The 72089-nt window shown below is 42.8% G+C and overlaps 1 protein-coding gene across 1 annotated transcript; it reads right to left on the bottom strand.

Annotated features, from left to right (window-relative positions):
• Positions 1 to 15748: 15748 nt before the first annotated feature.
• On the bottom strand, positions 15749 to 55470 carry KATNAL1 (katanin catalytic subunit A1 like 1). The gene is made up of 11 exons (XM_083854313.1): positions 55401 to 55470; positions 46539 to 46714; positions 39052 to 39212; positions 36941 to 37109; positions 30209 to 30333; positions 29596 to 29701; positions 24881 to 25039; positions 23911 to 24037; positions 22817 to 22951; positions 20358 to 20484; positions 15749 to 18894 (listed from the first exon to the last, which is right to left on the bottom strand). Exons 2-11 carry the CDS (start codon positions 46698 to 46700, stop codon positions 18696 to 18698), a joined length of 1470 nt encoding a protein of 489 aa, XP_083710439.1. The 5' UTR covers positions 46701 to 46714; positions 55401 to 55470; the 3' UTR covers positions 15749 to 18695.
• Between the last annotated feature and the right edge of the window lie 16619 nt (positions 55471 to 72089).

The following is a 72089-nucleotide window of genomic DNA, read 5'->3' as shown; positions in this document are numbered from 1 at the left end:
CTACACTGGACAGAAATTTAGAATATTCCTTCACATATCCTGTCAGCTGGACACTCTCCAGCTACATCCCTGTTAGCATTGTGAGCATGGTAGGCAGCGTTCTGTGGAACTAGACCTCAGTGTCCCACTATGCCTCATCCATGCTGAGCATGATTAATCCAAATCCTTCCAGGAGATGCCTCAGCACTTCCCCTGGATGGGTTGATGCAAAATCCTTGCCCAGAGATGCAGAGATGTGTGTTTGGGTAGCATTTGCCCAGAGGTCACCACCCATTCCCTCTCGGGAAATTCCCCATTTGCCTTTGAGTCCCTGTAGAGTCTCTGCCCTAAGGCAGCAGAGCATCCACAGCCTTTCCCACATCATCATCCCAGTGCAGGAGTTTTGGGGAAAATGCCATGGCTGGGCCTTGGCAGGGACAACTTGGACTCATTCTGGTTCATTTGAGTGGCTGTTTGATATGCATCTCTCTCCGCAGTTGAGCACAGACAATAGAATACACCTTCTTCCTCCACTCCACTCCACGCCATGAGGGCCTGTCTAGTCTGAAACCTCATTAGCCTAATTTAAGAGGTTATTTTGTGAGAAAGACTGACCCTTGCCAAAACCAATACAGGAAAGGAACCATCATCTGTTTCCTCTTTAGGAAGTGCTGTTGCTATGCCAAAACCATGCCCCAAACCCCTAATGTTTGATCCAAGACACTCTCCAACAACAATAAAACCACTTACGGTTGCACTCCTAGCCCAGTCCAGCCAGGAGGTAGGGAGCACCTAGTGCTCTGGAGGCATTTGCTTGGGAGACACTACTTTGGGACGCCCCATTGTTGTGAATAATTTCTTGTGCAAAACCCAAATGTTCCAGAGGAGACCATTTTGTTGTGCCAGCATCATTGTCCAGTAAATTGCACATGGATCCAGTATCTTCATGGAAAACCAGGCTGAAATAACCACCTCTGAAGAAACTAGTACAGAGCAGTTGGCTGATTAAGTTAAAAAAAAATGGTTTTAGTACTAAACTTATTTATTCAGAATTAAATCCTTTTGTTTCAGAAAAGAGGTCATGTGGGAGTGGCTTGGGTATATGTATACCCAGCCCCCAGTGGGAGGGTGCCAACAATTTCAACATTTAATTAAAACACACACACACACACACACACACACACACACACACACACACACACACAACAAAAAGGCAAAAACAAAAACAAAACCAACCAAACAAAAAACCTAGCACAAAATTTTAAAAATTGAAAACCAAAAAGAGAAAACCAGTGGGAAAAAAATCCCAAACAACAAATCCTGGAGCAGGTTGAGGAGCTGTGATATTGAACCGGAGTATCACAGCAGAGTCCCCTGCAGCTAGTGCAGGATGCTGCCCAATTTGGTGTGAGAACCCAGGGAAGGGATGGGGCACAGATAATGGCTACAGGGCCTAGGTGCTCATGGGGTTTGCTGCTTCTGCCTATGCACTTACAAGCAGGCAGCATGGTACCTGCAAGGGAGAAAGATGACACCTACAATAAAATAAAAATTTTTAAGTATTTTTTTTAAATTTAAAAAAAAAAAATAAATTGTTACTCTGCCAAAGGCAGCCTGTGTCTGTGAATAATTCTGACCTGCCTGAGGTTTGTCACCCAAAACAGCCCCACTCTGGTTTGCAGTCTCTGGCAGAGAAGGGACTTGCACACAAGTGTTTCCACTGCATTGGCAGGAGGCACCCAGCTGAGCAGGTGGGGCAGCTTCTTCAGCCAAGCAAATGATATTGCTTCATCAGGGAACAGCCTGTCTGGCTGAGATCACTCAGGGCATGGCAGGGCAAACAGGAAAACTGCACAGGCCAAAGGAGGCTGCCCAGAGCCCTGCCCATGCCCAGCACAGCTGCACCTCTGTGCTGCCCTGCAGGCTGTATAAGTGCCCTGAGCTGCAGTGGTGCTCAGGGATGCTGCCAGACAGAGAGGTTATCCATCCCAGCCTCCAAAGGGCCACATCTGGCTGAGCCCTGAGTAGAGCCAAAGAGTCACAGTGGAATGGGAAGAGACAAAAGGGAAGTGGGCTCTGGTGTCAGCAGGGCATGGTGAGAAGGTTTGTTCCTGAAGGCTTTGCTGCAGGCACCAGAATATTCCCTGGTTACGAGGAAGATGTGCTGGGGGCAGAGAGATCAACTCTGAGCAGCCTGTGTCATGGGGATGCAAAAAATATAACTGGAAAGATGTCAAGGCTCATGGCTAATATCTGGATTTTTGAACTTTGCAAATAAATACAGAGTTCCTCCAATTTACTACCACATTAAACAAATAAACCAACAACTTATTGTTTCATAATCTCTCCTGGGAGAGGTTTGGCTGTTGCAGGGTCCGGCAGAAGATGCAGTGAATGTTGGAGGTTAGTCCAGAAATCTCATTGTGAGAGCTCTTTGTGAGATGGGACTCCAGCAACAATTGCCGCTCCCCAGGAAATGCAGCTTCACACTGCCATGGCTATGTGAAGAAGAAATGGGGTGCTGGATGGAAAATGCTCTTCAGGAGCAACATACCCATGAAGCCAGCAGCTCTGCTGGTCCTGCATTTTGCTGGGTCCCAACAAATCTTGAAACCATTCTTCTGGGTTTCTTCCATGTCCATAGTGAACTCTTCTTGGCCTCTCTGTTCCCTTGATTCTCATTCCAGAGAAATGTCTCAATTTCTCAAAAACTCCCCCTTTGCTCAGCAGCTTTCAAAGGACCTTTGGGACATTTTTCTTCTCTTTTGTTTTTCCATTCAATCCCATTTCTTCAGCAATTGTGATACTTAATGCAAATATCTTCATAGGTCAAGTCACTTCAGGTGTTGAGTTGTTGGAGATGAGAGCAGTAATAAGTTGTTCAGTCTGTTCAGTTTCTATGGCAGCAAGAAGAGAGATTTTTTATTAGGCTTTGCTTTCAAGACACTGCTTCCAGAGCAGTTCCCAGGCTCTGGCAATCAGCAGTTCCTGTGTGACCTGTGGCTTCAGGACCTGCCACACCCACGGACATGCTGCTGATGGAGCTGGCTGGCAGCTTTCATCTCAGGAGATCAGTATGGAGCAGAAGCTCCAGGGCTGAAGTGCAGCTGAGCAGCAATTCAGAGGGAGAATAAGAAAACTTGGTGAAGACAGTCTAGTGGCTGAACTAAATGAAATAACATCTGTCCTCCCTCAGTCTCATGGGCAGAGGACACTGCTCCATCCCTAGGATCTGAAGCTGAAAGACTGACTTTTTACACAGACCTGAGATACTGAACAAGAAGTGAAGCACTGTAATTCTTCGTGACATTACACAGGGCTGAAAGGCATAATCCTATGTTTAAAATCCAGGAGGAGCTTTGCAATGGTGGAACAATTTCTGTAAGTAACATTTCATTCAATGTACCTGTGAAACAAGCTCAAATCTGCTTTTCCATCAGTGCTGTTTACAATGAATGAAAGTGTGTTGGGTGTCAGGGTCATCAGCAATGCTGCTTTGCTAGGAGTCCTGAGGGACACAGAGCCTTCCCTGGGAACTGCCTGCTCCTGCATAGGGGTTTGTCTGGACACTTGCAGGTATCCTCCAAAAAGGTTTTGGGATTTTCACTGACTCAAAACATATATTTCACATTTCTGCTAACAGGAGACAACATTCTTAGATGTAATTCAGCATTCTTGGCTTTATTCTCTGTCTTACTGCACTCATAGGCCAGATTAGGTTCTCTCTTGACCAAAACACAGGCTGCTTTTAAGAATCAAATAGCCATGTGCTCTTCTCTCTTTGAATATCAGGGAAAGCTTTTCTGAAGTCTTGTGAGGCAGTCTCTGCAGTATGTAATGTGGTAGCTGGGCCCAGAGGGGGAGGAGGCACTGCTAGCACAGGAGGAAGAGTCAGCAAACAAAATGATGGATACAGTTTAGGAGAAATGTGAGGGGCTTCGGGGAGGTGTCTGGAATCAGAGAATGGAAGAAAGAATGGAGAGAGAATGACTCACATGGATGCCTCTGGTAGCCTGGCCAGGGCAAATCAAGCTGAGGTGTTGCTTTTCCACCAAAGGTGAACACTTTTTTTTTCTCCCACAGGAAGCATAACTCTTCAGCTCCCCAGTATGAAAAAATTACTCTTAAAGAGCAGAAGCTCAGGATAGTGGCACATGGTATCAGGAACTGGACTTCACTCTCTAGCTTCAGCCATATAAAACTCTGAATCCTGATCCCATGAAGGCAGTAAAATGCCTCATTGCTGAGCTTGGTGCTCACAGGGGCTTGGTCCCTTCCCAGTTTTGTTGAGCCTTGTGGAGTCTTAAGGTACACCTGTAATCAAACCCCAAAATGGACTGTTTCCACTGGCCAATTCTAAAATGGTTGTCCCTCTAATCTCCAGATTAGACTCCCACTCTGTAGCCAATAGAGAAGGACAGTAAACTCCAAATACCATCATCAACACTATCAACTCACCAGTCTTAGACACACATCTCAGGATGAGCTGAATCCTCCAAAGGGAGCACACCACCTTCCACAGATGAAGGGGAGAGCCCAGTGAGCCAACTGGGCTCCAGCCCTGCCTCCAAGACCTGAAGTGAGATGACGTGACTCCCACCTCACACAACCTCTCACATCACCCCCATCGGGCCAAATGATGCTCATTAGTCTTCTCTTTAGCACTGCCAACGACCTGAGCATTAATTAGGATCACAGGCCAGGAGGTCACAACGATGGAATTCCCAGGTCTGTCCAGGTCTGTCTCCAGGGCCTTGGTGCAGCTGCTGCCTCTATGAGAGATCCCAGCAGTGCTTGTAGGGCACCTGGAGCACCTCTGGTCAAAGAGCCATTACCAGCACAGCCCTCTTTCAGCCCCTTTGTGCACTGCCCCTGTCCACGGTGAAATTCTGCTCCATGGACTAGGATTGCACTGCTTTCTTTAACAAAAGTGGTGCTGCATTGAGATTAAATTTTATCCTATCCCCATGCCAATAGGCCATCTGCATAGCCCTCATTTCAAGGAGTTGTGACTGTTGTCTCCTTGCTATCGTTGCCCTGCAGGTTATTTCAAGTGTGTCAGAGAATGACAGAATAACTCAGGTCAGAAGGGACCTCTGGAATTCATCAGGTACCAGCACAGCTCTAAGCAGGACCAGTCACAGAAAGCTGATCAGGACCACGATGAATTCTAACACCTCCAAGGACAGAGACATGACCACCTCTCTGGGCAGCCTGTGCCAGTGTTTGACCACTCTCACAGTGCTATCCTGATGCCTTATATCTACACAGAATTTCCTGTGCTGTCTCTCGTCCTTTCACCATGTATGTCCTGTAAAGGATTCATATTTTGTATTACCTCCCACAGGGTAGATGCAGGCAAAAACTGGATCTTTCCTTTGCCTTCTCCTCATACAGCTAAATAAGCTCAGCTCTCTCACCATCTCCTGGTGCCTCAGTGTGCACCAGCCATCTTGGTGACCTCCACCAGGCTCTCCCCAGTTCATCAATCCCCCAACAACTGTCTCTATACACCAGTGCTCCTCTCCCTGGCTTTGCTTCATCCCCTGGGGAAAGGATACCCTCCCACATGCATCCAACAAGAAGCACATGCAGCAAGTACAGGACTGACAGTGCCCTCAATGTCCAGGTTCCTGGAGTACCCAAACACCAGGGGTCAAAACCCCAAACCAGCAGGTCAGCAAGGGAGGAGGATACACTTTGTCACTCTCATTCTGAGGACAGAAGCAATACAACAGGTTTTGCAGCAGCACAAACAAAAAAAAACTTAGGACAGGATCTGAGCATCTTATCAACCCCCAGGATTGTTAAATGTATCTTACAGATATAGAAATGAGGAAGAAGGAGACATGGGAACTATCTCACAGCAAGCCTTCAAAGACCAGGAGACCTGACCACTGGCACAGGGCATGTTACCCTTGACATGCTTCAGGGAATCCCTCAAAGATTTTAGAATTGGGGTCAAGTCACTCTGTCTTATACAGGAATATGAGGCTTATGCTGAGGATGTGTACTGAAAATGTATTTGCAAATGACACAGTGACTCTGCATTCAGCAAGTGTCACCAGGCATGGGAACTAAGGAAAAACCCTCCTGCCTGTGAAAGATTTTGAATCTTTCAGATTCAGAAGACAGAGAGTACAAAGAGTTGTGGGTGCCTTCCTGTGTGTGGAGCTGTGATGGTATCTCACAGTTTGCAGATCTACCCACAGCCAGCTGTGGGCTGAGCCTGGAAAAGATCAGAGCTTGCCTCTCATCTCAGAGAGCCTGGGGGCACAATTTAGCTACGGTATCCAGGCTCAGCCCTGCGATCCCGGAGTCAGTCCCCCTCCCCGGGGCTGCCCTGGCACTTTGTGGTGCCCTGAGCACAGCCCGCCCACCACACAGGAGCCTTCACAGCAGCACAGCCTTGCAACCGGCTCTGAAGTGGAAGAAACTGTTTTCTCAGCATTTTATTTCAACTAATGTGTCCAGGCTAGTATCACAGTGTGCTATTAATCCTGCCCTGGTTTGTAATTCTGCTTTCATGTCGGCTCCATTTATCTCTTTTTAATACTGCTATCTGGCCTTCTGGTTCTCAAATGTGGGGTCTATTTTTTTTTGTCTGCTGCAGCAGAATGAGCTAATTTGGTCCTTCAGTGCATAAGCAACAGGACTGTGAAGTGGATAGAAGGCGATTTTATCTCTGTGTATGTCCTTGGTCAGGTTGACACTGGAATGCTGCATCCTGCTGAGGTGCCATATTTAAAAGAGCACATCAAAAAACTGGAGCGGGTAAAGAAAAGAGACATAAAAAATGGTTTGAGAGCTGAAGAAAATCACTTCCAGGGAGAGACTTCTAGAGGTCAGCCTCTAACTTGTCAGAAAGAAAACTGAGAAGTGATCTGATGATGTGTATAAGTACATGTGTGGAGAGAAAATATGGGATGCTAAGAGGGTACTAAAAATTTAGTCTGAGAAAGGCCTACAGATAGACAGTGATGGACACTGGAGAACATGCTGAGCTGAATTAGAAATCAGGCACACTTTTTAACCATAAGGACATTAACCTTCTGGAGAAAATTGCACAGTGAGTGATAGATACTGCACTTCTTGAGGTGTTTGAGACAAGACTGGATGCTAATTCCACATGTCAGGATAGAGGCAGGGTTACCTAGTGGGTGGAAATTGAGGTGAGTTTGCCCAGATACAATCTGAGAGAGAACAGAATCTACCTTCACAAAACCTAGAATTTTGTTTTATATGCCTTTTCTTCCTGTTGCCCATCATATTCTTGGACAAAATCCCTGTGGTGGGGGGCAGCTCAGTCTCTAAAGCATTACTAAACTATAAACAGGCCAAATAGTCACTTTTAAGGCTGGGGGGGACATAGGGAGGGAGAGCTGGGGTGTGAGGATGTGCGCAGTGAGTGCTGCCATGTGAACACCTTTAGGACTGTGGAGCAGGGGGGTGAATGCCAGCAGCCCAGCTAGCCCCAGTATTTCCACACTGGCTAGTGTGGAAATGCCCATCCAGTTCAGTGTGAAAAAGTGTCATCAGATTCCTGAAACTGCACTTCTCCCTCTGCCTTTGCCGGTGGGTGCCAGCAGCAACTCCATGAACCAGAGTTTATTAACTCGTGTCTTTGATGTACAGGAGAAGGGGGAAAGGCTGTAAAGCCCAAATTTTGGCAGAACTCAAAACTAGGACCAGATGATTGCTTACTCCACTTCCCTGCTCACAGGCAGGATGGCTCCTCCAGTGCTGTTTGTGGGGAACAATTTTTAGTCCAGACATCTTGCTGGAATGGTGTCTCCACAACACCCCCAATTTTTGGCTGTAGAGATGTTTTCATTTTTTACCTTGATGTTTAACACAAATATCCCATATGTTAACTTGGGCCTGTTCCCCTCTGCCTTCCCCACAGTGGACACCAAGAATGGTATATCCCCTCCCTTTTCAAAAATTTTTAGATTTTTAAAGATTTTTTGAAACTAGATTTAAAAATACACCTTTTAGAAATATGTCAAGTAAACCTCCCTGAAAGTTTTCTTTTTAAAAATGTAGGGACCCTCATTCTGAGCACCTTCCTCCACAGACTGTTTCTTTTCACCTCCTCTATTCCTTACTGCCTTTCTGTGGATGCACTCAGGTCCCCCATGTTCTCATGACTGCAGTGCCAGCACTGGGAACAGATGCCCAGGGGATAAGACAGGAAACCCTTTCTTCCACCCAGAGAACAGGATGCTGGTCCCTCATACCCGGCTGGTGATGCCCTGAGACACCCAGACCCTTTCCTGCACTGCTGTGGCTGCTCAGGTCATTTCCCTATCCTGCACATACATAGTTCATAAATATATCTCCAATTATGCAACTTCTCTTTAGTAAACATGGACCTTTTAAAAGACTCCTACACGTCTGCATCAGAAAAACAACACGTCAGAAAGCCGCAAAGAGAAACTTCCAGTTAAGCACACTTTGTAAATCATCTGCGGTTTCTAAACAAGCCTGGTGCATCACATTCCTCTTGGTTTTCCTCGTGATGGATGTTTGCAGTCAGCACTCTGTACACAAACCTTTGCAGTGGCTTTAAAGCTGGAGCTGCTCTGAGCAAGAGGCGCGTGCCCAAGCCCAGCCCCAAGGCCAGGAGCTGCATCCAGCCCCCAGCTATGGCTGCTAGATGCACAAACAGAAAGCTGCTGGGCATGTAAAGCAACTGCTGAGCTGTTCCAGCTCTTAAAACTTCCTCAAGGGGCTTATGAATCTTGAAAGCAGTTTGAGCCCTTTCTTTCTCTGACAATTTCTTACTCTCTTAAAGGACACATTTCTGCAGATGGCTGCATTTGGGTGGTTTCTGTTGGATCAAGGAGTCAAGTGGTCTTCAAGGATTCAGAGTTCAGCAGGACTCTGAATCCCTTCCAGCTGAGTTCTTATGCTGTGCAGCCTCTGTGCTTCTTAAGAAATTTCAGTATTTATCAATCCAGTGTGGGTACCACATCCCAAGAACCCTAAATCAAAAGGGTTATAAATTCCATGTACATGGTGTATAAAACACTGTTTGAGGGATCTGTGCTGGCTGAGCAAGTGAGTTCTGCACACTCAACACCTGCACATTCCTCTCTGTACAGGAAAACTACATGGAAAACTCCAAGGATTTAAATAACAAACAAGGCTTAAGTGTAAATTTGTAATGAGTCCTGAGAGACTGGAGGAGACACTGGAACACTTGTTTCATGGCATGCTAAATCAATTCTTAAGGAAAAAAAATGAGTTTGTCTCAAGGTTAAAACTGAAGCTGAAGAGCAGAGCTTACTGGAGACACAAATTGTCCAGCTCTGCAGTGTAGCAACGGCAGCTGGAAAATCCTGGCGGGACCAGAAAACCTTCAGGAAGCTGATCCAGGAGATGTTGCACCATCTCTCTTTGTGAGCGGATGGAAATGCTCCCAACCCACAAAGAGCAGGCTGCCCATGCTCCCAGATGCCCATGCCCCACAGTGCCCCAGCTGAGTCTGGGAGCTGCCCAGCCAAACTGCAAACCATCCCATGTGGTCTGGACAGCTTCCTTCAGCAAAGGCTGTGTTTGACCTCAGCCCTTGGAAGACATCATCTCTAGGGCTGCTAACAAGAATCAGGGACAGCAACAAGTTCAGTACATCCTGCACCCATCATGGGATGGATCTCCTACACTACTCTTTCCTCTTCCTTTGCCCATCTTGGCTTGTCTCACTGGTGTCCCCAGTTTCTTGTTCAGGCTGGGGTTGTCATTCCTGCATGCCTGTCCAGCAACTTGCACAACACAGGGCTCTGAAGAGATGAAGAGATGCAGTGCCCACAGGAAGATCAATGGCCTTGGCAATACTCCTTTCATGGGACCCTCTGACCCCCGCCCTCGAGAAGAGTGTTAGCAAAACTCACAGCTATGAGAAATCACAATTTAACCACCAAAGCCATATAAACTATGAGTCTGTTCCAAACTCATGCCCCTAAAGCATCCATGGACCCTCACTTGGGCAGCTGCATCATTGTCCCAGGAGTAGCTTCAGCAGCAGGAATTCCTGCCACCTACCTCTTCCTCATCCTGTTCCATGGTCCTTCCCTGATTGTGTTCAACACCGTCTCAAGTAAGTGTGACTCTCATTTGGGGAGCTGTGTGGTGGGCTGTCAGGTGAGTTCAGATACAACCTTGTTCCTGTGCTCCTGTCCTTTACCAAACCTGGCCAGGCATGTTTTCTTAAGTGTGAGAGGTTTTTTGTCCTCTTAAAACTACCCTGCACCATCAGAGGAAAAGACTGGCTGGGCAGCCTGCAGATAACTTCTGTCAAAACAACTTAGAGTTGAAACAAGGCATAATATACCTCTGGTTGGAAGAAGTCTTTGAGAAGTAGACCTGCTGGATCTCTAATGGGAGACAAAGCCTTTGCATTCCCAGGGTCACCAAGGAGCAAAGCTGTGGTTGTCTACACACAGCCACTGTGGACTGCTGGCACACCCACAGAGTCCCAGCAGAGCAGCACAACATAAAAACCACAGAATAGCCCCGTCACTGAGGAGCAGAAGAGGAACAGTTTTATTCCCACCTTGGCTGCAAGAGCCACCATCAGATAAGAAGAGAATCTCTTGAACAGACTCAGTCTAAGTGGGTTTGCTTTTTGCATAACTGGGTTTCTGGTGCCAAATGCTTAACAGAATTTTGGGAGCCTCCTTTGGGAGGCTGCAGTTTGGTTTGGCATCTGGACAGCTCAAGAACAAGGAGCATGCACTGGAAAGTCCTGTACCAGCAGGGTCCTGCACAGAGTGACCAGGTACTCATGGCACTGGGGACATGAGTGTGAGTGCCTAGGCTCCAAGAGAAAGGCAGAGGCAGAGAGACTGGCAGGAGGCAGTTGCTATCCACCCTGTCCCTCCACATTCATATTCATCCCTGGTTACTGATGGCCATGGATCCCTGGAGTGTGCTAGCTGATCCCAGATATTTTCTTCTACTTTGTCTGGGCAGCATCCAAACATCCACAAAAATGCTGTGGTCTCCAACCATGTGGGTGCATGTAGCTGCATTCCCTGCAAACAGAATATCCTCATCTTTTCTATCACTGCTATCTGGAGAGCTCCTGCATCTTCCACCACTTCTCTGTGTGTCCCACTGCCTATGAATGCCTTAGTTATCTAATGAGGCTTGTCTGCATTGCAATAATAATATACCCAAATCTTCTGCCCTCCTGCAGGTCACAAAACCAAATACTTGGTTTATTTGTTTGATTACAGGAATGTACCATGACAGCAATTTCTTTTTTTCTTTGCTTTACTGGGCAACTTGCTGTATGTGCCTTACGGACCCACCATGTACACTCCTGATGATCTGTGTTAAATAAAGAACAGCCTCAGTCAGAAAGAAAGGGTGCTGAGGAGGATCCAGTTTATACAAGAGCCTGAAGGAGTTTATACAGTACAACAAAGCACAAGGTGCTGCTTTATATGGTGAGTCTATAAAAGCATTCAGGGGTCTACATAAATATCAGGGAGTGAGAAATATTTGTTAGACAGGGCTATCAGCACAAGATCAGATGGATACAAATCAAGTGAGAACTTAAATTGGAAACAAGTTCCAAATAATCTGTGAGAAAACAAAACATCTGGATATGCCAAAGAGACGCAAAAGGCCTCCTGGGTTACAGTCTCCACTCCATCTTAAAACTGATTAGTTTGTCATTTGTTCCTTTGTTCTAAAATAAGCTTCCTACTCTTCTCCCATCCACATCTATATTGCAAGCCTGAGGGAATATGCTGTTCCCTCTCCTCAGCACTGATTTCCCTTGCCCGGACTGGGGGTGCACACAGGGCTGCAGCCCAGCATCCCATCCTACCCCAACACTGCCTGAGCTCCTCCCCAGCCGTTTGTGCACAATTTGCTCCCACAGGCTTCAACCGGGGCTGTGTTTTGCAAAAGCACAGCTGCCTTGGCAGGTGAAGGATGGGGAGCCTGGACGGGGCACCAAGCATTTTCTTAAGCTGGACAGTTCCCAGTTTAAATAAATCTGAATTCCCAGGGTCTAGGGGCGGGGGGAGGCTGACCTGGCAGTGCCACCGGTGTGTGGCTGGCAGCCCCACAGGGAAGGAAGGGGCCGATTGCCTGCCTCATTCCCCTGAGCTGAGCACACGGACCCCTCAGGCAGGGGAGGAGTGGGCTCTTGGCTTCTTGTCAAGAGGGAAGGAGTCTGGTCCCCCAGCACCATGGTAGAAATGTCTCATTAGATACAACAGAGGGGCAGATCTGCATTCCCAGGGACCTTTCTACACAAGCATAATTTAAGGAAAGCCAAATATTTATTTTAAATGGCTGTGCCATATGCTGATGAAATGCTAATCTGCACAGAAGAAAATACACTGTAAATAAACTCCCCAGAAGCACCTCACATTCACTGAGCTTCATCTTTCTGAGCAAACTAACAAGTAGAAGATAAAATCAACACCATCCGTTCCAGACTCTCTTCCATAAGAAATTCAGGCAAGCTTAGGATGACATGAGCCAGCGCTTTTCAGACCATGATCTGTAGCCCCAGGAGCACCTCTTAAAGGTCTGCAAAAGGTTTTTAAGAAAAACAAACTTGCTCTATTAAAGAAAAACAAACTTGCTCTATTTAATTTACAATACAGAGATCTTCTGCCTCAGTACAAAATATGCTAAGGGGCTGCAAATCAAAAGCAACTGAAAAATATTACTATCTGTTTCAGGGTTCAGAACTGGGAGTAGGAGGGACAGTTTTGTCCCCTCCACTGATCCCAGGACCTTCCACCTCCCCCATCTTTCTACCATCTCAAATCCCCATAAGCATTTGAAGCATCTTTTCTTGCACAGCCAAACTGTACCCAGCACAACGAAGCCCCAGGACCCCACAGAAACACACCACTGTTAACATTGCCTTATTCTTCTGGCCCTCCAAACACAGCTCCAGTCCCACCACATGCCAAAGTTAGAAGACATTTCAAGACAGGCAGCAAGCTTTTAGAAAGTCCAATTTGATTATCTAAAAGGCAGCTTTTGTAGCAGCAGTAACAAATTGGCCCCTGGACATTGGCATGTTTTAAAGCAGCAAGGCTGGGTGATGAAATCTGTTGGCAGTGACTGCAGTCGATTTCCTTTGAGCCACTTCCACCCTCTTATGTAGGTTCTCCTCACTGGTGAAGACACAAAGACCCACACTTTTATCAATATGCATATTGTGGTGTTGTCAGCATCTCCTTGAGGGTATCCCCTTTTCTTCTTGGTTGTATTTATAAACCCTGTGCAGAGTTGCTATGGTTTCTGTTCCTGCCAGTCCAATTGCTATTCTGTGCACTTCTTCTCACCTTCACCATTTGGGTGACCTTTCCTTCCCAAGGAAGATCTCATGCCATCAGCCTGTTCAGTCAGATATCACACAACACGCTGTGCCAGAACACCAACCACCAAGCAAAAGAGGGAGGGTTCTGTGGAACCAAATCATCTGCAAAGGCTGTCTGAGAGACGGATAAACAATAGTAATTATTTCAAAACAAATTGGAAACAGAAAGCACAGCCCAGCAGTGTAACTGCTAGACAAAAAAGAAAGCCACAAAAAGAAGAAATTGCAGTTCTCTGTGTCTTGAGTACTCTTGTATCTTCCTCTCGGCAAATGTTTTTCTACCTTTCTTGCTCTCCAAAGTCAAGTTCAAAAAATTCTTAATTCCAAGACATTTTCTTTTACCTCAGTTAAACAACGTATGCAAGGGGCTGCTTACAAATGAGAGAAATACAGTTGCAAACTGGCAGTAAGAATTTATCTCTTTGTCAAGCAAATATTCTAAACATTATATTCAAGTGAGTTTGCACAAAGCTACACTGTTTACTGTATAGTCAGTCAGGCAGGATGCATGATGAGTTTCTCCAAAAGTAAGCATCCTGGGAATGGGTTCAGTTGCTTCATGTACCAACCAGATCATGGGGTCCCTAAAATCCTAACCCTCACACTGGACAAATACCCCATGGCTTTCCCCTAAATCTGAGAAAAATTTTCCTACTGCAACAAAGAAATCACAAATACACAAAAGCCAGGAAACAGAGCTTGGACATGATACAACCCTAACTCTGCCTGTGCAGTAGGAGTGGGAACATCTTCACATTTTGCCACTTCATAACAAAGCCAGAACTTTCCTTGTGGCACCTCCTTGGCTGCTGAGGTGAGTTTTCTTCCATTGGGCAACCAGGCTAGCCAAGACATTTCATCCCATCTGCTTTTAATGCCAGCTGGGGCCTTCTAAAGAAGAGGAAAATTGCCTGAATATTTCCAAGACACCTACATGCAGACGTGTAGAAACATGGAACTTTAGCTGATCAAAAGACAGCTCTGTACTGCAGAAAAGAAACTCCTCTATTAGAGGTACTGAACCACCATGTGTGCAGTAAGTGGGCCACAGCCAGCACACAAAACTAGGCAGGCTCAGAAGGTGGAGAGGGTCAAATGTTCCTGTGCTGTGGGATGCAGGAGCACCCCTTGCTGCTGCAGCTCTGTTAGCTGTGGTGTGTGTGGCAGCTGGGCTCTGAACACAGGTGACTGAGACATCCACAGCCACGGCCAAGCTTTCGCACAGTGCTCTGGTGAAACCCTTAACACATGCAGGGAAATGGCTGTGAGGCATTCACCCTGCCTTTGCTATCACCAGCAGTCTGCTTTATTCCATCAGAGCACTACTGAGCCTATTCTTGTCCATCCTGTCTCCACTCTGTACCACAGTGCTGCCTGGTGGACAGCTCACACAGAGGGTGCTCAGCTGCTGCCGTGGTGCTGACACCCACTTTGCAGCAGTGTGCAGCTCTAGACTGCCAGGCTCCCTGCCTGCCACCTGGCAGCACAGTGTCACCTGTGTGTTCATCATGTACTTACCTGTCACTACAGCTCTGAAAAAACATCTCAATTCACAATATGATTGAGGGTGGCTTATTCCAATAACAGGTTAAAAAAAAAATAAAAATCACTATTTCTTCATCTGCTTTCACCTCTTCATGCCTGGATTGTACCACGAAGTCTTTGCTCATTTGATGGAGGACTTCTTTACAGCACACAAGCTCTTTCATCTTTCCCATGATCAGAACAAGTCAGTGCACCTTTGCTATTTCAGTCTCTTTTAAACTGGGGTGAGCTGAACTTTCTATGCAAAGATTTGACCTCTCCTGAAATCCCCTGATCAGCATTTCCCTTGCTTGCTCTTTCATGTTTGAAGCATTATGAAACACTGGAAACTCCATTCTTTCATAAGGAAGTTAGCGAGAAAATTCAAATAATCAACTCAGTCCCAGGAGACATGGGGTCTCTTTCCAAGTTTGAAAGCTCCTTCCTAATAGAAGTTTTGCTCTTGAAAGTCTCCTGGTTAGCAGGCAGCTGATGATACAGCTTCTCTGGAGCCTGATTATACTTCCAGCCCAGGGGCAAGTAATAAAAAAGGCTGCCTAGCTCTGTGAGGTCTGAATCAGGTGCTAACACTGAACATCTGCTGGGGCCTCTGCTCTCCCCTACCCTCCCTTCCATGTGCTGGGTATTGGAATATTCTTCACTTTATAGCTTGTGGCAACAAAAGGCCAATTTAGAGAGAAAGCATTGCTGACAGCTTTATCCAAAAACCCCAGACTCTGCTTTAACTGCTCTCCATCCAGGACTTTGGTGAAAGAGCACCCTGACATACTGAAGAGATCCACATTGTAAGGGAGCCTTTGGAAGCAGTTAGCAGCAAAACACTCACAGTCTCACTCGAGCAAGATGGACAGACTCTAGCACACATTTATTACTTCATACAACCAGATCACGTATTGTACAAAAATTAACAGTGCCACCCAAGAGGGCCTTCACAGAGGTTTAGAAAACACAAAAACACAGCTCTAAAACATGTTTTTTATGTAATCCAGGTACAACTACTGAAGCACCACCTATTGTGTGTGCATACCCCCAGGTGTGTGTATGATCTCCATACACAAACAGAGGCAGATTGAACAGTGTCACAGCAGACTGTGGCATGCTTGTACATTGCTCTCCAAGGAATCCAGTATCCAGACACAAGGGTTTCCACCAGATGTGAACTGCTCTTACTTTGGGCTGTAAGCTCATCCTTTGGGCCTTGAGCTGCTGCCCTTCCTTACTGGGTTGCTCCTTGCTGCATCCAGTGCTGGCTCCCCTGGAGTTAATACCTCAGTCTCCAAGCCCACCTAGGTGGGTGTGCCAGCATGACCTGGTAATGATGAAAGGGTGAGCACACAAGGGCAGCTCTCTTTCCTGAAAGGCCACAGCAGGGAAGGGATGGATGGTCTTGGTCTTCTGGGGTGCCTGATCTAGCAGGGCCCAAGTCACAGCAGCAATGCTGGGCACAATATCACAAACACCTACTGCCTGAAAACTTTCACTTTTCTGTTCTGCAGCTGTAAAGGATGAATGGACCTGTACAGTAAAAACATTTCTGGGGTAGAAACCATGACCTTTAGAGAAAAAGACTGCAGCACCTGAATCATTCCTACTAAAGGGAATGCCCAGTACAGTGAATTTTGCTAAACAGCCAAGAGGGAAGTTTAATGCCTTAAGGTAGAAGGTTCATCAAAGAGCTAAGGACTGACATTTTCACCAGGTGCTGTGCTTTCATCAGTAGGAAGGTCATTGCTGCTTGCAATGTGAAACTGAGCAAACTGGTACTTAGAGCCTGCTAAGTAGCAAATGCTGAATGCCAGCACTGCTCTTGGGCAGCTGAGTAGGGTTGTTACTACCATTCATGTCAACTCCCTTCTACTCTTGGTTGTGTAGATTAAGCTCCTTGGGCAGCAATGGCCTCTTTAGTGAGAGACCCCGTAGTGCTAATCTGGCATTGGCCCCAAAAGATTTGTGTAGCTTTACTAATTTCTACTGCAGTCAAACAAACAAACAAAGAACAACTGTGGCAGCCTGCAACTTCATAAGGAAGAAATTACAGTCCATAGCAATATTTTCAGAGCTTTCTCCAGTGATTCCCCAGAAGGAATTATAGAATCATTAAGGTTGAAAAAGACCTCTCAGATCATCAAATCTTGCCATTAACCCAGCAGTGGCATGTTCAATACTAAACCATGTCCCCAAGTGCCACATCTACACATTTTTTAAACACTTCCAGGGATGGTGATTTTACCACTTCGCTGAGCAAACTAAGTATGTGATTTAAGGTTTTTGCCTTAGTGGTTAACATGCCATGGCCCAAGAGACCACTATGCTGAATTACTGACATTATTGGGAACTTCCAAGGACTAACAAAAAGGAGCAAACAAGGATATATTCCCATTCAATAAGAGGTGCTGTGTGTTTCTTACTCCAGTTCATCACATCTGTCTGTGCCACTAGGAGTCTCTGCAGAGAGCTGAAGGGTTGAATTCTACAGGGCAATTCACATCCACCAAGATACTTAAGGCCTAGCTCACAATATCACCAAAAACTTGAGAGCTTGCATATTTCTCTGTAAATCTGGTTGTTTGATCACTCCTTCACATTCTTACCACAGGAAACCTTCATGTGCCAGTCTCCCAGGCTGAGGCTGTGAAGAGCTCATATAGTCAGTGTGACAGGTATACTCTAGAGAGGATTTCTCATGTTAAATGTTAGAACCCTTCTCATCACTCCATTTGTATGAAGGAAGGGAAGAAACAGTTAAGAACATAAATGAGGTCATACAGATTATTTTTAAAATATTACTAAACCAGTAATATTTATACATTTTTAAGAAATCTTCACTAAAAAAAAAATTAAGCATGAACAGTTCTACAACATAAACAGGTACAAGTCCCATTGCCTAGTAATGCTAGGAAAAAGTTCATATCTAATCAGAAATGGAAGTTCACAGCTGTTTGTTTTAAGGACAGTCTTTTGTTTTAAATACAGCCTTGATATTAAGTGTTTTTACTGTATTAAACTCTTAGTACTAAAATAATAATAATAATAGTAATAATTACTACATTTAGATAGCACAGACAAAGCACAAGATGACATATAAGCATAAAAGTGCAAGTTATAACCTAAGTCAAAGTGCCTACTGGTCAAACAGGTTCAAACTATGTTCAATGAACAAGCATAAACCAGACTGAGAACAATCCATGCCTTTTTTCTTTCCCTCTCATTTCCATCAGAAGTAATTGCAGGTAACACTGATAACAGTCTGAAGTGACATCAATTCCAAATGGGGGTACATGAGAGGAGAGTCAGGCCCATGTCTCATTTCCTCTGTGTAATGCCAATTATTCCACAGGCTTTGCTCTGAATATCCGAGCACAAAGAGAAAGAATAATAACTTGGATGCCACATTCAAGGGAGACAGAAGCAGCACTTAAGAGCAGGGGCTACAGCAAGCCCTTGTCTGTTCCTCTGGAGTCACATCCCTCAGCTGATTTATTAACTCCAGCCATAAAAAATGACTAGGAGGAAGTCAAGTAACACTGCTCTTCATTTGAAAAATAGAAAGACTACCCTCAGAAGTATGATTTTTCCCTTCCTGTTTGTCTTATTTTTCTACTTCAGAGATAAAATATCTTTTACAATATCACTCATTATTGTGTTTATTCCCTTTAAAGGCAAATAGCTTAAAAGATCCTGTCACCAGAGAGGGGTGGGATGAGGGCAGAGACAGACCTTTTATTAAACCTTTAAAAAGATTTCTAATTCATTTTGAAAGTGAGAACAACAAAAACCATAAAACTCCAGCAAAGGAAAGCTGTCACTGAGATTAAGCAGATCCAAACTCCGCCATCCATTTTTCATATTTCTCCAGGTCTGCAGCAGAAACAGATTTGGAGATTTTCTTCAGAGCCAGCTCAAAGTCCCCCTTGGTAACCGGCATCTGAAGCTCTTCTTTAGAAAGTGCACGAATCTCTTCTGGAGTTAAGCCATTAATACGTCTTCTCATTGCCATTAAAGATGCATCCCTGGAAATACAGGACAATGCATGGGAGCTAATTGCTAGCAGAATGTGCTGAATTCTGATTGTGTACTCTTGCTAGAAACCACTGGCAGGAACACTTAAGAGAGCATTTATTTACCATAGAAGATGCAGTTCCCATCTTTCGTAGCTTCCATGTTCCCAGATCACTACATTAATTCAACATAAAGAATGCATTGGCACCAAAACCCATTTAAGCATATGGTAAATGTGCAGAGATAATTAAAACTATAAAACCGAAAACGTTTTACAATGATTCATGGAGATGAAATTTTACAACTTTAGAGCAGAAAAGGGCAGGGTGGGAGACAAACTCAAAGACTTTTTTTTTCTTTATTTTTTTTTTTAAGTAGTTTGGATTTTTACACTGCATTGCTTTTAGACTTCAACTTTCTCCCTGCAGCGTAGCCCCAAAGGACAGACAGCAAGGGTTAAGAGTGCAGCCCAGCTTGGCTGCCTGCTTGTCCACAGCACCTGGATGTGTGAAGGGCAGAGCAGGAGGCATCAGACACAGCATCATGTGGCCCTGCAGTGCTGAGGCCATCGGTGCCTGTGACTCCTCCCCAGCTCAGATCCTGCCAGCCAGGCCCATCGGCTTGAAGAACACTGCTCATTTTCTCACACTGTGGCCCACAGGCAGTCTGAAATTACATTTTCTCTTTCCCCAGGTTTTTCCCAGCAAGGGATAACACAAGCCTTAGGGAGAACAGGTAATTTCACTACTACGTGACACACAGTGAGTTGTCAAATCCATGGAGTGATTTCACATTTTCAGAAAGGCAGCAGGGGGAGAAGAAAAAAGATTCTCAAGCCATGCTCTTACAGGATCAGTTTCTCTTTACAGGATTCTTAAGAGACATAGACTTCCTTCAGATAAGTTTCTTCAAATACCTATCCTTCACCAAAAAAGACTGATTTGTCAAAAGTGAAATAAATGTGGGAACAGGATAGAAATAAATTAAATACTAATATTATAATCTATATCCCCCTTGCACCTCAAAGACTCAGGTAGACACCAAGACTCTGCTGTGCTTGGGGCTGTCCAAATATGCAGCATATAGAAGTCCCAAAGAAAGGAATTTTCTGTGAAAGGAATTTTTTTGATTATGGAATTCTAGCTCTTAAACTAATGGGATTTTAAAAAAATCTACTTTGCAGTACATTTAACAAATGCAGACAACTACAGTAAATGCAGCCAATTGTAACATGAGATTTGCTCAGATAACTTTTTTCACTTCAGATCCAAGAAAACCACATCTCACAGAAATACTCCATGGTCTTTGGACCACTCCACATGACAGTAATACACGAATACAGTAAATAGATCTGGGCCTCAAACACAGACACTATGAGCATGGCTTCAGCTGTAGTGGGTATTGCCTTTTATCACATAATGCAAATTATGACTTTCCATGCAGTTCTATTTGCAAATTAAGGGCAATGAAATACCTGCAAACATTAGTGATGTCAGCACCAGAATAGCCTTCAATCTTCTCAGCAATTTCTTCAAGGCTGATATCAGGATCTAGTTCTACTTCCCGAAGATTAATCTTAAGTAGTTCTGCTCTGCCTTTTGCTAGAATGTAAAAATATTTGCTTGAAGATTGGCAAGAGTTACATTAAAAAAAGATACAAACACAACCTAGATTTTTCAGTGAAAAGTACGAACAAAAGAGTTCAATATAAGAAAAGAGAGAGAACAAGTCATATGGAAGTGTGCAATCAAATATAGTAACGCACTTGGTTAAATGAAGTATATTAAAACAGCATGGTTGAGAGATATTTGTCAAAATGATCTGTCATTAACAATGTCTGTTGTATCTCAGGTGATAAAACATTTAGTTACATATTACCCAAGGGCACAAAAGCACAATCCTACAAATTTCTGTTTCTTCTCACATCCCTTTGGATCCTCTCCCTACTCAAGGGTTTGATGGCATATTATTCATAGAGTTTCATTAGAACTACAATAAGGATTCTATTAAAAGAGCTTCAGACAGCACAAACCTCTTAACAACAGGCTGAACTTTAAGCATATGTTTAAGCAGTTTATTCAGTTGGGACACAAGAAATCAGCTGAAGCCTGATAGAAAACAGACACATTAATACAATAAACATATATTAATACATTTTCAATACAAATGTCCTGGTATCCCACTTTCCTATCCAGATGCAATGAGCACACAGTGATAACCAGCTGTGTAAATGAGCACTTACACAGTCAATTAACCATTTCTCTTGCAGAGGGCATGTGCATATGTGCACTTGGGTACACATGTTAAGCAGCCTAAGCTTGTAAGAGGGAATTCACATTTGACAGCTTAGGCCTCCGTGTTAACTCTGCACAAGGGTGGGAAAGAAGAGGATGACTGGTTTCCCGGCTTTCACTGCACAGGAAAAATACGCCAGCTCAGCACCTTTATTCCCCAAGTGATCAATTTTTATGACTTATAAAAAAGGACAACCACAACACAAGAAGCAGCAGTAGGAAAGGCTAAAAGTCTTAAAGAAATGTCCAATAAAACACATAATGTTTTATTCACTGATGTCCCTAATTGTTTGGGGGTTTTAAGTTTTGGGGAAGGAGAAATACAAAAGAAAATAGAAAGTTTGTCTAGAGCTGCTGGTTTTGTGTGGTTTGCAGAACTGTCAAGAGCACAGAGTTATCCATCACACACAGCTGGCACTAGCTATAGAATGGGGATTTATTATTTAGAGAGCACAATGTACACACAGTGTACCTGCAGAGAGTATCTTGCATCAGAGAACATTCTTCTAATTGTTGCTGTGGAGCTAAGCAAGTCTGTGCAGCATTTTGAAAATTAAACACTACAGAATATATGCTTGCATCAAATTCCACAATATACAGGTGTACATATGCTACCATACCACTTTTTCAGTTAAAATGCCTATGTCAAATCACACAGCACAGTTATAAATGCACCACTCAGACTTGCCCAGAGTAGCACAATATTCTTACTTGCAGAATAGATACAATAGAAACTAAGACTGGAAATAAAACCAGATCACATCTCCTAAGTTGTCCAGGGTGTAATATACTGTGTTAAAAAACAATCTGGTTTAATTAGAAACAAGAGGAAGAGCTGATAGGATTTTAAACTAATTGGTCATAAAGACAGACATCCTATTAGGAGCTGTTACTGCCTGTAAGCTGCAAAGATAAGCTGTAGAACTACTAAGTGTCCTTAGACCTGCTAAATTCAATCACAACTACTGTCACCATGGACATGCATCTTGTTAGTGTGAGTGCTCATGCAGGGAGATGAGGCATGCACTGTACCAAGAAGAAACGGAGCTATGCAAACTTCAAGTGATAGGAATCTCAAAATTAATAGGACAGGTGAATGACAGCTAGGAAAGACAATACAAGCTGAGATGTCTTAGGGCAGGAAAGCAATCAGCCTGCTGCATTCTGAGTGACTGGAAGCACAGTAATAAAGGCAAGCAAGCAGTGATTTGCAATGAACTAAGCCTGTAAGTGAAAATTCATGGATTCACTTCTTTCCATTTGTCTGCAAGGGCATGGAGTGCATTTGCAATATTTGTGAACATGTCCAAAGGCTGCCTTTGATGATCACTCAAGGACTGACTGTTAAACATTTAAAATAATTCCAGGCTCATTAAAACTAACTCTCTTTCAAAATATAAGAACCCATCAATGGCTTGCAATGAAATGCCACAGCTCTTTGTTTTTCAGCCCCCAAGCAAGCAGTATTTCTCTTTTTCTCACTCTCTTTAAAAAAGAAGCAATCCAGACAAATGATTAACCCCTGAATTACACTGCTCATCACAAAATCATCAGGATTCCACATAAACGCAACGGTCCTGCAGTAATCTTAAACTCATCTTGTAAAGAGAGGAAAGGAAAATGGTCTTTTCAAACATACCTGTGGGCAAAGGTATATAAATCCTCTTCTCCAGTCTCCGCCGGAGAGCTTCGTCAATATCCCAGGGAAAATTTGTAGCAGATAATACCATAACCATCTTGGAAGGGTCATCGTTTTCCAGAGCACCACCTACCCCTGCAAGCACAACAGTTCAGAGCAATTTTACTCCAGAGCTCTTATTGATTGACATGCTTGCTGAGGAACACTGCACAGACAAACATAGCCTGGACAAAGCTAAGCAACAGCTCTCTATAGTCCTGTGTCCCTTCACAAACTTCCCATAGCTAAGTGTCACAAGACCATCATTATCACAGAAAGAGGGACAGTTCATTATTTTGATGAGTCGGGGGAGGGCTTTCTTTGACAGTGCTAATAACAGAACCATATGTGACTGTAGCCCTACTAGTCCCACTGGCAGGGCTACCTCTGTCCAGTCTGGTCATAGAAGAAATAGGAGTCACTCAGCTTACCAAGTGAGGACTGCAAAGAGATCAAAAGCTTTCCTATCCTGAGCTTACCACAATGAACCTGCAAATTTGAGAACATTTTAAATAGTAGTTTATATACAGTAGTTTATACAGCAGTTTATGATAGCTGCAATATAAAGGTGGCTATCAAACCTCTACACCATACACATTCTCAGATGGTCATGTTTGTTGTGTGCACCTGCACAAAACACGTACATTACCTTAAAAGGGTAATACTAACTGCCATCATAGAATACAGCAGAAAGCAGATCTCACAATGGGGCTCCACGATTGGAGACTCCAGTAAAGGGCAGAATTTTGTTTAAACTGAATACAAATTAAATGCCTACATTAAACTGCACAAATCTCCATTATCTGCTTCTCTCTGGAGTCTGCATCTCTTTAATATGAGCTTTCAAGTCACCATAAAAATATCCATTTTAGAAAAAATACAGCAGAACACCCTTTTCAGTTATCTGTTGTTGAACACTCAAAAAATACACTCAAGTTATGCCTCATTTTTCTCTTATCCCTAAAGCCAGGTTTTCCAGATGGCTCAAGTTCTTATGTTCCCACCTGTAAAGAAACAACATCCCAGCCCCAAAGCCAGACCTAAGCCCTGGTTACCATCCATTTGCACAAGCAGCTCTGACTTGACTCTGCGACTGGCCTCGTGTTCGTCAGACGTGCCCCTGCGGCTGCAGATGGAATCGATCTCGTCAATGAAGATTGTTGTTGGTGCATAAAACCGGGCCTTTATTCAAATGAAAACATCATTACTAAGGCTGCTCAGCAAGCACAGGCCCTCATCAGACCACAACCCTGCCCTGCTAGACGTACCGCATGTTCCCTGACTGTCACAAGGAAGGAATTCAAGACCTTGATTTACAAACTCTCATATGCTGAGGTTTATATAGTTTAAATTGTACTCCTTGGGTCAGTGTTGGTTGGCTTTACCCAGCAAATGACACTGAAAATGGGAAAAGAAACACTACCACAATAGAACAGTCTTCTTGACACAGTACAGGCAGTTTTCATATCCAGATTTTGGGCTGGTGAGGGGTAAGCATAAGGGACAGAAGGGAGCACAGCAATCTCAAGAGACTGTTTTAGCTGCGAATATTACAGGAATGCAGTGAGGGTCTCAGAGGTATAGTCCACATGAACATGTCCTTCACACACCCTGAATGATGGACTGCACCCACAGCTTCACTGAGAGGCTTGTGACCATGATTCAGAACAAAAACAGAACTAAAACATGCATTGCTTCTAGAATAACTGTTCTAAACCCCTTCCAATTTCAAATGTACTTATATGGGATTGTTACCCCATAACCAAAGAAGTACTGAGTTTCTGTTGAGGTTACAACTCTCTCTTTAGTCTGGAAAATGCTATTCTAAACATGGGTGATGAACCATTTCCTTCTTAATCCTCAATAACATACCATATGTGGAAACCTAGAAATTATGTTTTTCTAATTGGTTGAGGGGGTGTCAGTTCAGTGAACTCCATGCTTCCAACATGCTACTGGAAGGGCAGGAAACCAAGAGTGCTGTCCTTTCTCACCTTCATGAGGCTCAGATCACATCAGACATACCATTTCAAACAAGAGGCGGACCAGCTTCTCAGACTCGCCTCTGTATTTAGACGTCAGTGTAGAGGAAGACACATTGAAGAATGTTGTCCCACATTCTGTAGCAACAGCTTTTGCTAGCATTGTTTTGCCAGTGCCAGGAGGACCAACCATCAGCACACCCTGAAAGGTGAGAACACAGGTAATGAACAACAAATTAAGAAAACTTTGCCACTGGTATTCCACACAACATCTCAATATGAGCCAAGACCTGGATTTAAATTAGTAACATAATCCTCATCAGTGGAAAACACAAGACAATATACTGCTTTCGAGGACAGTGTGGAAGTGTTCTGCCGTTTCTTCTTACCACTCCACTGGAGTCAGAACCTCAGAAGCCAGTAACTGTTGCTTGCACCTAACACCTAGGAAACGGACAAGAGATTTATAACCTTGCTCAAAATCAGAGCCTAGACTTGAACTTAGGCATTTCCCAGCTCACAAGGGGCTGCACAGGCAGACAAAGACAATAAATTCATTTTTTGGAACAAAGGCCCCTTCACAAGAAAGTTTCACAGAAACCAAAATACTTTCACAGCAGGTTGTGTTCCCTCAGTAGAGAAATTTTCTACAGAAAAACATTTTCCCAAAATATCCTGACAATGTGTACAAATCTGGTTGATGTTTACATTTGCATGAGAGCATTCACTGAATACATCAGGTTATTTTTTGATTAGTCTCCCAGTCTCAATGTTCCTATGACCACACTACTGCAACATAGCAATTTCTGGATGAAACACCATCCTCATCATGCTGTTGGATGACTGGACTGCACTGCTATTCATATTTTACAGATAAGCAACTGTGGCTCATGTGAACTACTGCTTAGTCCCACAAAAGCCTAATCTGAACTTTAGTGATTATTCAGAAAGTTTTAAACTAGGAACAATAGTTAAGTCCCAGGTTGGTATCCACATCATCAAACTATCTTTCCATCTGTGGTCTCTGAAGGAAAGAAGCACATGTCTGCAGCTCAGCACATTTATCCATCATTACACAAACAGGTTTTTGGCTTTACACACAGTGCTCCCAGAACCCATGTTAAGATCATATCAATGAGATGGGTTAATCACTCTTGATAATACTACTACATACAGCCATCCTTATGGGTAGTCTTTCCAACCCTTTAAGCAGCAGCACTGCACAAGGACAAAACACTGTTCCATGCTCTGCATAATACTAGTATAGGACCCTGTGATTTTAAGTATATCAGTGAAAATGTAGTGGTCAAGCATCATGGAATTTTTTCTCCCTCCCTGCTGCAAGATCTTATTACATGCTAACAAGAGTTTCCTAAAATTGTACTGTATTGCAAGGGTAATCAAATTAGCTAGAGTTAGAATTGCACATCATAATGTGCTTTGCAATTAATAACTTACATAAAATGCCAAAGCAATAAAATAACTGTTAAATGCAAGCCATATAGCAAATTAGATTTCATGTGTTCCTCACAAAAATTTACTTCAAAAAGCACAAAGAATGACATGGAAGAGATCTATAAAAACAAATCAACCGGGAATGCAATTATTCAAAAATGTACCATTCAAAAGCAATAGCCTCTCTGTACTCCATTTTCCATTAACTCTTAATACCTTTATTGCCATTTAATACTTAGCTAATGCAAGCTCAACATACATTCATCGGTAAATTAAGTCAGAAATGTTCACACGCCATGTCTACAGCTAACAGTCCAAAGTCACTCCTCAGGCTGCTCAAGGTTTCCTAAACTCCAGAGCAGCAAGCATAAAAAATAAATGGACTCTCTTTCCTCCCCATGAACACTCAGACATTCCGATTTGAGATGCTGCACAGTTATACTGATATTACAACAATATTGCAAATATAACCCTGGAGTGATTGGGTGAAAATTACTCAGCCTGTAATATGCAGGTCAGAGATGACTTACTGTTCTCTCTGAGCTTCAAATGTGTTCATTTAATATTTTTAAAAAAGCTTCACCTCAATTCAAATCGCAGTCAAAGCATGTGTTTGATAAACTGTGTTTAGTGCAGGACCTGGTGATACAGGGAAGTAATGACATTTTTGAGATACCGGTTAAATTCTCCATTATTCTGGAAGGTCAAATCCTGGCTTTAGTTACACATGCTCTACACTGCCAAAATTGAAGCCCGTCCGTCGCTTTGCACCTTCTGCTAAGTATTACAGGAAGAGTTACCTTGCATGTGATACTGGTAGTATTATACATGCATAACACAGGTGCAAAGCAGCCACACCAGGTGTAAAGCCAGGGGAAAATCAAGCTCTCTGAGAGGATAGAGACAATGGAAATATCAGTTAAAAAAAAAAAAAAAAAGAACTTGAGTTGGCAGCAAAACAAGACGTGCATGGCTGCAAACAGAAACACACAGGATCAAGTTGCTCTTTCTGCAAACTAGGAGGCTGCCACTTACTATTTAAAATCCTTGACAAACACAAAGACTTCTTTATTCTTCCTCTAAGGCTCTGTTAATCCAAAGTATTCCAATAAGAAGCTGAAATGCACCGCAGGGAGCAAGTGTTTTGATGAAATCACTGCAGGGTTACTTCTTGTTGTTGTAACAATCACTAGCAGAGCAGTGGGAAGCACAGTGAGCAACCAGGCTTTCTTGGCACAAAACAGTTCAGAGAAACAGAAAGAGCAAACCCATGGACACTCAGAAACCCATGGCTGCAACTACACAGCACCTGTGTTGAATCAGGGAAGACAGCTGGCTCGTTCAGACAAGGCACAGTCCTCTGAATACAGGCACAAACTGTGAGGGCTGTCTTGGGAATTGTTCTCAGGGGAGTCTGAACATCCAAAACCAGCTTCGACTGCTTTTTTCCCTGAATTATTGTCCTGAATTCCTAGGCTCAACAAATGCCTGCTGCTACACTGATTACTGCAAGAAACAGCCTTCCCTTCAAAACTTCTCATCCTTACAGCACAGTCAGAGGTCAACAGTAGGGAAAATACATGCTGTTCTGTGTGAAAAATAAATTCATGAGAGTTACAGCTTCACAAGTCACCAGGGAAAAGGCTAACAATGAAGACTCTTCATAGCCTTGTCAGAAATCAATTTGCATTTCAGACTGAGGAGAGGAAATAATCTTAGACTCTTTTCCATGTCTACAACCACCTGGTTTTCAGAGGTGACTGTTCAGTAGGAAAAGGTAGTCCCATGCAAAGAGATTAAGATTGTAACTCTTTAAAGAACCAAGCTGTTCCTCCTTTATCCACTGCCACAACACTTGGGAGACAAGGCCAGTGGCATTTTTCACATTTCCTGCAGTCTGCTGCGATACCTGCCTAAAAGACAGATGGCCACTACATCCTCTATGCATGCTAACAGGTGAAAAAAAAGCAGAGCAGATCTTCACTCCGTTAGAAGATTTTGAACACTAGACAGATAGGGCCCCCATAATCTATAATAAGAGTAAGGATTAACTTCCTCTAAACCAAGAAGGAAGAGATTCAGCTGTTCAAAATACACTAAAATCTCACCCTGCACATGTAACATCTAGGCTCTGTCCAAGATGATAGCTCAGTTAACCCTAAAGTTAACCACAAAGCCATTGGTACTGACCACAAGCACTCTAACTCCAAAGGCTCAATAGCCTAGGGCTAGGTTTGCACTGACTGTATGTTTGAGCTTCCTCCCTGCAACTCATTAAAATCTCTGTGAACAGCTCTCAAGCAATCTCCCAGCTCCTGCTGGGTCTGACCTAAGCATAAACCAGGGAAGCACAAGGACCAATTAGGAAAAGACAGAATAAGTGTTAGTAGAGCAAGATCTGACACACGCTGCTGAACCAGCGTGCTAAACAGGAAACTACTCACGTACACAGCATCCCCTACACATGCCACTGCCTTCCACACTCAGAATAACAGACTATTTGCAACAGTCTCTTTTCCCAGCAATGCTTCTCAGTAACCAAAAAGGCCTTGTGTTGTGACTAGTTATTCCCCAAACAAGCATCAATCCATCCCACATCAGAAACGAGATAATTTTGTTTGCTGTTTACAGAAATGCTTGCCAAACTCCTCTCTCCTCTTCCTTCTTAGCTCTAAGCAAGGCCCAGATTGGACTCACTTCTGGTCGATCAACCTGGTTCAGTCCTATATCCTTCTAGTTGCTCTGTTGGCAACTCCTTCTACTACTCTGAATTTCTCACTCCAGCCTCAGCTACACCCAGCTGCACATGTAACTGCAAAGCTAAGTCACTGGACTGGCCCCCTCTTTCCTTGCTTCCTTGTACCATCCAGGCTGCAGTTTGCAGTCTGAGTGAGAAACAGTTAAAACATTTGGAAAAAAACAGTCCAAAGACTGTTTTCTGCTGGGAAGTGATGACAACTGGACACCATAAGCCTACGTAGAGCTGTCTGTCTAAGCATTTTTTCTTCAGTCGATATAATCTGTGTGCTCACATCTACAAGTTGGCATATAGAAAATATTATAATATCAACAAGCCATAAATGAGTAAATAAACAGAAAATACTGTTTACTCTAAGAGCCAGATACACTTCCAGCTGTTTCTTTCAGTGCCTTTTACATGAACCATTATGAGAGGATTTAATAAACAAATTCATGATCTTTCCCATTTACCTTTTTAGCCTTGCTACAGGCATCCACACATTACAGCAGGAGATATACATAGTTGCAGCTTGCCATTTACTAAAAAAACACATACATTCTCACCTTCCAAGGTCTTCTGATCCCTTTGAAAAAATCAGGCATCCACATTGGAAGAACAACAGCTTCTCTCAGTAATTTCTTGGCCTCTTCCAAATCCGCTATGTCATCCCTGTGCAAGATGAAGAAACTTGTATAAGATTCTCATACAACTATATTTCTTCTATTTTTATACAAGAGAAATAGAAAAGCTTTTCGCTTAGTACCATTTCTTTTAGCATGCAAGCATATGCCTCATGAGAGCACTCCTATCATACCGTGACCTAAAATTGAATCCACTTTTGGAAGGCAGGGAAAAATATATTTTCAACTCAAGTTACCCAGAGCTGCTTAATTAAAAATTGTTTTGGACAATGTGAACACCAAAGCAGCATCTTTAAAGATCTCTGGAGTGTATGTTCATTTCAGCAGTACCTGTAATGGATGTACTGCACATAATAACAATTAACAACAAAAGCTTAACTTTAATCAAATTAATAAACTGTTAAAGCAAAAGATCTCATTTTCATCTATCTGTAGAAGATTCTGTTGTTGTCTCCCTGTTTTAGGAGTTTGAAGATGAGTAAGTTTTCTACTTTTCCACACTAGCAAAAACACTTGATTGAGAAAATCCTCATACCAATGAATGCTTGGATTCCTTGACACAATGTCTCTTTCAAGAGCTTCGATCAGGTCTTTGTCGTAACCTGCTCCATCAAATTTTGGAATTTCCCCATCACCAAATTCCTGGGATATTTTCTTTCCCTAGAAGTGAAAATCATACAGGCTCATAAGAATATTACACAACTGACACACTCCCTGGCCAACCAAATGCACGAATGCAGAACAGCCTCACCAAGATAGCCATGTCACGACTTACTGCTGCCTAGCTGAAGACCAGAGCACCCAAAGCATATTTCTAAGATGCTACACTTGCCACTCTACCTGTTAGAAGTAAACATATGACACTATCTCACCCAAAAGGAACCGGGAAATTGTCACATGCACTGTCTTTGATGGAGGGCAACCAAGATTCTCTCCCTTCGTTTCATTAAAGCCTTTCTTCCCAGCAATATCTGCTATCCTCAACTACAAACTATCTACGTCTCACATCTCATTCACAGGCCAGCGTCATAAACCATTAAAATGCTTTTACAAGGTGGTATTTATTTAAGGGCTGCACCAAAAGCCCTAAAGAAGCTCCAAAGACATCCATGTTTCTTAGACTACAGTAATTTCTGCAGCACACCAATGTACACCAGTGACCAAGCCACACTCTGCCTCTACTCCAAAAGGCCCAGAATTTCTGGTTTACACTTCCACAGTGCCGTTCAGCTTATGGGGGTGAAGTAACATATTCCCTTCGAAGCATCAGGGCTCACGCTCCTCCTCTCTCGGTTCTGAAGGAAATCACTTCCCCTCCCGGCATTCAGGGTGCCTGTAAAGCAGCTGCGCTGGTTTAACGGAGGGGGCTGAGCAGGGAGCTACTTTAGGACTCTTAACTCAGCTTCTAAACACTCTCAGCAGCAAGTTAAAGAATCCCAGCTGGCTGGACAAAAGCATCCTAGACGAAGGCGGGTTGAGAGGCAGCTGGAGGCACACAAATAACCTCGCAGTGGAAAAACAAAAAGGTAGCGATTACACCCCTCCCAGTTGCCGTTTGCCCACGACAGCTTGTGAAGGAGTAGTTTATCTTCCCACTACTTTTATTTCTTGCTTCCAAGCGAACTCGTGTGTTGTTTAGTACTCCTAGCTCAGCTTTTTGCGATGGAAACGAAGCTCAGAGTTGTGTTTAAGCAAAAAAGCTGCTGTAAAAAATGTAGTGGTCTAGTGTAAAAAGGAAACGGCGAAAGACAGCTTGTGGCGTTCCCAAGATTTCAGGAGAGATAAAATGGAATCCAAATGTAACCAGTAGGGGCGGGGAGGGGAAGGACAATGAAATGAAAGGTATTTTCTCTCTGTTACATATTCCTCTTGTTCTGCAATGGACTGGCCTTCCTAGTAGAAAAAAATTTCCGCACATCACAGAACAATCGGTTTGTCCTGTTGCGGTTGGGTTTTGTTTTTTTTTCCTGAGTGAAACAGAGTTCAGGCCGGAGCTGAGGAGCAGGAGCAGAGCAGGGCGGGCGGCTGGGGCGGCCCAGGGAGCAGAACACAAAACCAAAGCGGGAGGGAAGGCCCGGGGCCGGGAGGGCGGCGGCAGCCCCGGCACGGCCGCGGGGCGGCAGCACGGCCCCGATCCCGGCTCCATCCCGCGGGATGCGCTGTGCCAGGGATTGCCGGTTCTCCTGCCCCTGCGGCACGTCTCGCCAGCGGAGCGATGGAGAAGGGCGGCCGGCGGGCAGACGTGCTCTCAGCATCACCTCGGCTGTCACTGGAGTGACGCTGAATTATTCTCTCTCTCTCTCTCTCTTTTTTTTTTTTTTTTTTTTTTTTTTTTTTTTTTTTTTTTGCCCCTAGTTCAGGAATTAAACCAAGATTTAAAGTAGTTGTAGTTTTACAAGTAATAAGATTATTAATGCTGGTCCCAAATTGGTCCAACCTGCAATTCTCAGTCAGCAGATAAATGAGCGTAGACTAGAAATAATAATTTTTTAAAAATGTCACCGGAAAGTAGGCAACAGCAGTAAGCATAATTTTTCCAGTCATCTCTTCAGGTATTACTTTCACAAAACAGCTTTAAATAAAGTTGCTGTGATGGCTTCTCTCTAAGAAGGTATGCCAACAGATAATTATATGAGGCTGCAAAAGACTACTCCCACCCTTGGCAATCCCATCTCGTAATTTCAGGCAACCAATATCTGTCTTAAACATTTAGAAATCAGCTGTCCCATTAGGAAGAGCTATTAAATCTGCACTGACACACTGGAACAAAAACCTTGTTTCCAAAATTGATGTTATTTCTACCCTTGTATTAAGTTTCTGCATTAGTTTCAGCAGTTCGCTCCTCAATGTGTTCACCACACTGATACACTTCCATCAGGCTTGTGCTCTCCCTTCATTTACCAAACCAAGCAAGTCTCATTTTGGAACATAAGTTGAACATAATTACCCATTTATTTTGGCAACGCTTGGGTTTTTTTCTCTCTCTCCCTCCTAATAACATATCTTAACATATCTTTCTTGAGCATGGTTGTACACTAAATACTCCAGCTGTTTTCTCACCAGATCCTCCTATAATGGCACAGGTATCTCTTCTCTCGGCTGGTAACACTCAACAATCTGGGATTTTGTCTACTGGGGTTTTGTTTACATTCACATCCATAGCATCATCATACTTCCCCCTTTAAGGCAACCTCAACAGATTAATCACACAGAATAACCTTCAGGGCTGTAATGGCCAGAACTGGACTCTGAAGACACCTTGCTTTCCTGCAGGTTCTTCCCACTGCATGCAAATATGTAATGTGCCAGATTACAACTGCCACCTGCCCTTCCCACCCCCCACTGCCAAAGCCAAAGGTGGCACCTGACTGTGCCTCACCCCAGCAGCAAGCCCTTCCCATGACCACCAGGAAAAGGTAATGTGCCAAATGGAAGTTCAGCCTGATCCGGTTTCTGCTGATATGTCTAAATCCGTCTGCTCCTCTACCGCTGAGCTCCCAGTTTCTAGCAGAAATTCTTGCTATAGTTTCCAAGAACACAGCCTGCTCCTCTGCACCGCTGAACATTATCCCATTTCCATGACTCCAACAGTCATCCAATTCTTCCTGGGCAACAGCCTCATTTGCCTCTTCTGGTGATTGTGCTTCCCAACTTGGTGTCATGAACAAATTCAGTTAGTGCCTGCCTCTTTTTTGAGCCAAGTTAAATTGGCACAAAAAATATTAATTTAAATACAAAACAAGAGTCAAAAATTATTTGCCAGTTGAGTGCTAATTCTTCTTTCAGTACCGCTTGTTTACTTTTCCCTTGCTGCCTAATCCCACTTTACAATTCCTCTACACTACACAATTAACAAATTGCTTCCCATGTGGTATCTGGGTAGATTAATTTCTTTCTATAAGACATTAACTAGAACTCTAAAGAAAGTCCTGGCAGAGGCAACACCTTTGCTTAAGAAACCATAATGCACTCTATTCCACTTTTCAGTTAGTTCCAAGTCTTTAGCTTTTCATCCATTTTAAATTTGTTGTAAAACATGCAAAAATTAACAACTCCAGTTGCCTGGATCGTTTTTCATTTCCCCTTCTCAATAGAAGCATTGTCAACACAACTCACCATTCACATGAGACAGCATCAGACTAAGTACATTTTACTGTAAAAATGTGCTCCCAGCCCTGCAATTTCACCTACCAGTTCCTTTAGCATTTTCAGATGGAGATTATGCAGCCTTCCTGTCCCAATGCATGGAGGTCTGTGCTTTCACCTAAATGTAACTGTCTCATCTCACGTCACAGTTAGTGATGCACAGGAGGATAATCAATAAAAAATAATTTAATTTTTGAAGTCATACCTTCATTGATGTTAATATTCACTGATATGGCTGTGCAGCCCGTGGCTGTTTCATAGCCTTCAGAATATTTACTGTCCTTATCCACTGACAGTCTAAAATAAGCTAAAGAGTACTCCTAAAAAATATTCTAGTGCTTAGACATGGTATAATGCAATTTCTAAAAGACATACTGGTAACATTCATGCTGCCTCCTTAAACTGAACTATTAGACAGAAGCTAAAACTCTTGATAATGCTCCAGCAGAAGGTACCATGAGAACAAGCCTAATACTTTCCAGTGGTACTAAGAAGGAAAAAAAACTTGAAAACAGTATTTTAGGGAAAAGAAAAAGGACACATAAGGATTTAGTGGATAGACACAATCTGGTGGGTTTAGTTCCAAATTGTTTTATATAGCACTAAAAAAGGTAATTTAATTGGCATAGTCAAGTTAAAATTACTTATCCCAAGAATGGTTACTGTCAGAATGAAAAGATGTTATGATCTAGAGAGGAGAAACAGTGAAAGAAGACATTTGTTTCAAATGAGGCAGAGCATTTCTAAAATATACCTACTATACTTACATTTACCTTGAAAAAAAAAAAAATGCGTGACATTGTGGTATTATAGCCAGGACAGCACGCAACCCATTACACTGCAAGTCAGCATCTTAGGAAATTGATAGTTCATTACATGCTCTAAGTAGTCCTATCCTAGCACTCAAACCCAAAAACTAGAGAGCTGAAATATTTAGTAGGAGAAAAGATACCTGGTTACTTAATTTAAAGGTTCAGGCTTGCCCTATTATTTTTAACTGAACATGATGAGTTACCAAATCTCTTTGATTTGACATACCAGGCTACAGAGGAAAGCTGCTTGATGTTCAAACTCCAAAACTGAAGAACAAACACTGAAAGGTAAACCTATTTTCATGCCTGTGTGCGAAATATAGGAAGTTGCGTTAACTTCTTAACTTCTGACACCTGGCTCTTTCTTCTTTCATTCAAAATCTTTCTCAAAGGCAAATCATGGATCCCTTACAAGAACCATTATATAGCACATGAGGATTTGTAACCTGGGGTGTTCTTCACTCACACACCCCAGACAAAGGAACTAGAATAACAACCAAGGAGCTAGACAAAGGGCAATACAAGAGCCACGTATTGGAATTTTTTTGAGGAGTAGACATATTTTTCTTCTGCCACCTAGTGACCAATTTATTCAGATAAGAGCAGTGTTTAAAAAATACTATATTAAATGGAACACCTTCATGACTTTTCCTGCACCTCACAGCAGTAGTATTGCTAATCACATTATTCCCAGAGACAAGTATTATACAAGCCATGTTGTTGTAGGCTCCTTATAGTAAAGCCCTATAATGCTCATCACCGGAAAGCTTGGAGAGCAGAGTTCACCCTCATTAGAGCTAAGGCTTTGAAGGCTGCCTTACACAAGCACATCTGGTGAACCTGTCACACACCACGACTCCAATTCCCCATATAGCTGGCAAAACTTTCAATAATTTCACAGATCTTCATGAGATTTTTATAGCTTGCAGGAGGCACACTTGTTATTTTAAATCTTACTGATCCAGAGTAGAGAGATTTCTAAAATGCTTGATCTGTACAGTCACTCAGTAACACTGCTGAAAATATGCCTGGCCCTACCTTCTGATGGTAATAAGGGCTAGGATTACTTAATACTTTTCCAGTGTATCAAAAAACAATTTATGATGGAAAAAGCGTATCTTTGAGTTATTCCTAAGCTGTTAAGAAGTGCAACAGAAAGGTCACGAAGGAACTAACCAAGTTTTGGAAGAAAACTGGCCTAAATATTTTCTTACTCATCTCTCAAGATCTGTACAATACTGTATGCCCCCATAGGAAGGCATGTCTTGTGTCTTTGTCTATCAGTAAAGTAATGCCACTTCAGTACAGTCTCAGCTTGTACAATTAATACCACAGAGTCCTTGGGTTCCTAGCACTAACTCCACAGTTCATTTAAAAACACAAGTGTCTCAGAAACAGTGATTTGCACACTGACATTCTTTCCAGCCACGAAACAGTCCTGGTTTTGAAATCACCACTTTGTAGTGAATCGCTGTTTTACCTTTTCTTTCACTTCACCACTGCTGCTTTTTCATGGATCTTCAGAAGAAAGTATCTCCAAATTAGTCTAGTTTAATTCATTGCTTTTACTTTTAAAACAAAACAGTTCCAAGAAGCTTCTTTCATAGACCCTATAATAAATACAAAACCTCTTCCATAAGCCAGAGAAAATGAAAGTTGCTTAGAGTTTGCATTTTATACTTCTCCCTCATATCATTTTCAAATATGTAAATAGTCACATAATTTGGCACAAATTTACCTATCATCAATGCATTTATGGAACTGTTCTGAACTCCTAGGCATGCCTAAGTTATACTATTGTATGGCAGAGGCAATGGTACTGTGGAGCTCCATTCATAATGCTTCAAGTCTAGGGAAGGGCACTGGTCTCATTTTTGTACTTTTTACATTAATATCCTTACAAAAGTCCTATATTGGATTCCTTTAAGGAAAAAAAGAACCCACCAAACATGGAGGAAAAGGAGGAGAAGGGACTTTACGCCTGAATAACACTTAGAGATTAGAGACAAGCCCACGGTCTTCACTCAAAGAATAAGAAACCCTCAGGAACAAGACACTATGCTTCCCTCCCTCAAAAAAACCTTACACTAAGACAGAGCAAACATGACAGAAATTTTCTTATTTTGGTTCAATTATTAATAAATATCACCATGATACATGTTTTGCTCATAGGGAAAAAGAAAGCACTAAGTTTTCCCACACGGGATTATTGTGACTTTTTATTATCTGTATTAAATGACTAAGATGGCTTTCCTTTGCCACCTGCTACATCACAACACCTCTCTGTCAAGTTCATTCCCACTTCTTACCTTGTCATCTCTTGCTTTAGCTCTGGATTCCCTTTCACGGCTGCCTGAAGATTTCTCCCCCTTGGACACCACGTGTGCTCTGCCCGCAGGCCCGCGGGGCTGAAGCCCTGGGGAATCTTTCTTCAAAGATTTTCCATCTCGGTTGGGACGTTTTATCTGAGGTGGAGCCCTAACAACAGCAACCACAAAAAAACATGCTAAAAACAGCAAAAAAAAAGAGCAACATTAAGAAGGAAGGATTCTAATTTGCCTTAGTACATTATTATTAAAGCTGCCAAGACCCTAAGCCTTATTTCCCTACGTCTGCAAATCCAAAACCGTATTTCTGGTTCTGTCTGATACCCAAAGTAAGAAGAAAAACACAAAAGAAAAAATTAACAACATTATCAGATCTCTACTCCTAATAACAAACCAACACTCACGTAACAAAAGAGGAAACAATTTAGTCAAAATCTTCAAACTGAATATTCCTCTGACTCCAAACTAAGAGATTATATTAGGTTGCATTCACATGCACAAGTTTTACACAAATAGATGACATTCCTGGTAAAATAAAAAATTTTTAAAATAGAGAATTTTTTAAAAAGGTGGCTAAAAGCTTTGACAGGCCCCAAAACAAAAGAGGGAGAATTTTAAACAATCCACCTACCTCTGACTTCATTCCCCTGTGTGAAAATGTCAAAACATAAAAATTGCCTTGAAAGCAAAAGCAAACAGAGCCAAACGGCAACCACCTATATTTCTGTACATCACCCACAAAGTCAAAGAGTACTCAGCAGTAGAATGAGGAGGAAGAATTTGGTTTTAAGACACGGTGTCACTGTCATTTTTCTCTACGGATTGAATTTGAAATACCGAACTAAAATAAACCGCCAAGAATGTCACCCAAATTTGATAAGTGTCCACTATGGAATCTTGTGCTGATTCTTGTTTTGAGTAACTCAGAATTTGTTAACCTCAAAACCTTTTTCCTAGAATATGCTTTAAATTGAGTACATTCCTAAACACACTGCTGGATACAATGGCAACATTTTGCTTTTCATGCATTTTCTTCAAACTTAACAGCATAGAACAGTGCCTAAGTTTCCTCACTTATCTGCACAAGATTTAAATTTCAGCTTAAAAGATGCAGATGAACTATTGCGGTTTTACCACTAAGGAAAATACAAGAATAAATACATCTTGAACTTTACATAACATTATCATAGAAAATCTGAGTTATTTCTACACTCACAAAAGTAATCAGCATTAATATGATTTTACACTTACATTCTTAGAGTTGTTTTTTTTTTTTTTTGAAAAGCAAAGATCTTTTTAATAATCATAAAGCACAGAAAGTTATAAATAAATGTGGCATTTCTTTCCATTACCCAAGATCTCTCATTTTACTTTACTCCTTTTGCTTATGTGAGTATATACACGTTAAAATTCTGTGCTCTTATGTTAGAAAAATATTGGCATGATAAACATTATTTTTGTCTGTAAACAGAATCTGTTTCCAACCAGCTCTGTTAGGTTGAAAATAGGGATTTCAGAAAATGCACAAGCATCTATTTTAAGAGATCTATTAGCTAACAAAAGTTACCTTAAATATGGTTACAGAAGAGATATACTATGTGTAACAGAACAAGTTTAGCAATTAAACTAACCAACGGATTAAATACAGGTTGAATTATCTGTAGCTAGGGAATGATTTCTAACCACCATGTCCTTCAAGATCCTTCAGTTCCAGGTCCTTACAGACTCCTCAGTCATCAGTTAATTCTTTTGCTCAAATAAACTGAAATGGAAAAGTTTTCTCCTTGCACATGAGAACACCAGCTGTCACCAAAATCTCACTTACCTCTGCAGCAGATTGTAGTTCCAGGCACTTAGTTACTCCTACCAGAATAAAGGAGTGACTCTCTTTAGAATGTCAGAAATAAATCTGACTGAAGATTAAATACTTTTTTCTCAATTAATTGATTTACTTTTTATTGCAAGTGACTAAATCAAATGTAATAAATGTGTAAATTAAATGTGATTTTCATGTTAAAAAAGCATTCAAAAACAAATACAAAATTATGGTGAGCCACCTTTATTCCAACCATTCTGCCTGAGCCTCTCCTTACCTGTGTTCAGCTGGAACAGGAGGAGGCCAAACAGCTGGATCTCTGAAAGGCTCATCTAGACAGGATACAGAGATATCTGGAGGTCTGTCCATTTTAAAACTCTCTAAAGTGTTGACAATGCTCTTAACTTGTTCATATTCTTCAACTAATTCTTGTCGGACCTTGAGAAATATGTAAGTTATTTAAAAATTGTTACATTTCAAACTTTAAAAAGAACCAAACAAACATAGAAAGTACCTCAAGAACATACACTAACTCATAGGCTGGGACTCCCAAGTCTCCCTATTCACAAACCCCAGACCTATCAGACCTTTACTAACAGCAGCATAAACAATTGAATCTCTGTTGAGTTCACTTTCCTGGTTGTTAATGTCCCAACCAGACATGATTGCTAATGCAGTGATCACTCTTCTACAACATGTGCTAATGCTTGGATTTATGTGTGCACGTTGACATGTATGCATACATACTATCATACTAGTAAGGGTGTTGTTGGCAGATCTATAGTAATTTGCTACTATTCTGGCATAAAAGATCTCTGATTACAGTTTCTGATGTCCTAGTTATAAAACCGGCCAAATCATTAAAATACAATATTACAAAATGAACTCTGTGAGGAGCACAACATTAGAGTATGTCCAAAGGAGAGCAACTAAGATGGTGAAAAGGCAAGGGCAAGACTTATGGGGAGCAACTGAGTGTCACTTTGCTTGTTCAGCCTAGAGAAGAGAAGGCTGAGGAGTGACCTCACAGTGTTTTACAACTTCCTCAAAGGCAGGCAGCAGAGAGGGAGCTGTGATCTTTTCTGGCTGGGGACCAGAGTTAGAACACAAGCGATGCAATAAAGCTGCATCAGGGCAAGTTCAGATTGGACATTAGGTTCTTCACTGAGAGGGTGGTCAGTCACTGGAACAGGCTCCCCAGTCATGGAACCAAGTCTGCCAGAGTTCAAGGAGTGTCTAGTCAATGCTCTTATGGTTTAGTTTTAGGTAGGAGCAGGGAGTTGGACTCAATGTTCCTTATGAGTTCCTTCAAGCTTGAGAGTTTCCACCATGATTTTATTAATATATGTGACTGTCATCAGCAAGATACTGGCATGGACAAAAGGAAAGAGAAGAGCAAATCCCCAAGGCCCTGCACAGATCTTGAAACACTGCATTTACTTTACTAGAAGCTTTATGAACACCTGTACAAAAAGAGCCTTAAGTACAAGAAGATCTTGATCATTTCACAGGGCAAAGCAGCCTTCTTGCTCATTCCAGATGGGATAACTGTATCTTTCCAAAGACACAAGACATCCAGCTCAGGCAAGATTATTCCTGCCCTGCTTTGCTCTCTTTGCTTTCTCATCACACAATCAGTGGACACATTCCCCAGTGTGAGAGCTTCCAGCTGAGTTGCAAATGTGATTGATTACTAACTTGGTTCCTTCAAACTGTCTTTACACACATCTCTCCTGTCCAAAAATAAATCCAGCCAAACAGCCACTGTGAGGTACAAAGGAATGATACAGCATACATCCTCCAGGGCACCACTCCACAACAGACAGCCACTTCCTACTCCAGTGCTCCAAGAGTACTGAAAGGATTCCTTCTATCAGCCTTCCAACACATGCAGAGAAACTGGTAGAAAACAGTTTTCTAGCACTAACAGCCAGTGTGCTGTCATTCACCTCTCTGGACCAGCAAGAGAATGGTATCTGAAAACTAAGGGAAAGTGAGCATTTGATGCTTTGGAAGATTAAAACAGACTAACATCTGCCAGCCATCTCTTAGCCAGACCTAAGCCGACCAAACTCTGAAATATACACCCTATTTCTTAGTCAATACCTGGCAAATCAACCAACAAGGAATCCTCAACGTGTGGACCACAAAGGAAAACCAGCCATAAACTCCTAGAGGCCTTAAAGAAATTGACTCATATGAAAGACATGCAGAAAGACTTCCTTGCAGTTGAGAAACAATCCAGACATGGGCCAAAGAGGCTGTGCCATGATTATGAAGTTAACTGAGCCGTGTCTTTCAGTGATCACTGCCACCCTGAAGCAACCTATGGCTGCAAATGGAAAAATCACAGGTTTAGACTCACCCAGTCTTTTTGTCCCCCATCATACACACCCTTACGTGCCAGAACCCTCAGGAGGCTCTAGCTCAGGTTTTAGAGAGCCTGAAGAAAGCTCTTAAGTTATTTATATTTAAGCAGTTTCAAGAGATAGTGGGCCAAGTTAGCAGCTCACCACTGCCAAACAGAAAAAAACTCCCTTTGCTTCTTCTCCCCAACCACACTCTGCCCCTGCTCTTCTGGATTAAATTCTGGCATCTCAATACAGTAAGACAGGTTGGTAAAATGGAGAAAAAATTGGCCTAGGAGGGGAAAAAGAAAATAAAGGACACTTCTGCTGGGTTCTGCACATGCACACCATCCTGTGATCAGGTAAATCCCAGGAAAAAAAAATGACAGAAGGCAGAGGAGGGAGAGAAGCTGGTGCAAATGGAGGGAAGACAATGTAGGGAAGAGTTTGGCCTCTCTAGGCATGGCAGGATGTTAGCTGGATTCACCTACCATGTGAAGCTGCCTGGTCCCCAGAGCCAGGCTCTTGTACAGCAGCCATCCCTACCAGCCACATCACCTCCTCCACAGAAGCAGCATCGTGGGCACTGGGTGATGTTGGAAGGCCCAATAAAAAGCCTTTCAGTCCATGGGATGGCCCCACAGCTTTGTTTTGACATGCCAACCCCAAGAATTTCCAGTAACCAAGCAGAAAACACATCCTATGTGGGTGTAAAACACAGTGCACAAGCATTGAGTTCACTCATTCTTAGTAGTAGTTACAAAACTCATTTCAGGGAGTACCTCTGTATTTCATAATCTGGGAACTGTTATACCTTTTCTATCACCAGCTTTTATTTGCTATGCTAGAGCTTGTACTTCTATACCCATTGCAATAAGTGTGGGTATTTGTACCTTGGTAAATACAAATAATGTGTGGGATTTTTTTTGCTGAAGGAAAACTGCTCAAGTTTATCTCTAAACGTTTTCCAAACCTGATTATTACCTGAAATTACTTATTATATTATTATTGTAATTATTACTGCAATTATTATATTATATTATTGTTGAATAGTTAGCTATTCAATAAGCTCGATTTCTTAAAAAGTGAAAATAAGAAGTCCCTAAACCATATCCGAAACAGATACTGTGCAACCCTGTCTGATCCCATGGAGTGAAGGTATAGCTCCTAAAATGATATCTATTAATGAGTTACCCACAGAATGTTTCTTATTCACGATGTAACTTACTAAATGTTAATGAAACAGGCATGGAGCAAAAAATTGATTGACCAAAATGTGTTTGAAATAATAAAAAGAATTCACCCTTTATTCTTTAAGTGCACCTAATCACCTGCACCAGTGACCACAGTCAGTCAGGGTGCCTTGCTGGCTGCTCCAAGAGCTCAGGGAATCACTGAACTCCTGCCTGAGCTCCAGCAGAGGCCCCTGTGCTCTCAGCTCTTGTGCAACACAGGGCACATGGTTCTATCACGCAGCAGGTTTTGCTTGACAGCCGCTGGCCTTGTCATAAGCCAGTACTATCTCCCGGGGGCACGCTCTGCTGTCATTCTGCAGCTGCTGAACTGTCACTGAAGCAGCTCGTTCCTACAAGCCAGATGTCTAGTAAAAACACTGCAACAGCCAAGAAACTCTCTCAGAATAAACAGGGAGAATGTCAACACAAGTAAAGTTCACAGTAGTGGTCATGAGACTAAACCTACCTTTTAGTTTTGGTAAGGATGAGTTGCTTCTGATTTTGAATCTTTCCAGACTGCATTTACATGAATTAATATGCCTACCTGTCAGCCAAACCTCAAAGCACAATAAAGTAACTTTTTATTTTTTAAATGAGCTCAGGAGGCCTAGGAGTGAAGATACAAATTGAGCTACACTCAAGCAACCCAACTGCAAGCTGGGAACTCCCGGATGCAAAACGAGGATGGGTCTCGAGAGCAGATCACCATGATATCCCCAAGACAAATGATGATCAATGGCAGTGAATTTTCCATGAAGTCAGAGGAATTCTTATGCTGTCATGTCTCTGCTTTGGTGGAACCTCAGCACGCATCTTTTGCCCTGTTTAAGTTCTGCAGGGTGTGCCACACTAGTAACAAAATCCTCTTCCCTGGTTAGCACTGATTTTGACTTCCCAGAGGCAGTATTGCATCAGCTGTATCTGAGCCCATCAGTTGTTTCCAGGGGAGAAGATGCTAATGTGTTCATATTCCTCCTCATCCTAACCATCAGCTCCAAGAGGAATCCTCATAATCAAGATGTCCATTTGTAAAGCTGAAGCTGTCTCTCTGAGTGAAAATGAAATACAGCCCAACAAATACTTGAACGGAACATCATTCTGTCCAGACCAACCTATAGAAATTTGAAAATAATGACACCCATGTGATGAAAGGTAGATCGAAGAAGAAAGACCATTTGGGAATCTAACCCAAAATCCCAACTACTTCTGGTTCACCTGGGCTTTGAAATTGCTCAATAAACTACTGGAAAAATCCTCTGTCATTCACAAGGCAACAAAACAGTTCTATCAGGCATGAGGTACCGATTCAGGATGGAGCACCCACTGCTGAGAAGAGACCAAACAGGAAGAACAATGGTGCATGTAAGAGAGGTAAGTTGGTCAGCTGCACAGTCACAGCTGGAACCATTCTTTAAGATGTTCCTCAAATGAAAATTTTTGTTTTACAAGGGAACATGTCCATAAACACACAAAACTTAGTTCGCTGCCTCAGAAGTACCAGTAGGACAAACACCCTGTTAGTGAGTTGCATGCAAACATACAGAAAGGAAGGGGATGCTTCATACTGACACTCAGCATCCCAGGAACCCTTCAGAAGGTTCAAGGTTGTTAATGTGTATGCAGACAGTACATCCCAGAGAAGAACCGGTTTAAGTAACAATCTTCTCCTTTGAGCACTTACCTACATGAACATTCAAAAGTAAAAGCTCTACCCACACAGTGTTAGTGATTGCTAAACTCCACCTCCAAAAGGTACCAGTGGTACTATCCTCTCCAGATTCCTCAGATGATGGAGAAGCTGAAGAACCTGAAGAAGAGGCTAGTTCTATATGCTTGAGGAGACAGAATTTCAGGTGAAAATCAACTGCATTAATTCCCTTAACCATGACCTAAGGGCTGCTTTGCTTCTCAAGCCACTTGCAAGAACCACACTGGTAAGGGAATCTTTTACTGGTACCAAGTGGGTTGGACCTGAAATTTGCTAAATGTACCTAATATGTATGGCATAACACTTTAATGAAAAAGATCTAAAATTAATATCTAGATATTGCTTTAATACTGTGAATGAATGTTACTTGTGATCCAACTTCTCAGTTAAATTCTTTTCAGAACAGGTTGTCAGCCAAGACAGCTCCTTGACTGTGACTGACTGTTTGGATGTAGCTGCTGTTGGAGCTGGAAAGTAGTGCTAACATCCACATCATCAGGCTCCTTCTTAGTCTGTCTTAGGGAGTAAGAAAGCACAATTATTTATAAAGAGTGGGTAAAAAAAGCAGGTCTATCTCTACAGGTCTCACCAAAACATGCAAGTACTGGTATGGAAAAGCTAGTAGTTCCAGGGCTGCATCATATGCTCTTGGGGCTGTATCATTGTGTTCCCATAAATGAATGAGAAGGCATATAACCTAGGGATGAAACCCTTCTTTTTTCTTTTTTTTTTTCAGTCACACTTCTTACTTTTTGCTGTTTTTTCTCTGAGCCTAGCACCTGTAGCAGCAAAGCAGTATTCTGACAAAGCTCATCTGCCACTACTATGTTGGGAAGTTTCAGAATTAACATGAGTGTACAGTGTGACAGACACTACCCCACCTGCTGCAGATCTTATTTAGGACAGATCTCTAAAGCATTTATGTGACATGGTCAGGGGCCATTCTTCTTTTGCCTAAAGGAGATAATCTCTGAGAAGGTGCCAACTTGAGATCCTCTGCTAGAGAGCCAGCTGCCTTCCCCAGGGAATAAATCCTGGAAATCGTGTTAATGGTCCTTTCGTACTTGAGGTTTGTCTCCAATGTGCAGCACACATTCCATGGTGCACAGGCTTCTCTGAAGCAGTTTAAGTAACACGACACTTGAGTGACCTTCACAACACAAGAACTGTTGAAAGTTTATTGGAAGAATCAGTGCCATCAGAGAAAACACTAAATACTAGATGTGAAGACAATGCAGTGTTTCAGCTGCAGAATGAGGAAATCCTCATGCTCTACCTTCACATCAGCTACAAGTTTGGCAGGAACCAAGGATATGTACTGGGCATGAACACATTGTATCAGCATGTCCTGGGGTGGGAAAAAGCTTGAACACAAGTACTTGAATGTGAATATCTCCTACGCAACATCCAGCTTATTACATTACAAGGAAAACTATCTCTGCTGGATGCACATGCACATGCTTTGCAGACAAGCTCTTCATAAACAGACTTCTATAGTTCTATGATAAACACCTATGAATAGTACTGTTACTACAAAGGGATTGTTAACACTGTTGTACTTATCAGTACACAAAATACTCTATGTTAGTGTCTGAAGTTCCAAACACAAACCCATAAACAAATCATCTGCTGCAATAAAAAGGAAAATTTGCTTCTGTTTTCAATTGATATCATTTAAACATACGATGTTTAGAAAAACTCTTACTGAAAACATCTCTTTAGCTACCTACTGCAGAATTGTATCTTTTATAGCAACTATGTTATTCTTTCAAAACACAGTATTTATGAAACACTAATTCTTTATTCTAGAAAACATGTTTATATGGTTTTCCTCCATTTTTATGTTTATGGAACACATTTTGTACCATGAAAAATGGGACCAAAAATTTAAGGAAGATTTAAATACTGAAAGTAATGAATATGTTTCCTTGAGGGTTCTTACATTTCATCTACGGATTACTTCCATGGCTTCAATAGTACTCTGTTTAGCAGAGAGATGGATGTGTGCAAGACTCAGGCTAAGAGTATGATCTGCATTTTTAGAAACCTGATCCAAATTTGTACACTACAGTCTTACAGTTAGCTACTACTGAGACAAGCATTCTAGTGATGCTAACCCACCCACTCAGTTTAGTTTATTCGACATTAGATGGACAAAAGATACAAGGTGAAAAGGAAGTCCTCAGTGTTTCAAAAGTATGCAATCACAGATAGTATGCACACACAAACAGACCAGAAATTAGACAGACATTCTAAGTGAACAAAACAAAAGAATTGATTCAATTAGAACAACAGCATTCCTTTTGAACACACCATGAAAATTATTTTCCCATGAATATCAACAAAATATTGTAAAACAAATGCTGCAAGCATCACTGAAATGTAAGTCCTCTACATGTTATGAGTCTTGGGAGGTACCGTGTGGTTTTCAAATATCAAGTAATAGAATATGGGCAATGTTATTTCACCCTACCTGTTGCCATTTGCCCTTAATTGCTGGATCTCTGATCGACTGGCAATGTCTCTGGATTTGCTGGATGACACCCTGGTAATATACCATAGAAGAGTCATAATTCCCAAGGAGTGCATATTCTCTTCCTTTTTTGGCATTATCACAAATCTCTGCTAAATTCATCTTCACTCAGAAATCTAAAAGAGAACATAATTACCAGAAAAATAAATTTTACATGCTGCAGAATAATTCAGGCAGTGTTGCTTTAGTTTTGTTATTTCTCTCATAGCTGAATTGTGTCTTTCCAACACTGTTCTCATCTAGTCCTGCTCTTCTACAACCATTTATGTCTGAAGTATCTCTTTACTAGCCTAAGGTTTCAGATCATGAATTGTAACTCTTTTATAGTGATAAAAAACACAACTTCTTTGATGCCTTGGCCCCAATCCTGATAAATTAATGCAAGAAAATTAAATGCCCTGCCCACACTGAACCTAACAAACTAAACTTTAATTTGTAGATCACCACAATGTATTAGCAGCCATCAGCCATGAATCACAAATCACACGAGGCATTAAATTGCTTTTTATACTGTTGTATTACATACATGCCTAAATGTGCCAACCAGCATCAGGGATGTCTGCACTTCACACTTTCAAGAGCCCTCACCCTAATGAGATTATGATATGGTTGAATGACTGCTCTACTATAGATGAAGTTGAGAGCCTCATTCTGTTTAAATATTCTTCCAAAGTACTCCAACATCCACATGCCAACTTGAATTTTTTCATTAAATTTAACATGTCACTTTGGGATTTATGGCAGTGTTAGCAGTCCAAATTTAACATTCCTTAGAACAGTGACTCCCAAAGTACAACCTTCCCCTAGTCCTCAAATCGCAGCATGACTTTAAGGCAAACCCATAGCCCAGCTTTTCCCAGTAACCATTCAAGAAAGCAATAACCCAGACACTCAGAATTAAGCTGTGTTGTACACCTAGGTTTGTATTTAAGGTTCAAGATTGAAGCAGTGCCTGCCCTTTTATCTGAATCTCATGTGATCCAAAATTTAGGTCCTCACCACAGAAAAAGAGCATCAGTTCCTTCCCCTTGTACTCTAACTCAGTATGTGGGGGTCCCTGACATTAACCCAGATATAAACCTCTGGAAATTAAAAATAAAAAATGCAATTCATAGCTATGCAATGCAGAGTTGCATTGAGCAAGAGGGAGGAGGTCAGCTCTGGAGGGTGGTCCACTAGTTGCATCAAGGGTTTGGCAAGATCAAGGAGGTGAAGAAGAAACCAGGAAGGGGGGATACAAACACAGCTGAGGCTATACAGTTGAAAACAGCCCGTGCTACAGAAGTGCACACAGAAGGAACAGGTGGTAGCAGACAGAAGCCAGAACAGAGAGAAGCAACCCTTTACATCATAGTGGGTTATAAAAATGTTAATAAGTTTTATAAACAGACAAGACAAGAGCAAGATGGCATTAAGGAGGATGTGCCTCATGCCTCTGTATTCCCTCATGCTTAGCAAAATCCAAACCCCTGACAATTTAAACAGACATCCACATGACATTCACTCTGCTCTGAGCAAACACACGCTGCACCTCCCAAAGGTGCCACACTGATGGTCCTAACTGCTGCCTACAGCTGCACACCAGATCTGCTCCACCACCTCATCACTCCTGCTCTTGCAACAAAGCCATGGAAACCTGCCACCCTCACTTAAACCCACAGGTCACACAGCTTGCATGTGGCCGATGACTTTGATTGCAAGAACATGCTGCTACTCCACAGCTGACACTCCACCAAGAACAGCAGGACACACTGGGGCTTTACTTGTCCTCATGCTGTGCTGCACATTTCAGCTTGCAAAGCATTCCAACTGCCTCTTGTAAACTACTGGGCAGGAGGAAATCTAAGGTGGAAAGGGTGACGACCCTAATTTTGTTTCCTGACATAGGCAGGATACATCATTATTGAGAGCTAGACTCATGGCAACTAAAACCATTTAATTTTTAAATACAGAAGATCATAACTAATAGGTTAAAAAAGTGATGTCGCTCAGATTGCACTGGAAATAGACAAAAAGGTAGGAACTGAAGATAGGTTATAACCCATTCAGATCTCATAAGTCAACATATAAATGAACAGAACACCATCTGGGGCAGAATCCATTGACCTGTCTTCAAACATATCCAAGTTAGGATCTGCTTCACAACCAGCCTGTCGCCATTAAAAAAACATTCCTCAAATCTCTGGAGGTTTTCCCCATACATAGTGAAAGAGAGCAAGTAAATAAAACATTTTTAAAGAACTGCTGAATTCAATTCCTAGAAATCCTAGAATTTAAACAGAATGTATTCTTGCTTTACAACCTCTCGTGCCTCCTTATTACAGCTATTTCCCACCCTCTGGGGATATTTAACTCACTTTTGCCTTAAGAGGGCTGATACTCACATCCAGCTTCCCTTAATTCCAGAAGAGTCCCCTGCTCACCAGAGGAGACAACCTCCTCATCTCTGTCTGTGATGAAAGTTGGGCCAATCCACAGGCAGAAAGCAAGTCACAGGAGCCATGAAAACATGTGCCCTCTTCAGGACAGAGATTAGACAAGGAAGCTGAGAAGGAGGATGCAGAAAAATGTACATGGTTTTAAAATCGCAGGAGCAAACCAAACAAGACTCTTCCACTTCCTCCAGCTAGCAAGAGTCTGGGGGCTTCTAGCCTCATGCTGGTGATGCCAAAGCTTAAGCATGAGCTTGATGCCTGGTGTGTCACACTGGAGAGCTTTTAAAACACTGACAGGCACTGAAACTTGGAGCATGGAGGGAGGCTGGTGGATGTACACCTATGTACCACTGAGCGGTCAATACCTCCAGAGCTAAGCTGACAAAGTCCCTGGATCTTTCTTGTGGATTCAGGCACTTCAGTTTTTACTTATCACCTACCCTAGACACCAAAGCAGGTCATATAGCTTGATCCATTTACCTGAGCCATATTTGAAACACCAGCTGTAGGCCTCAGTCCTAAATCAGAGCTTTCCTGGAATCCCAGGCAGTTCTCTGAGACTCTACTGCTATTTAAGACTAATGCTAAAAATGGTTTAAACAAACTACAAGCTTCCTATGCACACCAGTGAAGGTAATGTTACTTCAGAATAGCCAAAGCAAACCAAAACAAATAAGTCCAAAATCAAGGAAAAAATATTTTTAGGAAGGAATTATTTCCTGTGTTGTTTTCTGGACAATCATTCTTCATTGTCAGGGATGGGGAGGGAGGGAGAAGTAACTAGAACTAGGTGAGGACCTTTTCGTGTTGTGCACTCACTCTTTATTATCTGATCTACATTGTATTATAGAGTTCATACAACATCAGAGATGCTCAAGGAACCAGAAATATATAAATCATAAATAGAGCATTTTGTTGTTTGTTATCTGGAGATTTGTTTAGATATTTAATTTTCCTACCATATCACAGCCACATATTTTAAGTAAATACACAGCCAGGGACAACTGTTGTCAAGTACATTTAGAACAACTTACACACTACTTGTGACACCAGCTTTTCATTCTATCATTGTGTGGTTCTCTCCTGCACTAGACCGTAACAGCTCTACCGCATGTCAAGATATCCTTGGAGATTCCTTAGTTCACGGATCATTGACAAGAAGAGACATTACAGACATTCATGTTGGCATAGCTGCCACACATGGGGTCTTAAACCCACTTGTTAAAAACCCTGCAGCAGACAGGCTAAAAGGTCACAGGGGATATTAATCTCTATTCTTTGGAGCATAAGCTGAGCTGATCCCTATCTGGGGTCAGAAAAGAATTTTTCTCCCAGAACTAAAGCAATGCACAACTGAGCAGGATCCAAAAGACTACTTTAACATTAAAGCATTATATACACAAAACATATCAATGGGCAGATACAGTGACTGTAACAGGCAAAGGGGGCAGCTTGCTTAGCACACTATTCCAAACTTGTGTGCCACACCAGTGGGAATGGATACAGGACTGTCCCCCTCCAACCCATCTCCCAGCGTTATCTCACCACAGCGTTACCAGAGGCAGCAAATGCCCTCTCCACAGAGGGGTCTGCAGCACGGCTTTTCCTCTTGCTTGATCCCAGACATTCACTCTGCAAATGCAATGGAAGGCATCTGCTATCTTTACATGCCTCTTTTATGCAGGTGTTTCGACACAACCAGTGACACCACTGCATCCCATCTTCTCCACAACCCTTGACTCTTGCACAGGATGGAGGACTCTCATTAAATGAGCTGTTAGATGGTTTTGTTTTATTCTCATTGTTTTAATAGTCACATCAAGCCTTATTTAATACCAACTAATCAGACTTTTCTCCAAATCAGCTGTCAATTCCTCACTGAGAGGGCTATACCATACCTGGATTTTTCTGGATGTGTGTCTTTCTCTGACCAAAATTTTACCCAGGCAAAACTAAAAACATTCCACAGCTCCTTGAGATTGCTGGACATATGCTCTCAAATCATGGCAGGCTGCAGTACTGCTGACTGGACAGCTGAACATCTGGAAAGGCCTGGACATACGCTGATGAAAATTGGCTCTAATCCTGTTTCTCATTTTCTGTACATCAGCCGTGCTTGATGTCGGGCATCCCGAAATGCAATGTAAGAGTTACAACTAATGTCACAAGACAGAGAGTCACACTGTTAGGCTCCATCTTCTGAATACAGTGCTTGTGACTGAGGTATGACTGTACATTTTCCACTTCTACAAGGCAGAGCCAGGATGCCTCTCTGCCACTGCACAATCCCAGAACAGGTCAATTGCCACACAGACCAAAGTAAGGAAGTGAATTTCAGTGTTAAAAGGTTTTGATTTTTCAATTTATAGACTTTTCATGTGCACCCATTTCCATTATTAGAGTCTAAGTCATAAACTGAAGTTGTTTTTTTCCTCAAATTCCTCTTACTCCTTGGAAACTTTTCATTACAGTTAATTGAAACCTGCCCTTCTTAGGTTAAGGCCATATTGGTTTTGTAAGCCAGCTTTGACCGGTTTCAAACAGCTCTCTCCCCTGCAATTATATCTTCACTTAAAATAGCACAATGATCCAATTTTCAGTCTTCTCTTCAAACTTAATAGTTGTTAAAATAGAGACATGTAACAATATGACAATGCTTTACCTGAGAAAGCATAAACAGCAACACTAACTGGAACATTGTCAGAGAAACAAAAAGTGTTTTTCCCTGCATGATGTGTGACTCCTACTAGAAGCCTACAGAATGCTATTTCTGACAGAAATACAGACTATATTTTTTATGTGCTAGATAAATTTTGATTTTTAAGAATAAGGTATTAAAAAAATGAAATAATTGAAAGAAATTAAGTAAGTCTTTCCTGCTTTATTATAAGGATTATGTCTTTTGTTTTGGTATTGGGTGCAGAACAAATGATCTTCATTTCCAATAATTAACTGTCCCTGTTCAGAAGCAATTGCTGATGCTGCAGACATTACGTTTGCATGACAAAAACAACATTTTAACTGATCACTGCCAGATAAAATACAAACAAACAAACGGCTTGCCAAGTTCCATAGCTAAATCCATCCTTCCCTGTTAACATGCTTTGTTTGAACATGTAGCTGTGGTCCCATGGACTGGTGTGAAAACTAATGATCATGACCTCACAGGATCACAACTCCTGTTAGAAACATATCTATAGGTATGGACATGGCTCGGCTTCAGCAGACTTGAATTTAAACTACATGTAAATGAATCAAAGATGAGAAATGTACTATGCCAGTGCTGTTTTCCCCTTTTGCTATGTGCATTAGCAGTGACAAGGCTGGCTACAATGGCAGCAGCAGTGTTGCGGTTGCAGCAGGTTATGTCATTTTTCAAAGCAGTACAGACACCAGATAAAACACACACAGACATACCGTGGTCCAGGAAACCCAGCACCAAGGGATCTTTTAATTCAGTTAACTGCTTTCTGCTAACTGGTTTTTGGCTTCTTTGTACTGAAATTCTGTTTTTGAAATAGCAGACATGGAGTTAATGGGGAAATGTGTATGGAAGTGGGAAGGAAAAGAAGCATGTATCCAGGCCTCAAACAATTTTTGTGTGCATTCTTAACTTGAAACAGAGTTACTTTGAGTGCAAGTGAAAAAAAATCTTCAAATTAAGTAAAGACATTCACCACAAGTTAAAAGTAAACACATAAGAAAACACTAAAGAGGTAGTCAGTGTTTTAATTAAAGATTAATTTAGAGATTTAAATTAGAGATTTTATTAGTTTGGTGAACCAAACAGAAAACATCCTGGAGAATTAAATAGCCATTTGCAGAGCCTTTGAAGTATAGTTTCCTGAAGAAGTAGAAAGGAGAATCAGAGACGGCTGTGCTATTCCTAAAACTGAGGGTGAACCGTATCCTTCTCCAAGCACCTCATACACCAGTTTCATGCACTAGTTTTGATCCATATGGTCACATCAACATTATTTGGGGTAATGTGGTGTTCATTAGCAAGGCTGGGTAACAAAAAGAGCTAAAACAAATGCTGTGGTGGGGAACTCTGGGGAACGCAACTCCATACACACGGGTCAGGCAGTGACAGGCTTGCCAGCTTCTCTTCCATCTTAGCCCTGCTGGACCCAGGCTGGCTCCACACATCTCTCTCCTCTCCAGCACAGCCCCCAGGGCTTCTGGCATTAGTATCAAATCAAACCCAGGCCCACGTCCAGGTGGGATCAGCCCTGAGGTGGATCAGTCAACTCCTCCTCTGACAGGATGCAGGGCCCAGATACCTGAAGGATTCTGCAGGGAACTCAACAAAGTGGAACCCAGCCCAAGTCAATAATCCTTCTGGGTCCTTTGTGGAGCCACTTGCATCTCTGCTTATCATGTGTGTAAGCACTTCTGGTAGGGCAAACATGCCACCAAAGGCTCCCAAGATGGGTCTGCACAGAGCCAGCTTGGGTTCAGAGCATTTCTTAGGTCGGGCTCTGTGCCAAAAAAGGCAGTGAAGCTGCTCCTGGCCCTGGATACAGCACACCCATGTTCCCCCTATGCTGCAGCCCATGGGCCCTACCAGACCACAGCCAGCTCCACAGAGACTCGGTGCTGCTGCTGCTCCATTCCTGGCTCAGCCAATCTGCATCCCAGATAAGCTTTCCATTAAAAATTGCAGGTTTAATACACTCACACAGGTGTTTATAACCCTGGCTCATAAGGGCAGAATTTTGGGCTGAATACTTTTCCACCTTTTGAACCCCATTCTGAATTTCAAAGGATTGGTATTACTTAGATAGAACAGCATGCATTTTTAAAAATATACATTTATATGCATATTGCTGTTAGTGCTACAGACATCAAGGGTTCACATTTCTCAGCTCATTCCTAGAAGAATCAGTTTGGGTTTTTTTCTCTTAAATTAATTAAACAGAAAATCAGATAAAGGCCTATCATGGTTTTCTTGTATTCCATTTACTTCTCTGTCTTTTGATTGGGATTAGGTCAGGGCAGGATGTATTTCTCCCCATTACCTGCTCAAAAGCCCAAATCTCCAAGAGCCAAGCATCCTGGAAGCACGCTGCAGCTGCAGTGCTCACTTCTGCAGTGTGGCAAGTACCAGGAGCTGCAAGAAGCTGAAGCCTCTCTAGGAAATAGCTGACATAGGGACGGGGGAAAAGGAAGAAAAAATAAACTTCGCAACAATCTGCAACTGCAATGAAGCATTCATTGGAAAGAAACTCATCACTGTGAAATGTGAAACTGTAGTAGGAATAGACATTCAATATTCATATACAAGGGAGTACTAATGCACTGATGCTTTCAAGATACAGATTTTCAGGAAGAAAAAATGACACCCCCTTATATGCCAATTGTAAACATCTGTATTTTAAATGTGATATGTAGAGAAACTGTAATTTTATTCCTCCTCATGGCTGTTAGAGAATTCAAGATAAAGAATAACACTAGAACTGTCAGGAGAGGAAACGGAGAGAGAAAAGGGAAAAATGCCAGTACTGACATCATGACAGCAATTTTGGGGGAAAAAATAAAAATGTAGCAGAATGATTTTTTTAAAAACTAACACTGTCCAGACCACCTAGTGCCACAAACTCAACAGAGCCTAAGCGTGGTAGATGTGAAACTGGAAACAATAAACGCAAACTGGCTGGGGAAACTTTCCAGGGCTCCCTCTGACCATTGCCTCCTTCGCACCCATCCATTCCCAACCTCTGCTCTGCTCTGCTTTCTGCACAGCTCTCCGTTCATCTGCTCCACCCCTCCTCCAGCACATCTCTCCCCTTCCATCCATCCATCCACCTGTGTTCCCATGGGCCCCGTTCCTTGTATCCTTTCTCTCCTCACTGGCATCCAGGCGCCCTCCAACCCATCCTCCCCTCACCGCAGGCCCCACCCGTGTTTCTCTGCACCCCCGCCCCGTTCACTCCCTGCCCCGCGCCCACCCCCCCAGCCGGCCCTGCCGCACCGCCCCTCCCGCCCGGGCAGCGGCACAGGGGCTTCTCTCCCTCGCTGTTCCGCAGGGCAGAGCCGCCTCGGTGCCCTCCTTCAGAGCCTCCCGTCCCCACAGGGGTCCCCTCCGCAGCCCCTATCTCCCACCGCCTCCGCCGAGAGCGCTGGGGGCTGTAGTTCCCTCCCGCCGCCTCTCCCGGCAGCCCCCAGCTCCCGGCGGGGGTGCGCGGACTACACTTCCCGGCACGCTCCGCGGGAGATGGGGGGCGCCCCCGCCCTCCTCCAGCCTCTACCGCTGGTTTCCCCCCCCATCCCCGCCGCCTCTCTCAGCGCGGCGGGGTCCGAGCCGCCGCCCGCCGCGGGCAGCAGCGCCGTGAGGGGCTGCCTCGATCCCGGGCCCTGCCGTTACCTGGGAGAGCCGGGGGTGCGTGTCCGCGGGCGAGAGCGGCGCGGGGAGGGGGCGCAGCGCGGCGGCTCCGTCAGACCGGGCCCGGGGGGGGGGGAGGCGCGGGGGGGCGGGGGTGAGGGGTGCGCGCGCGCGGCGACGGGCGGTTGCCATGGCGGCGGCGGCGGGCCCGGGGAGGGGACGGCTCCTCCACTCCGGCCTCCGGAGCGCCTCCGCCCTGTCCTGCCGGCGGGGAAAAGCCTTTTCCTGAAGGAAAACCCCGCGGCACCGCCGCCCAGCCTGCGTTCGGCAGCCCTCGGCAGGCTGAGCATCCCGGGCGGGGGCGGGCGGAGAGCGCCCCGCTCCCTGCGGGAAATGGAGCTGGAGCTGGAGCGGTGCGGGCCCGGCCGGGCGGCAGGGAGGGAGTGTCCGGGCTGGCCGCTGAGCGCCGGCCCTGCTCCGCGCCGTGCTGCGCCGGGGCTCGGGGTGGGGAGGCTGAAACACAGCCACAGGATGCTTCAGGATGGAAGGGACCACAGGGGTCATCTGGTCCAACTCCCTGCTCAAGCAGGGCCATCCCAGGGCACATGGCACAGGATTGTGTCCAGACCTTCTTGAATAGCTCCACAGAGAGAGGCTCCACAACCTCCCTGGGCAGTCTGTTCCATTGCACGGTCATTGCACAGTAAAGAAGTCCTTCCTCATGTGCAGCTGGAACTTCCTGTGCATCAGTTTCTGCCCTTGCGCCGTGTCCTTGTAGCTGGAACCACCGAGAAGAGCTCTGAATGCACATCAGAGCTCATTCCCGCTCTGAACGCGAACCTCGTGTGCTCCCACCTCGTCTGCGGGAGTGTCTGAGAAATGCAGAGCATATGTTTGTCCTGCGTGGGCACGCAGAAGGGCACTGGACCATCTTTGCATGGCAGTTTAATACACTTTTATAGCACCGTAAAGGGACAGATATAGGGATTTGCCCTGTTCCTGGATCAAAGTGGTATTCAGCAGTCAGAGGCAGCTCACAGAGTGGCACCACCCAGTTTGTGTCAGTTCCCGAGGGTGAACGTTGCCTGGCGTTTCTGAAGCGTGCAGCTCACAGTTAATACGAGCAGCCTGGTGTCCTGCAGGGGAGCCTTGCAGTTATAAACCTTTCTAAGGGTGTAATTTCACAGTTAATGCAAGACAGCCTGTGTCTGTATTGCCACCAAAAGGGGCAGTACCGCATTCCTCTCTGATCGTGGCTACGCCTTCCTGTTTGTTATTTACACCGCAGTAACACTGAGGATGCCATCTGGCAAGGCAAGCCTGGGATCTGATCTGGTGGAGAGCCAGTTTTTGCTCCTCCAAAAATTTAACTGAATTCAGCTGGACAAAGTTCCTGAATTAGCCGAGTCTGTAGTGCTGCTTGCAGGCACAAGGAAGGCAGAGGAGATGTGGAGGCAGGAGCAGTCCATTGAAATCCTAGTAGATCCGAGCTGTGTTTCTGTGTGCAGCTGCACCACTGCAGTGAGCCCTTACTGCTGAAACTGCCTTCTGACAGCTCTGAGAGTGTCCCAGTGATGATGATCTTGTGATCACACCTGATAGTAGTACATGATTTCTCCGGAAAATTTCTGTTGTAGTTACTTTAAGGCAGCGGCATGAGGTTGTATCTCACAATAAGGTTCTCAGAAATGCTAGCTGACATAAATGAAAGAGCAAGGATTGAAATTAAAAGCTCAGTATGCCTCTTAAACAATGTAGCATGCATGAATGTGTCTCTCATATATCTACAGATCTTGCTTCCCTCAAAATCATGTGGAGTTTCTTATGTCTTTGTGAGAATTTTGGAACCGGGGCCAAAATCGTGATGAATTCATAACAGCTGCAACTCTGGCTTCCCCCTTTTCCAGATTTCTTCAAACTTGCCTGCCCGTGACATCAATTCCTGCTGGTTTTTCACATACGCAAAAGCATAGATGCTGTGCAGACCTTACAGAGTTCAGTGTTTCTAGGGAGAGCAGATGATAAGCAGCCTTGTCCCAGCACTTCAGTGATATCCCTTCCCATGAGACTACGTACCTCTTACTACATTAGGCAACACATTAAGTGCTTTGTCTGAGCATTGTATCCCCCAGCTAGGAAATTGTGACCCAGGGAAGGTTGGTTATTTGGGCGGAATCTCTCTTTGTCTGGTTGGGATTTTTTTCCCCCATCCCTTTTTCTAGTAATAATTGAGTCGAGAGGGGCTGCTTCCTAGTGGCAGAGGGTCCCCATGCTACCCTGACCTTCCTTTTGAAAAGCAGTTGTTCAACACCAGAACAATACCAGTGTCAACCTATTTTGACCCCTCTGAGGGAGTTTGGTAAGCATGGATTTCCACAGTTTGCCAAGATATGCTGTGACTGTGTCAGTAGGAAGAATTGTGTCTCCAGGTTCCTGGCCACGCACACTAGGTATATAGAGTAATTCATGTTGGAGGGGACCTCAGAAGGTCATCTAGTCCAGCCAGACAGTCAGAAGTTCATAAACCTGTTACTAAGCCATAAGAATGATAACTGTAAGTGTGAAATTTCTTAGTCTTTCCTATTGCTGGGTCAAATTTGACCAAATCTGGCTGGACTGCTGCAAAAAATATTGCTTCCCTGACCTTCCTACTGAAGGTGCTGCCTCCACAGCAGCCCCTGGATTGGAGAACACTAATGTTTCTAAGCCATTTTAATGCAAAATATGATGTTAAAGTCATCTTATGAGCAGTTTAAGCTAATTTTCTGGACCTTGTGTTGGAGCAGCTGGGACTAGTGCTTGGGTCTCATTCCACCGACTGCTGTGAGGCAGTAATTTCAGGCAAAGAGGGGGTAGGAAATTGCTCGGAGGGGAGCTGACACCTTAAGCCACTGAAGTTTGTTCTACTCTGAGCATATTCTCATGTCTTACAACTTCTTTATTTTTGATAGAGGCTGTAAACCCAGCAGTTCTGGATAAGACATGATGTTGATGGGTGTCAGAGAGTGTGGTTAGGCAGCATCCAGCTGTGTTGGTGGAGGAGAGCATTACTCACAGCCAGACCCCAGAGACTTATCATGGCCCTTTCCAGCAATCTGCAAATCTGCCAGCAGAGCTGATTGTGTGCCCACTCACTCTGATTTATTCCAGTCAGTTCAATCAGAAGCTGATATAAATTAATGTAACTCTTTTGCCATGAACATTAGATTTTGTTCAGAAGTGTCTCTTCAGCTAGAGTAATTGCAGGCACTGTCAGAGAAGTTTAAAGCTGTGCACTCTTAGGGTGTCTGACAGATTAAAAAAACTGGTTTCTCAATTGATTTGGTTATCATTACATAAATTCCATTGACTAGAGGGCTGGCACAGGCTTATAGTACGAAGTAGCAGAGAGCTTCATTTGTAACCTCCTCCCACCCACAAAGTTCTGCAAGGAGAAGGTTGAAATCATGTGAAAAGTCTATGAATTATGAACTGCCCTCTGCTTCTGTCTTCCCTTCCCCTTGCAATTATATGTAACTAGACTGCAGGAATTATTGTGCCTTCATAATAAGCTTTAATGCTCAGATGCAAACATAACTCTTTACCAAAGGTCTTACAGGCTGTATGGAGAAGTGCTGTAATAATGAAAAGGGAAAAACAATAGGGAAGCAGTAGGGAGAAGAAGATGCATGTTACATATTCATGGATATTAACCTTCCAAGAGAAGTTATGCACAAGTCAGTAAAGGCATCAGTAGACTGTTAATTTTCATACACACATAGTAATTGTTCTTCTGCGTAGATTTTTTTAATGGAATAATATTTACCAGTAGGACACATCCACCAATTTTTCTACTTGGAAAGAACCTCAGAGTATGAACCCTGAGAAAGATTTAGTCAACATCTATCCCACAAGGCACATCTCGAAGTGCTGTGAATTGTTAACAGAGAACAGTGTAAGGGAAAGCAGTTGATTTTCAAACAGGATTTCAATTAAGCCAGAAGGTGGGAGTGGAATAGACAAGGATGTTTTTATTTATTTGGTCAATGTAGACATTGGTCTTGTAGACTTTTGCCTCTGAGTTAAAACTTTGGGGATACAATTCTTGCTTCAACCAAGGTGGATTGTGCCCTGAATGTGCTTAATTTTTTAAATGAGTGCTAATAGCAGACTCATTTGCTCAACATAAATGTAAGTGTTTGCACTGTAGATGTCTAAAGGTAGGTGACAGGAGTTCTACACAAGGTGTTGCATTTTTAGAGCCCTAGAGAAGGAAAGCTGTCATGGCAGTTTTGAGTAGGTTGATTAAAATGACGAAGAACAGGCCAGTGTGACTTTAATGGAGAGCACAGGTGGAAGAGAAGACAGATCTTTGAGATGAGTTTGAAACAAGCCCACAGTACACTGGAAAAAACCCCACCTTTGGGTTCTGCTTTGAGTCTGTGGACAGAAGTTAGAAAAATAAACAGGAGCTAGGATATTGCGTTTCTTTTATGTGTATACTTAACATGCAGAAGCATTTTGCATATGTTGGAGTATTACTTTTTGGAAAAGGAATAAGAAAGGAGCTTACAGCAGTCAAAACAAAGAGAGAGGAAACTTGGACAGAAACCTCAGGGAAAACAGAGTCATGCCCAAGGAGCTGGATGTCAGCAACTGTTAAGTGAAAACCTGGACCAGGAAAGGTTTATTCGCCCCATCTCGACTTTGTGGCAGACCACTATCAAGTGGCAAAGTTCCCCTTATTTGTCTGCTGGGGTTGACAGCTGAGAGAAAATCTCTTGTGATGTGCTTTTGTTTGGTGGTACAACTCTTTCATGATAAAGTGTGAACTTGAAGCTGTTTTTTAAAGATGCGACACTCTGGAGTTGCACCGTCTGTCCCATTGCAGTAAGTTTGAGCCTCACTGCTCAGTTTCTACCACATTTGCAGGAGGATGGAGGTCTAACTGAGTTCCTTTTAGTTTTGTAGTAAGTAGCACAGTAGAAAAGATACACTCAGCTGGTGATTGTGCTGAGTACAAGGCAGGCAGAACTCGGCTGTTCTAGATTTCATCAGGCAGCAAGCTGCCCAGTGTGCCCATGTAAAATGACTGCCAGCTCCCCACTTAATGATGCCCGCAGCACCTCCTTCTGTGCACAAGTTACAATACCGCATATGATCCATTGGCAAGCTTTTTGAAGGGATGAGGGCTGAGTGGAAATGGATACAACACTATAGGATAGTAGACTTTGATAGTTTGAACCAGTTACATCAGTTGAGCCCAGTAACTGAGGCACGGCCATTTTAAGTCAAGCTGGTATATATTATTCTCATTCCCTCACAGATGTTTTTCTGATGTAGCAGTGGCAGTTTCAAGTCAGGGAGCTGTTGGGGCAGCTTTTTGCACACACTGTGTAGATGCCCAAACCACTAGAATAAACAAAGCACAGTCTAATACATATTAATGGCTTGCCCAGCATGTTTGATTTCTTTGGCGTGTTAGTTGCAGCTCCGCAGTGTGAGACACTAGAAAATGAATTGGTTTCAACAATCCACTCCTGTAAACATATTCATCCGGGAGAGAAGATAGCTACATTAAAAGAGCATTCTTTCCTCAACTGTCTCAAATAGTCCTTTGAATAGTGCTGTGATCAATGGCAATGAAAGTGTTTACACTGGAGAAAAAAAAGACACACTGAAAACTGATGTGTTCTGGTGTGTGCCTTAGTATCAAGATTTTGCAGGGCAGGAGGTAAGCCATGCATCTGCTTTGAAACAACAACTTCACAACTTCTGTTGTTTATTGATAACTTCTGAAACTCCCATGACTAAATATGTAAGAAGTTCTAAGTAGATAAGAGCAATGAAGAAAAGATGTAATTACAGATCAAAGTTACTAATTGAAAAATTTAAAAAAAAATGTTTGAAGAGAGCAATAAAGTTAAATATACACTGGTGATAACTGTGAAGAATCTCTTTTTCCTTTTTGGTCCCCTAAAATGATTACTACTGGGAATTTAGTTTCCATGTGAACAACTTAATCTGGTTCGTATTTTGAGAGTAAAATTGGGAATCTTTTTTTAACTTCAGAATTTGGACCATCACTGAACAATGTGCATTCTGTTAATGTTGTTCATTTATCTAATAAATGAGAAACACGGTTGTGTCAGTGGAGGATCAGTGGCACAAAGAACAATATCTCATAAAAGAACAGAATTTGGCATCACAGCTTCGGTAAAACATGTTTTAAACTATTATAACATCCCATTCACATTCTCGGGGGGAATATTCACTGCCTACATTTAAACATCTAACTTAGATGCCTAAATTAGGAGGCTTGTCTCCCTAGATGCCTTGCATAGTTGAAGGAGTGAGAGGCTCCTCCAGAGAGCAGTTCAGACTGTTAGTTAGGCTTCTGCTCTGAATTATCATCTAGAGGAGCCTCTTCAACTTTGAATGCCTTTCTGTGCTATTCTTTGCATATTTTCCTTGGCAACTAAACTGACTTACCTGATCTCCACCTCTTGTTCTTGCCTTGTACTTTACATACCATTCTGTCTCTTGGGCTAGTACAGGGGTTTATGTGGTGGTGCTGCCAGCTAGGTTGGTGAAATCATCTGAATTGAACTGCAAAAGAAGGTGTAACTTTTAACATAGGTCATGTCTCTGATTTTCTTAATTGCATGATATTGTAAACAGGCCTGAGGAAGGGATGAGCTTTAGCAAGGGACAGACAGAAATGCACTGTTGACCTCTTTGCCAAGCGTACCACCAAGAAAAAGATATGTTTGACTTCAAGATATAAGTTAAGGAGACTGAGTCTTGTATCAAGCATTCTGTTCAAGCACATTTTTATACCCTTACAGTTTCAAAGATGTCATGGAAGTTTATTATGGTTTGCATTCACTATAAGAAAGATATAATCTAGCCATGTATCTCTGTTATCCATGTAAAAATGGCCATAATTTAAATAGAATTATTTATAGTATTTACAAATGTACCATGAAAAGGTGTGCCAAACTTTATAAATAAGCCTAGAAGCATGGTGTTGCCACTAGTATACAGCAGCTGCAGTCAAGTTGGAGTAGCTTAAGAAACTCCTGACCAATCAGCCAAGGGCTGCTAATATTTCATCAGACAGGCTGGATGCAATATACCTACCTTTAATGGTTTACAGTGCAGGCATCTGCTTGTAAACTATTTGTTTTAAATGCTTTTCAAAATCAATGGAAAATCCATCCTTTTAGATGACACTTTACTGACCTGTAAGAGATGCTCAGATATGAAATGCCTACATTTGGGCAGCTGAATCCCACCCCCAGGCTGAGCAGCTGCTCCTCGTACATGGAGCACTGCTGACTACAAGAAGCTAGGTTCAACTGTCCTGTGTGCTGACCTCTAAAACCATGCAGGCTCAGCTGCTAGTATGTCACTAAAGCTTCATTTTCTGATTATTAAACCTCATTCCAGTTCAGACAGACTTGATGCTACTGGTGTCCACCACCAGGACAGTTTTGCAATCTCTGGCTGTTACGGAATTAACCATTCTGTCATAAACCAGTAATTTTTTAAAACAAGCATGTATTAGGAATGAGAGCCACAAACCCAATGAGATGAGAGAATTATTAGTAGTTTTTAATAGTTTTGCATGGCATCTTTTGCTGCTTTTTAAAGTTCAGTAGTCATCAGGTAGGCATCTTAATAACCTGTGAAGAGATTGTTTAATTATACTTGTCTGTGACCTTCTACAGCTTGACCTATCTAATTGCTTCTTTTAGCTGAAGTACTCACCTCTTTCTGGTCCTTCTCCATACAAGTAAGAATAAAAACTTAGTAAGAAGTAAGAATTCCTAAAGATTTAAATAAAGAAGAAGCTAAAATCCACAAGGAAGCACAGCTGAAGCTAAACTTCTATATGCTAAGCTGGAGTTAAACCTATATATGTTGTTATCTTCCTGTATGCATTTCCTCATTCAAATTATTTTTCATGTCACCTTAAAAGAGAAAAAAAAAAAAAAAAAAAAAAAAAAAAAGAAAGGAGGAGCAGTGTTGCATTTGATTTTCATATTTGATGCATTTTTAAATGTAATGAAGTTACAAAATGAGCCTGTCGTGGCTTAACCTCAGTAGGCAGCTCAGCCCCACACAGCTGCTCACTCACTCCTGGGCCAGTGAGATGGAAGAATCAGAAGGGTAAAAGTGAGAAAACCCATGGGCTGTGATAAAGACAGTTTGATAAGTGATACACAAACCCCACAAGCAAGCAAAGAAAACTAAGGAATTCATTCACAACTTCCCAGAGCCAGGCAGATGTTCAGTCATCTCCCAGGAAAGCCAGGCTCCATCACGCTTAATGATTACTTAGAAAGATCAACATCATCACTCTGAACATCTCCCCTTCTTCCTTCTTCCTTCTTCCTCCAGCTTTATATGCTGAGTATGACACCACATGGTCTGGGATATCCCTGTGGTCAGCTGGGGTCAGCTGTCCCTGCTGTGTCCCCTCCCAGCTCCTTGTGCACCCCCAGCCCACTCACTGGTGGGGTGGGGTGAGAGGCAGAAAAGGCCTTGACCCTGTGTAAACCCTGCTCAGCAGTAACCAAAACATCCCCATGTTATTACTGCTCCCAGCACAAATCCAAAACACAGCCCCGCACCAGCTACTGTGAAGAAAATTGACTTTATCCCAGCCAAAATCAATACAAGAGCCTTAAGTCTTCACATCCTTTTACAGTGTAGAAATACATGTATGATGAGGATACTTGTGCATAAGAAGATACAAGATTGAGGTTTCCATAATTACTTACAAAAGAACAAAGATTATTAAAAGGAGTTGTGCAAGGTGAAGTGCACAGGAGAATAATATTCCTCAGATTTCTTAGGATGGGGAAGGTGATCCTGTGCTCTTTCTCCTTGTCACCTTTTATCATTTTTATTCTGGGTTTCTGTTTTGCTCACATACCAAAAAAATCCATCTCCTATTGAGACAGTCCTTGGGACCTTTCTACCTGATTAAAGCAGTCTCCAGAATCAGTGTTCAGTGCAGTGCTGGCTGATGGGCAGGCAACCTATGCCATTATTTGCAAGTGTCTGCAAAGTCTATATCCACACAAGAGAGGGAGCAGTTTTCCATCCCAAGGCTCAGTGGTGTGTGCTGATGCACATGCAGGATGCTTAGGGCTATTCCAAACTGCTCTGTCTATGCCACACAGCCCTGTACCCTGGATCATATACTCATATGTGTGTACCCTGTGGTGTCCTTCTCTCCCCAGTGCAGAACCTGCAGGAATAGTGTTGGAAGACAACATGGGTCTGGAAGAGCCAGATATGATGTTCTTGGCCTTATTGCCATTTGTGGAGGAATCTTGAAAGTGAATGCATGGGATGTACCTGAAGAGGTCCCCAAGGAGAAAGCTGCAATTCAGCAGAGGGGACAGTTGGGTGCTCAGGCTTCCCCCCATGACCTCAGTGTGAGACATAGTGGTGACATTTCCTAAGTAACCACTTTTAGTCCTGTGGTGGGATGAGTCCAACACAAACATTCATATAGATTAGCTGAGTGTTGTGTTATTGTATGCAGATTTTGGAAACACAAGTGGTTAATACCATATATCAGAGATACCTTATTCTTTCATACACATTGCTGAAATACATCCACTTACATTCCTAGTTAGTAGCTCTACCTGTAACTTGGCAGAGCTTTGGCTAGGTCTTAGATCTAAACATAACATTTTCCTTCCTGAGATAGCCTACACTTCAGTGATATTCTTAGTAGAAATGCAGTGCAAAAGTGGAATAGATTATATTAATTGTTGTCTAGGAGCTTTCTATCCACTGCATGGGAAGCTCTTATTACATTTTTCATCAGGCCATATGGCATCTAAATATAATGTGCTAAATTACTAATGCAGGACAATAAATAACATTATGATTATGTGTTATGGGTGCCACCTCATACGTGCACAACAAGTAATTATAGTTGGAATGAGTAATGGAGATTTGAGTGTTATATTTAGGAATATATTAGAAAGGACACAATTTGTCATTAAGGATGGTAATTGTCTCATCTCACTTTGCAGATTCAATAAGTAGGTGTCCATACTAAGCCAGTCATCTGTGACTGCATCTGTGATCAGTGGAGAAGAACAGGGACTTCAAAAGATAAATGGTGCCTCCTCTCTTAGACAAATGTTTTCAGAGGACTGCATCTCAAAATCTCACACAAACAGAAAATCTTCAATAACATCTGTCTGGGGAAAAAAGAACATCCAGGAAGACCTGGTCACACACTGTAACCTTTCTCAGATGAATCTCCAAGTCTTCTCTGCTTCAGTGAATGATCATCCATAGTGAAACTTTTGATGGTGTTTATTTAAGCCTTTTTTTTATGTTCCAGTGATGAAAGTTTCACCATTTCTCTAGGTAGTCTATACCAATGCTTAGTTTTCCCTAATCCTGGACTGTTGTCTAGTGGCTTAACGTAAATATCCTTTACTGCAATTTATCCCTATTGCTTCTTGTTCTAATAGACATAAACAAGTTTATTTCATCCCTTTTCACAGTACTTTTCACATATTTAAAGATTCCCCCACCCCCAGTTTTCTTTCTTCTTGACATAATTTGCATCTTGACACTGAACTAAAGTGCTAGTAAAGCAATATTAGTAGGATTTATGTAGAGTTAAACCTTCCCTCCCTGACCCCTTCATGGCCCCCAGTAACCTCAGTGTGCACAGACTCCATGCTAGCACTGATCTCTCTTGCTGCACCCATGGCTGTGACTAATGCTGTTGGTCTCTCAGCCCTGGCTAATTTCAAGTGAGCACTCCCAGCTCTGTCCTGGTAAATCGGGGAGAGGGTTAAGTGTTTGGTTGTTTGACGATTTTCATGGACACTAGCTGGTTCACAGCTTTCCAAGGCATGATGTCCACACTCAAAAGTGACAGTTTGGGGGCTTGTTAGCCACTGTTTACAAGCATAATGTAGCTTTTAACTCATACCTGCCTTCTTAATTTTCACATGCCATTTTCACTGACCTTCCATGCTTTCCAATTTCTTTACAGTGATACCTTCATAATTTCCACAAACAGTTCAACAGGAATCCAGCCATTTTGTTTGAGTGTACTGAAATACGCTTAAGGATCTTGTGAGTTACGCTTCATACAGAACATTTCACAGAACTATACATTATATCACAAAATTGTTCTTAACATGCTAATTTAAAACATATTTTTCTTCGGATTTGTTCATAAAGAGAGAGGAAGGAAGATATTTAGCTCCAGACAGCACTTGCAATAGAAATCAGTTATTTCTGTACAGCATCTTTCCTTTGAAATATCACTAAATGATTTCCAGAGAGAGGAAGAATGTAATTTAATGATCCCTTGCACAGCTCAAACACCTTTTATCAGAGCGTCTCAAAGCATTTCAGACAAGCCTCAAAGCTTGTCTGTTTTTCCCCAACTATTTCAGTTGGCCTAATAAAAGATACTGTCTTCCTACACACATTGTATTGTTTAGCACTCAAAGCATTAGCATACTTGTTTTACAGATAACTAAAAGGGACACAAAGAATCCACATAGTTTTATTTGAGACAGTGAATCTAAGGTGAACTCTGTGGGGTCTGGTTTTCACTGAGTCTCCAGGATGTGCAGAGTACATGTTCTCAGATTACAGGCAGACATGTAAGCAGAGTGAGTCTTCATTCCACTTACATCAGTGGCAAAGATCCCGTTGATCTGAATAAGACTGAAATTGCGTCCTAGCTCTTTCTGGCTGCTGCCTGCCAAAGTCAACTTCAGACCTGTGCATCCTTCCCATCTTCTGCATCACTGTTAGTAATGAGAATTTCTGTCACACCACGCCTGCCACACCATGCCTGGCATTTCCCCCACCCCTCTGCCAAAAAGTGATGAAGACAAGTCTAAATAAGGAATGATAGACCCCAGCAACAGGAGAGGGTCAGTGTGTGGTGTGTGCTTAACAGTCTCCCCGCAGTCACTGCAGATCCCTGCATCTGCCTGCATGCTCTCTGTGCTGACAAAAGGAGCCCTATGAAGAGCCCTTTGGACAGTCTTGCCCTGACCTGGATGTGTGCTGTCCTTGCTTATGAGTGTCCCAGGTTGCAAATATGCTGCTGACACCACTACAAAACCCATGTCAGTTCTCTGTTATCATGTCTGATCTTTTAAATTAAAGGACAGTCTAACCATTTTGAGAAAATCTAGCAATCTCTTTCAGCTTCACTTTTGCTTAATTAAGACTGTGGATTTGGGCATACAGCACCAAATGCATCCAAAGAAACTGTTGTCTTAAGGAATTAGTCTCAAAACAATGACCATTAAGTCTTTTTATATACTGTCTGTGGAGTGTGCACTTTCGTCAGAAGCCACATTGTACAAGAGAAATACAAACACTTTAAAAGACAGATTACAAAACTGAGCTCAAAGGCAGAAAATGCCATATACATATGTCTTCTGCTGTTGAGGATAGATGAATATGGTCCTGATGAGAAAGAGAGTATGTGTTCATTCTCACTCTGTTTGTCCCTTGCTACAGGGATCTTCTCAAGCTTGATGGGGATGCAGTCTGGGTGGCTGGTCTTAGTATATTCTTGTTTATTTTCAAGCAAAATGATCACTAAATCCTCTTGCTGTCATGCTAGACTCAGAACAGAAAGCTCTTGCCCATCTGGCATTTGTTATCTTCAGCTGCCTTTCCTCTTTCATAGGTATTTCAGGTCATGGAAAAAAGACAGGTTTTCATACCACCAGTTCAATTTGAAGGTAAAGAACATCAAACAGACGAGGTCTGAGAGTAACTTCTAGGCTCACAGAAACATTTTCATGTCTTTTTGGCAAAATTAAATGCTGATGTTTCTATACACATCTTGTGTTACAAGCCACTTGCAAATCTTTGTATCTGATCATTCTCTCATTGTGTTGGAAAACAATATGTGGGAGTTTCTTTCCATACTAGATCTTCATGGGTAACTTGCTAGTAAACTAATTTTACATGACTCAGATTTAAATAATAAAAAGGCTTAACTCCAGTCTGAGAAGAGTTTATTGTCCACAACTGTAGCCTAGAGACAAACTCCAGCACCTTTGGGACTCGGCTGAGGCAGCAATTAGGCAGCATTTTATTGTGATGCAGTGAGTGCGCAAAAGATGAAGCTGGACTACTCTCAAGAGCTTAGAAACAAAATTGGCTTCCTGGAGAGAGAACATAAGAAATCTGGCAACCTAAAAATATTTAAAGAGCTTAGGGCTCCCAGGGGAGAATTTCAAGCTATTGAAGTGGAAAAGACTGAGCATTTGCTAAGACTGAAAAAAAAAAAAAAAAAAAAAAAAAAAAAAAAAAGTGGGGGGGTTACATGAAAAACGACAAAGTGGGTTTTTTTTTTTACTGTAGCATTTTTCAAAGGGGAAAATATAATAAACCTGAAATCAATCAGTAACACAGGCTTCAATGCAGCGTTCCAAATCAAACAGCCCTGGCTTGAAAACAGGAGTCAAAAGAGATTTTTTTTTTCATTTCAGAATTATAAGGGATTGAGGCCAAGAAACCATTAAATGAGGTGAAAGGTCTAGGGTAGAGGGCATCTTGAGCAAGTCTAATGAAGTCATGGTTGCTTCAGTAGCCACGTTCCCGAAGGATTTTGCTGTGTCTGTCACTGTGTCTCTGTTCCTCTGAATCTGGCTCCCTGGCCTCTGTGGTTATGTGCCAGAGCGTGCTCCACCAGGCACCCTACAAAGCCCCTTTCTGCAGTCCCAGGATGTGCAGCATCCCTGTGTCAAAACACAGACGTGCAAAATGGGATTTATCTCGCCCGTCATTTGGTGTGTGTCGTGCAGGCGTTCACCTGGGAGCTGGCTGTGCCTGACTCCATGTATTATCAGCGGGGAGCAGCAGGAGCTCACGAGGCACAATTGAGCTCAGCTGAGTGTAAATTTCTATCTTATGCCAAAAGTGTCTGTTTCTCTCTGACTTAAAACGGCATCCTAAGGTGACTAACTCCCAAATGGACACCTACTGCTTAAACATCTACATTTGTTCAATGAACTCTACCCACATAACTGGCATCACCCCCATGCAGACTGTGTATTACAGGTTTCTCTGCTGTTTTCAGGCCCTGCCTTCATGCAACATGTATCCAGGACTAAGGTGAATTGGCTGGAACAGTTTCATTTATGTCCCAACAGGAACTAAAAGGTGCAGAGTGTTTACCTTGTTTTAGGCTCTTCTCTTATTTGCCACCATTCCTCTGCATTATGCTGACGCCCTGTCTTATATCACCTCTCCAGCCAGGTTTGGGGGCTGAGGAATGGCTATCAATAAGGAGGGAGGGATGGGGGTCACCACAGAATGGAAATGAAGAAGGCTGGTAGAGGGAAGGAAGCAATGCAGTGTGAGGAAGGGCCAGGACACTTTATATGCAGAATAACAGCAGCCCAATCTGTCTCCTGGGCATCTGCAGGGCAGTGCACTTCACAGCCCTGAGCTCTGCGTGTGTAAGGCAGATGAGGAGCAGATCACCCAAGTTCTCCACGTGGGCTGCACTGCAGGTAGAGGGAGCATGCTGTGTGTTATGTCTCTAACATGAAATGAACCCTGCCACACACATCCTACCTGCATCTGGTATTACCACCCTGCCTCAGCCATACAGCTCAGCTCATGATTTCATATGTCAGAGAAAAAACCCATCAAATGACAAAAGAAACCCCAAGAGATGTCTGAAGGATTTCTGCCCCAAGGGCAGAACCAGGCAACTGATCAAAAAGGAAAGTCTTGCTCTGCTCTTCTGTACCTGAGTAAACTTCATCTGCACAAACATTTGACATCTCTGTTGGCTGACAAAGCTGTGCGTAGGCATAACGAGTCAATGAGTTTTAAATAGTCTCCTGAGGATTACTCATTCAGTGCTGAAGGTACTCAATTTCTTCTCATAGTCCCAAGGCATCCCTTTCATGTATTTAATGTCATAGGCTTCCCATGCTGTTGTTGTGTTGCTAGTTTGGAAGTTTTATTATCTCTGGCTGCGATTTGTGGGGCAGACAATGTTTGCTGCTGTTATCACTATTCATCAGTCTAAGGGCCTGGTGCAAGTGTGATACCCAGTATCAGAGGGCTTTGTTGAGCCCTGCTTACAGGCTATATATATTGTAAAGCCATCTTGCTCACCCTGTGCTGATTATTGGTAAATTGCCCAGAATTCCTCTCTTTTGTTTGTCAGAAATCAGAGTTACAATAAACAGCAGGGAAAAGGACAGCATTATCTCCTCTGAAATGCACCAGCGCAGCAGCCAATTTCTGGACACACCATTCATAAACCAGGAAGCAAAGTGCTGGCTGGTGTGCAAATGTAACAGCAAACACAGCATTCCCTGGAGAGGCTGAGCTATAATGCGCAGAGACAATGTGGGGCAGTTCTGGATGAGCAGAGGACGTGGATCTCAGTGTGCTGCAGACAGCTGTGGCTCTGCTATGGCATGGTGCAAGGCCAGATATATATTTAAGGCATTTCCTGCCTGACCATTGTCTGCTCGGGGCATGATACACACTTTCTATATATCCAAAAGACCTAGGATAAATGCAGTCACATCTGCAGGAGAGGAGGAATTGGACCCTATACCCAGGACCCCATGTTCAGGACCTGTGCTGAAGTGCTCTGTGATCACTGCCATATCAGTGATAAGGATCAGTGCACACTGCATGGCACCCCATGATGCTGAAGAGGTGACAGTGCTGAGGATCTGTGCAAATACACCCATCACAGACTGGACCTGCTTTGTGCTGGAGATCCTGTCACTTTGCTGAAATGGTGCAGAGGAGAAGCAGCATGATGGAGGTCGGATTCAGCTAAACATTGGAAGGCACAGCCTGGACTATGAAGGGTGGTGGGTATACCTCAAATGAGTTTGCTGCTGACAGGAACAGTCTGCAACACCAGAGTCAGGGCCTTATGGTAGGAATCCAGAGCCATGTGCCCTTCTGCAGCACACCCTTTGTTGCTGGATGAGCATCCACAGACAAAGCACATATTGCAGCAAGGCTTGCAAGAAGCAGGTATAATCCATTGTCATATTGCTAGGTGACAAGAAAATAAATGCTTTTATGCCTACCAGGATGTGACTAGCTTTTTTAGTTATGTAAGCCACTTGTTCATGCTGTTGTCAGGATCAAAAGACCTGACACAGCTTCTTGGCCTTCAGAAACACTAAAGATCTGGGCTACATTGCATTAACATGATGCATACCAATAGAAGGGTTGGAGCATCCTCAACAAACTCTTCTTATGGCCATATATTTGCTTTTCTCAGGTTAGGTCAAATCTGCAATATGCAGTGATTAAAAACCAAGCAGACTCTTAGAAATCCTTTAATTTTAAAGTTACATATTTAATAAACAATTCACCCAAATCATAGCTTGTTTTATAGTAGAGATGTGAAAGGGGATCAGATGTGTGAAGTGTCGGATCAAGGTTAGTTTAAGACACACATCAGACACTTAAGAAACACCAGCAGCACTTTGTACCCTTGTTGAGATCTCACCAAGCTGCACCATCTCAAAGTGTTCTACAAACAAGCAGTTGTGCCTCTGCTATAAGAGATATCAGTATTACTCATATGACAGATAAGAAAAGTTAAAACAGAAGGGACATGGATTTGTCTCTTGTCAGTGGCAGATTCACTTGTCCTAATTTTTTGCTCTATGCTCCAGCATTGTTTCTCAGGTGTTATCTCAGCCAACCCTTCACTGATGAACAGTG

This window comes from Zosterops lateralis (assembly GCF_965231275.1).
Source record: "Zosterops lateralis genome assembly, chromosome: 2".
Classification (NCBI taxonomy): domain Eukaryota; kingdom Metazoa; phylum Chordata; class Aves; order Passeriformes; family Zosteropidae; genus Zosterops; species Zosterops lateralis.
This window is presented reverse-complemented; position numbering and strand designations above follow the sequence as displayed.

Coding starts and splice junctions, on each gene's coding strand:
- KATNAL1 (XM_083854313.1), bottom strand. CDS start 46,700: ATGAATTTAGCAGAGATTTGTGATAATGCCAAAAAAGGAAGAGAATAT. Junction 30,334..36,940: donor CTAAAGCAAGAGATGACAAG/GTAAGAAGTGGG, acceptor TTTCACTTCTAG/GGAAAGAAAATATCCCAGGA. Junction 18,895..20,357: donor GACATCACTAATGTTTGCAG/GTATTTCATTGC, acceptor CTGTATTTCCAG/GGATGCATCTTTAATGGCAA.